We start from the raw sequence: 72,089 nt of genomic DNA, 5'->3' as shown, positions 1-72,089 counted from the left end.
CACTTTGGTCTTCTAAACAAGTAGTCCACTTTGGAAGGTTCTTTTAATGCACACCCATGCCTAAAATGCAATAAAAACTCCTAAATCAAGCTTCCCCCAATAAAGAGCTAAGAAGGATACCAACCCAAAGTCAAGGTACCATTCTCAACAAAGACCAAAGAGGAAACTTTAAGACCTATCCTAGCTTGGACACACAAGCATGAGCTAAATGCCCTTATTGTATTCACATACTTCTTCAAAGAAGTTCATCACACCAAAAATGCTATGGTGGGAGCCTTGAAAGGGTGCTCCTACACCACCTTAAAAGAGATTCTTCAACATCCTATGAGTGAAAACAATCTCCCAACATCCAATGACTATATTTTCTTTGCAACAACATGTAATTTGTTTACTTTTGGACAACTCTTCACAAAGGGAAGTGGTTATGTTTCAGACCCATGAAATGACTATTAAGACAACCAAGAAGGTCATTAACATCTTCCACTAACTCCATTCAGTGATGACATGCAACTATATAAGGTGTAATGACTCTTAAAAGACTTAGTGGGTCAACTTATTAACAAAAACAACAAAAAAAGGAAAATCGTTAGGACTAAGGCAATTTGGGTTTATAGGTGACCTCAAGTTTCTTGACCTTATAAACAAGGATTACCTTATTACCATAAAAAAATAACATGTTCAAAATGATGTGTATGATCACACCTTTACCTTCTATCATGAGTCTCCATCATTGGATGAGATGACATATTTAGTTTTCATAGTTAAAGATCGCTGCCCTATGGCATTTAGTGACTCTTAGGGATGGTTCAATTTGGCATGCTCGAGAATGTTTGAGTGCTCGATAGGATTAGATTAGCTTGAGGCTAGTGTTTACTTAGCCACCCAGAGCTAACAGAATAGATAGTTTGATCCCACAATGAAAGTTGAGAGAGATTTGGTAGTTGGCAACTTTGTACTGGCCAACACTACAAGTTTCAGCATCACTCGAGATGGCATCACAAAATCAAAATAGAGTAAGATCACCAAAAATAAAGAGAGGTTATTGTAGGTCTCTGCAATACGGTCCTATAGGACTTAGATTTGCATCCATACTTGCTCTGATATATGCCCTGATAAAGATTGTTTCCCTATGGCATTTAGTAACCCTTAGGGATGTTTTGGTTCAGCATGCCTGAGAATATTTGAGTGCTCAATGGGATGAGATGAGCTTGGGGCTAGGGTTTACCTACCTACCTACCTAGAGATAACAAAATAGATAGTTTGATCCCACAATGAGTGGTGAGGGAGATTTGATAGTTCGTAACTTTGTACTGGCCAACACTACGAGTTTTAGCATCACCCGAGGTGGCATCGCAAAATCAAAATAGAGTAAGATCTTCAAAAAGAGAGAGAGGTTATTATAGCTCTCTGCAACATGGTCCTACAGGACTTAGAATCCCATCCATACCTTGCACAAGCTCTGAGATATGCCCTATCAAAGATCGTTGCCCTATGGCATTTAGTGACTCTTAGGGATGTTTCGGTTCAGCGTGCCCAAGAATGTTCTAGCGCTCAATAGGATGGGATGATCTTGGGGCTAGGGTTTACCAAGCCACTTGGAGCCAACAAAATAGATAGTTCGATGCCATGACAAACAGTGAGAGAGATTTTGCAGTTGGCAACTTTGTATTGGCCAAAACTACGAGTTTCAACATCACTTGAGATGGCATCGCAAAATCAAAATGGAGCTAGATCTCTAAAAAGTGAGAGAATTTATTTTAGATCTCCACAACACGGTCCTATAGGACCTAGAATCGCATCCATACCTCACATGAGCTTTGAGATATGCCCCGTCAAAGATCACTGCCCTATGGTATTTAATGACCGTTAGGGACATTTCGATTCGACGTGCCCTTAATGGGATGGGATGAGCTTGGGGCTATGGTTTACCCATCCACCTAGAGCTTATGGAATAGACAGTTTGATCCCATGACGAATGGTAGGGGAGATTTGGCAGTTGGCAACTTTGTACTAGCCAACACTACGAGTTTCAACATCACTTGAGATGGCGTAGCAAAATCAAAATAGAATAAGATCTCCAAAAAGTGAGATAGGTTATTGTAGGTCTCTGCAACATGGTCCTATAAGACCTAGAATCACATCCATACCTTGCATGAGCTCTAAGATATGCCTTGTCAAAGATCACTACCCTATGGCATTTAGTAACCCTTAGGGACGTTTTGGTTCGACATGCCCGAGAATATTTGAGTGCTCAACAAGATGGTATGAGCTTGGAGCTAGGGTTTAACCAGCCACTTGGAGCTAATAGAATAGATAGTTTGATCCCATGACAATCAATGAGGAAGATTTGGCAGTTGACAACTTTGTATTGGCCAACACTATGAGTTTCAACATCACCCGAGATGGTATCACAAAATCAAAATATAGTAAGATTTCTAAAAAGTGAGAGAGGTCATTATAGGTCTCCATAATATGGTCCTATAAGATCTAGAATTGCATCTATACCTTGCACGAGCTCTAAGATATGCCCCATCAAAGATTGCTACCCTATGGCATTTAGTGACCCTTAGGGATGTTTCGGTTCGGTGTACCTGAGAATGTTTGAGTGCTCAACGGGATAGGATGAGCTTGGGGCTAGGGTTTAACTGACCACTTGAAGCTAACAGAATAGACAATTCAAGCCCATGGTGAACGGTGTGGGAGATTTGGCAGTTGACAACTTTGTACTAGCCAACACTACAAATTTCAGCATGACCCGAGATGGCATCGCAAAATCAAAATGGAGTAAGATCTCCAAAAAGTGAGAGAGGTTATTGTAGGTATCCACAACACAGTCCTATAGGACTAAGAATTGCATCCATACCTTTCCCAAGCTTCGAGATATGCCCCATCAAAGATCACTTCCCTATGACATTTAGTGACCCTTAGGGATGTTTCAGTTTAGTGTGCTCGAGAATGTTCTAGTGCTCAACAGGATAGAATGAGCTTGGGGCTAGGGTGTACCAAGCCACCTAGAGCTAATAGAATAGATAGTTTTATCCCACGATAAACAGTGAGGGAGATTTGGCAGTTGGCAACTTTGTATTGGCCAACACTATGAGTTTCAACATCACCTGAGATGGCATCACAAAATCAAAATGGAGTAAGATCTCCAAAAAGTGAGATAGGTTATTGTAGGTATCCACAACATGGTCCTATAGAACCTAGAATCACATCTATACCTCACACAAGCTTTGAGATATGCCCCATCAAAGATCATTTCCCTATGGCATTTAGTGACCCTTAGGGATGTTTTGGTTCGGCATGCCCGAGAATGTTTGAGCACTCAACAGGATGGGATGAACTTGGGGATAGGGTTTACCCAACCACCCAAAGCTAACAGAATAGACAATTCAATCCCACAACAAATGATGAGAGAGATTTGTCAGTTGGCAACTTTGTATTGGCCAACACTATAAGTTTCAGCATCACCCGAGATGGCATCACAAAATCAAAATGGAGTAAGAAATCTAAAAAGTGAGAGAGGTTATTGTAGGTCTTTGCAACATGGTCTTATAAGACCTAGAATTGTATCCATACCTTGCACAAGCTTCAAAATATGCCCTATCAAAGATCGGTGCCCTATGGCATTTAGTGACCCTTAGGGATGTTTCGATTTGGCGTGCCTAAGAACGTTCAAGCACTCAATAGGATGGGATGAGCTTGGAGCTAGGGTTTACCTGGCTACCCAGAGGTAATATAATAGACAGTTCAATCCCATGATGAATGGTGAGGGAGATTTAGCAGTTGACAACTTTGTACTGGCCAACACTACAAGTTTTAGCATCACTCGAGATGGCATCACAAAATCAAATCAGAGTAAGATCTCCAAAAAGAAAGAGATTTTATTGTAAGTCTCTGTAACACAGTCCTATAGGACCTAGAATTGCATCCATACCTTGCATGAGCTCTGAGATATGCCCCGTCAAAAATCACTACCCTATGGCATTTAATAACTATTAGGGACATTTTGATTTGACGTGCCCGAGAATGTTTGAGCACTCAATGAGATAGGACAAGCTTAGGTCTAGGGTTTACTTAGTCACCTAGAGCTAAAAAAAACTAGTTTGATCCCACGACAAATGGTGAGGGAGATTTGGTAGTTGGAAACTTTGTACTAGCCAACACTACGAGTTTCAGCATCACCCAAGATGGCATCGCAAAATCAAAATGGAGTAAGATCTCCAAAAAGAGAGAGAATTTATTATAGGTCTTTGCAACATGATCCTATAGGACCTAGAATCACATCCATACCTCATATGAGCTTTAAGATATGTCCCATCAAAGATTGTTGCCCTATGGCATTTAGTGACCCTTAGTGACGTTTCGTTTTGGTGTGCCTGAGAATGTTCGATCGTTCAACAGGATGGGACAAGAATGGGGCTAGGGTTTACCCTACCACTTAGAGCTAACGAAATAGATAGTTTGATCCCATGATGAATAGTGGGGGAGATTTGGTAGTTGGAAAATTTGTACTAGCCAACACTATGAGTTTTAACATCACTCGAGATGGTGTTGCAAAATCAAAATGGAGTAAGATCTCCAAAAAAAGAGAGAGGTTATCATAGTTCTCCACAACATGGTCCTATAGGACCTAGAATTGCATCCATACCTTACATGAGCTCTAAGATATACCCCATCAAAGATCGTTGTCCTATGACATTTAATGACCCTTAGGGACATTTCGGTGCAGCATTCCCAAGAATGTTCGAGCACTCAAAGGGATGGGACAAGCTTAAGGCTAGAGTTTACTTGGCCACCCAAAGCTAACAAAATAGATAGTTTGATCCCACAATGAATGATGAGATAGATTTGGTAGTTGGCAACTTTGTACTGGCCAACACTACGAGTTTTAGCATCACCTGAGATGGCATAACAAAATGAAAATGGAATAAGATCTCCAAAAAATGAGAGAGGTTATTGTAGGTCTCCACAAAATAGTCCTATAGGACCTAGAATTGCATGTATACCTCGCATGAGCTCCGAGATATGCCCTGTCAAAGATCGATGCCCTATGGCATTTAGTTACCCTTAGGTACATTTTGGCTCGGCATGCTCGAGAATGTTTGAATGCTCAACAGGATGGGATGAGCTTGGGACTAGGGTTTACCTGGCCACCCAGAGCTAACAGAATAGACAATTCAATCCCACGACCCTTTTCCTAGTCAGTTGCAAATTTGAGCAACTTTTACAACTTTGAACAATGCAACTTTGCACAAAAATTGCAATTTTTACATTTTTCACTTGATTCCACTTTTATGACTTGAAAAAGGTTCAACAACACTAAAATAACTTATTTCCAAATGCTCAACCCTTCACCAATTCCCAAAATCCTACCATTCACAAATCAAGATGCTACAAGAGGTCAAATCCTTCATGGACATACATCTCTTTGATTAAGGGAAACATGTGTGTTATTTCTCCAAAAATCTTCAATCAATAATTTCAAAGCTTCACTAATTTTTTTATCATTTTGTGGTAGTCTACCGCTAAATGTCCATAACTCATTTTTTCTTGGATCTTCTAATCTCTCATGCCTTAGCCTGGCTCTCCTTAGAGTACCTCTACCAATTTTCAATGTTTTGCTCATCTGTCTCATGAGTCGAGCTTTCTTCATTTAGGTACTTACTATTGTCGATGTAAGCACTCATCTTGTGATATTACTATCTTTGGTGCATGATTTAGAACCCACTTTGTCATAAGCACTCATTAGATTCTTTACAATGCTTTTTTCATTTGAATCATCCATCATTCTTAGCCCAAGAATCTTCATCATAGGCCTAAATTTTAAATTCTTCATCATTTCAACAAATAATTGGCATTGACCTGTAATATTTAATTCTTCAAAGAATAATCTCCACACATGATTAACTTTTCTTTGACAAGTACGCTTGCTAATCTTGTCAAGCATTGATTTCAAAATGTTAGTATCAATATCAATCAAATATTTTAGTCTTCTAAAATGAATTCTAGAAGGTGTTATAATCTCTTCTATTCCTTCAACATTTTGAACATCAACATAAGGTTGAGTGTTTTGCGTACCTTGAACCAAACATGATGTGCCTTGGCAATAAGATGCAAAGGATGGAATATCACCTACTTGATATGTTGATGTTGTGCCTTAAACATGACATGATGGAGTGTGTATATCATTGGATCTACAAATTAGTGTCTCTTCAACATGAGAGGATGATATGACTCCAACATTGAAAGATGGTGTAGCTTCACAATTCAATTGTCTTCTTAAGCATAACGATCTCATTTATTCTCTTTGTCTTTCCAATTTTTTCTCTTTGTTTCTTTATATTGGTGGTTCTTGTTCCTCTTCAAAAGTCAATTCTTCATTATTGCTTTGCAATTTTCTTTGTTCATGTAGTAGTTTCATTTTATCTCTTTTAATTGCCAAATCTACCTCCCTCTCTTCCTTTGTTTGAGTTTTTGGTTTCTTACTTGGAATGATGATGATTTCTATATATCAAATTATTTAAACATCTAAATTACTTACAATTTATAAATTACAAATCATTCAAATACATATGAAAATAACAATTATTTCAATGAATACACAATATATATCAAACAACTTGCCAAATTTCTAACCATTACCAAATAACAATTCATTCAAACATACAAATTTCAATGAATTCATTATATATTAAATAACATGTCAAATTATAATCAAATTTGTCTCTATATATCAACAAACAATATTTAACAAGGACTACAAGTTAACCTTTTCTATAGAAAGAATATTCAATAAGCCTACAAATAGAGTATCCAATGATTGAATTTGGTGCTTGCTAGCTTCAAAAAGTCTTCAAATAGTGTTTGCGAACTTCCAACAGCTTGAAACCCATTTTTTTGTCAGAGCAACAGAATGCACAATAGACAAAAAGTAGAATATGGATCAAAAGGGACCCAAACTTTCTTTATGACCATTTTTTGGTGATTTCACATAGTGCGTACACACTATAGCATGTACGCACTATAAAGCATGTACACACTATAGTGTGTACACACTATAAAGCATGTACACACTATAGTGCGTACACACTATGTGAAAATAAATCTCTCCCTATCCCACCATTCCCCATCCCCTACTCTCTCTCTCTCTCTCCCCCTACTCTCTCTCTCCTCTCCCATCCCCTACTCTCTCACTCTCTCTCTCCTCTCCCATCCCCTACTCTCTCTCTCGCTCTCCCTCTCCTACTCCCTCTCCCATTGCCTACTCTCTCTCACTCTCTCTTCCCATCCCCTACTCTCTCACTCTCTATCCTCTCTCATCCCCTACTCTCTCTCACTCTCTCTCTCCTCTCCCATCCCCTACTCTCTCTCGCTCTTTCTCCTCTCTCATCTCCTACTCTCTCTCACTCTCCCTCTCCCACTGCCTACTCTCTCTCACCCTCTCTTATCTCCCATTCCCTAATCTCTCTGTCTCACATGCTCCCATCCCCCCCTCTCTCTCTCTCCCATTGCCTACTTTCTATCACTCTCTTCCCTCTCCCATCCCCTACTCTCTCTCTCTTTCTCTCCCTCTCCCACCACCTACTCTCTTTCTCCCATCCCCTACTCTCTCTCACCCTCTCTCCTCTCTCACCCCCTACTCTCTCTTTCTCTCACACTCCCATCCCCCCCTCTCTCTCTCCCTCTCCCACCACTTACTCTCTCTCTCCCATCCCCATCTCTCTCTCACTCTCCCTCTCCTACTCCCTCTTCCACTGCCTACTCTCTCTCACATCCCCTACTCTCTCTCACTCTCTCTCAGGTCTCCCATCCCCTACTCTCTCTCACTCTCTCTCTCCTCTCCCATCCTCTACGCTCTCTCTCTCACACTCTCTCTCTCCTCTCCCATCCCCTACTCTCTCTCTCTCTCCCTCTCCTACTCCCTCTCCCACCACTTACTCTCTCTCCCCATCCCCTACTCTCTCTCTCTCTCTACTCTCTCTCTCTCCCCCCTCTCCCATCCCCTACTCTCTCTCTCTCTCTCACACACACTCTCATCCTTCTCTCTCTCTCGCTCTCCCTCTCCCACTTCCTACTCTCTCTCTCTCTCTCTCTCTCTCTCTCTCCCATCCCCTACTCTCACTCTTTCTCTCCCATCCTGTTCTCTCTCTGCCACCCCCTACTCTCTCTCACACTCTCACACTCTCTCTCATCCCCTACTCTCTCTTACACACTCCCATCCCCCTCTCTCTCCCCCTCTCCCACTCCCTCTCCCACCACCTACTCTCTCTTTCAGGCTACTCTCTCTCCCCTCTCCCATCCCCTACTCTCTCTTTCATAGACACCCTCCCATCTCCCCTCTCTCTCTCCTCTCCCATCCCCTACTCTCTAGATCTCTCACACACACTCCCATTCCCCCCTCTCTCTCCCTCTCCCACTACCTACTATATCTCTCTCCCTCTCTACTCTCTCTCTCTCTCCCATCCCCTATTCTCACTCTCTCTCTCCCATCCCCTACTCTCTCTCACACTCTCTCCTATCCCCTACTCTCACTCTCTCTACCACCCCCTACTCTCTCACACACTTTCACACTCTCTCCCATCCCCTACTCTCTCTCTTACACACACTCCCATCCCCCCTCTCTCTCCCTCTCCCACTCCCTCTCCCACCACCTACTCTCTCTCTCTCAGGCTACTCTCTCTCCCTTCTGCCATCCCCTACTCTCTCTCTTTCACAGAAACACACTCCCATCCCCCCCTCTCTCTCCTCTCCCATCCTCTACTCTCTAGATCTCTCACACACACTCCCATCCCCCCTCTATCTCTCCCTCTCTCACTCCCTCTCCCAACTCCTACTATCTCTCTCTCACTCTCTCTCTCTCCCTCTCTACTCTCTCTCTCCCATCCCCTACTCTCACTCTCTCTCTCCCATCCTGTACTCTCTCTCTACCACCCCTACTCTCTCTCACACTCTCACACTCTCTCCCATCCCCTAATCTCTCTCTTACACACATTACCATTCCCCCCCTCTCTCCCTCCCACCACCTACTCTCTCTCTCCCATCTCCTACTCTCTCTCTCTCTCTCTCTCTCTCTCTCTCCCTCCCCCCCATCCCCTACTCTCTCTCTTTCACACACTCACATACTCCCATCCCCCATCTCTCTCTCCCCTTTCCCATCCCCTACTCTCTAGATCTCTCTCACTATCTCTCTCTACTCTCTCTCTCTCTCCCATCCCTTGCTCTTAATCTGTCTCTCCCATCCCCCACTCTCTCTCTTTCATAGACACACACTCCCATCCCCCCCTCTCTCTCTAGATCTCTCACACACACTCCCATCACCCCCTCTCTCCCTCTCCCACTCCCTCTCCCACCACCTACTCTCTCTCTCTCACTCTCTCTCTCTCTCCCTCTCTACTCTCTCTCTCTCCCATCCCCTACTCTCTCTCGATGCCCACCCTATTCTCTCTCACACTCTCTCTCATGCCCTACTCTCTCTTACACACACTCCCATCCCCCTTGTTTCTCCCTCTCCCACTCCCTCGCCCACCACCTACTGTCTCTCTCTCTCTCTCTCTCTCTCTCTCTCAGGCTACTCTCTCTCTCTCCCCTCTCCCATCCCCTACTCTCTCTTTCAAACACACACACACTCCCATCCCCCCTCTCCCCCCCCTCTCTCCCATATCCTAATCCCTCTCTATCTCTCACACATGCACTCCCATCCTCCTATCTCTCTCGCTCTTCCTCTCCCACTCTGTCTCCCACCACCTACTCTCTCTCTCTCCCCCATCCCATACTCTCAATCTCTCTATCCCATCTCGTACCCTCGCTGCCACCCCTACTCTCTCTCTCAAACTTCCTCTCTCTCTCCCATCTCCTACTCTCTCTCCCTTCTCCCATCACCTACTTTCTCTCTTTGCCACCCCTACTCTCTTTCACACTCTCTCCCATGCCCTACTCTCTCTCTCTCTCTCACACACACTCCCATCCTCCTCCTCTCTCTCTCCCTCCCTTGCTCCCTCTCCCACTACCTACTCTCTCTCTCTCTACCATCCCCTACTCTAAATCTCTCTCTCCCATCCCACACTCTCTCTGCCACCCTTACTCTCTCTCTCACACTTCCTCTCTCTCCCATCCCCTACTCTTAATCTCTCTCTCCCATCTCGTACTCTCTCTTTGCCACCCCTACTCTCTCTCACACTTCCTCTCTCTCCCATCTCGTACTCTCTTTGCCACCCATACTCTCTCTCACTTCCTCTCTCTCCCATCCCCTACTCTCTCTCTCCCCTCTCCCATCCCCTACTCTCTCTCTCTCTCTCTCTCACACACACACACACACACACACACACACACACACACACACACCCATCCTCTCTCACTCTCTCTCTCAGTCTTGCTCTGCCTCTCTTCTTCTCTCTTTATGTACTATTTGGGTCTCAATGGTATGTGCGCACTAAAGGGCACACACATTATTAAGACTCAAATTTAAAAAGTTCTAAATAGTGCGTGTGTGCTATAGGGTGCATGCACTATTCAAGCCTTTGCATTCTACCAAGCCTAAAGCTTGGTTTTGCCTTGGGGATCTAAGCCAAATGTTTGGAGTCTGTAAACTAGTCTGAGATATGTTTTGCTACAAACATACAAAAAATGATTGATTTTTCTTGTATGCTTTCCTTCAAGATTCCTCGTATTAGAGCATCGATAAGATCACGTTACATGATATTGTAGGTCTCTGTATTAGCTATATAACCATATAATGTACTTTTTATTTGAACTATTTCAAGCCTTTCATCTATAATTTCTTTTGAATGTATGTCCATTTTTTGTCAAAAAACAAAATGTACTAATTGGGCTGTAGATTTTAGCTCGTTCATTGAATTTTGCAACAACTTAGTTTTTTAGAAACTAGACTCCATTCTACACACTTTGAAAAAAAAAGTTTTGATTTTAGATTAGTTTTCAATCATTTCTAGGGAAAGCACACATATATTTCATGTTTTTGGGATGTGTCTAGTTAACAAATTCATTTTAAAAAATACATATTATAAAATTATCCAAAAAATTTGGGATAAACTACATAGTGTTGAGTAACTTTTGACCAGAGAGATTAAAGAATTTCAAAAAAAAAAACTTAAAATTTTAGGGGGGCCACACTTTGTACATGTTATATTTTTTTGGAATAAACAATACCACTTTTTGTGGTCCCTTTTTTTGAGGACCTAAAACTAAACCATTTTGAAAAAAAATTAGTAGTTTAGAAACTAGATTCAAATGACTACTACTTTTCTTTTTGTCATATCTTAAAATTTTGAGTGTAACTATCTTCAAATTCTTGTTGAAGTTCAGAAATTGTTGATTTCAGAAAAAAATGTGTCCACTTATACCCTCTTTTTGACACCACAATTCCGTGCACTTACCCAAATAATAATTCTAATTTATAACAATTGTAAAAGAGTATATTTGTATATTATTTTGATGTAAAATATAGAAATATACTATAAATACAATATTAATTTTAATAATTCTATTGAACAATAAAATTATATATCTTATTAACAATTTTTGAAAAAACACTAAAGATAAAAATATTTTAAAAATAGTAATATGAACTAAATTGATAAAAATAAGTAATAGAATATGCAAATCTCAAAAAAAAAATATTAGATGTAAAAATGGAAAAAATAGCATTAATCAAAAGTATTAATCCTTTAAATTTATTATTGACCTATATTCCAATAATCCAAACTAATAAAAGATCGAATGACTAGTCCGTTGGGAGACCAAAAACAGAATTTAAAATTCTAACATTTTGAAACCAAAATAGCCGTTGCAGGGAGCGGGGTAAAGCATAAACTATCTCACTTCGATTTTTTTATCTAATTCTTTTTCCTCTGCTCGCAATATTTTGTTTTGTTTATTTGCTTTCTCTGGTCAGAATAGATTTTTAATCTCTTTTGAGTTTTATTCTTAGGAATTTTTCCTTGCTGGTACGTCTGTTCATGTTTTGGCGACAGACGAAGAAGAAGGGCAGAATGCAGAGAAATAATGGGTAGCAACGTCATGTTCAGATTATCATGTTGTGATACGTTTGACTGACAATTAAAAGAATTTGGTCAAGTTTTAAAATGATGCGACCCTAAAATCTTTTTAAGTGGGTGTGCTTGGTGAGTTCGTCAAGAACTTCAAAAAAATGGAGATCTAATGTGGGCATGCATTCGATGTTTAAGATTGTTTTTGATGAGTATTGTTTTATGACTACCTGCCCTGGTTTAAAATTTAATCTTATGACTGCTTGCTACTTTGAATGCAAATTTAATTTAAAATTAGATGTAATCTATAACCTCTTTTTTCTTTTTGGCCTTGTGCAGAGAAAGTGGAGGAGTTGTATTGCAAATTCTATTTCTTCCTCTTCAGCAGTCATGACCACTTTGGATTGAATGCGAAAACCACCGGGGAGAAAAGGAGAGCTACATGGGTTGAAAATTTTCATGTCAGTTTTTCCTTCCCCATTTCTTCTATTTCCTATGTTTCCCAATTTTTAAGAAAATTGCTTCCAATTAGCTGACTTGTTTTAGATGGGTTTTCAATATTTATTCCCTTGTTGTTAGCGTCTCGCCTCTTCCAAGCCCCAGGGGTCTTGTGTTTGCATGTTTTGAATGCTCACTTCATATATCACTAAGCTTGTGGTTGCATGTTTTGAAATGTTTACCTCGCACATCCACTTAAGTTTGAATTGTCCATGCTTTCTTTGATCATTATTAGAAATAACTTGGATAGACTATTAAAATGACCATACTATCATCTGTTGGCTGCTATTAAACCTTACAGGTTGTCCGACTAGAAACCATACTATTAAAAAGTAACAGTCATAGTATAAATAGGGACAAAAATAGACATGAACCTAGCAGGAGATATATTTCAGAAGTGCATGTTTGGAATAGGTTCCTTCCGATGCCATTGAACACATTTCTTTCATTGAGATACTTTTGACTAGATCATGAAGATGAGGGGCCTTAGACTTTTCACTATGCCTGGATAGGACTTGTGACATTTATTCCAGTTTGTGACAATTTACAATAGGGACTCAAAGATGGGTAAGTTTGCAGGGCGAGTTTTGACTACAAACTTGTTGCCACTGTGCAAGGTACAGAGCACTGCTCTGCAACCTGGAGTGAAATGCATACAACCTGCAAATGACTTCCATGATCTTACCCTTCTGCAATCCCATGTGATCTTCAGGATGTACGATGTTTCTTGCATATTGTGTACTATGGTTAGGCCTCAGACCAATTAGGGTTCCAAGTGTGACACTTTTATCATGGAAGAAAGACACAGAAGACTGTGACAGAAATAAAATGAAACACAAGCAACAATCAGAAATATGCATATGTTTTTATTGGATAAGAAGGAATTTGAAGGACCCTGAATCCTTTTATATGTACAAAACAAATGTTGAGTAACAGTTAATAAAAGGATTACTTATTAAAAAGATAAGTTAATAAAAGGATTAGAGCTATCAGACAAGAAAATGTTGTCAGGAGTGACATAACATGGCACTAGCATTATATTTTTGTCCATTAATCCCAATAAAGATGAGTCAATTTCTTATTTTCCTGTGATACCAACTCTGAAGCACTGAATGAAATGATCTGCGCTTCATGTATGTTTGTGTTTATTGGACATTTTGGGTTTGTATATGCTTAGAAGTTGAAGCCATAATGAGGAGTAACATCTCACCATGTGGAGACATGGAGATTGCCTTCATGTTGGACCTATGTTTACAGAAGATGCTCAATTAGGCAGGTCAAAGTTGTAAAGCCTCTTGACCAATATCAAGTGGCCTTTACAAGGCAGAGTTGATTCTTCATTTTACTAGGTGTAATCCCTAGATTGTATGAAATGCCTGCCTACAGTGATCCCCTTCTGGAGAATTTTGAAACAGCCAAGCCTGTAGTGGGGCCTATTGATATTGGACAAGCATCTACAAAAAAAGAACAACAAACAGTTGGCATACTAATCCCGATGATACTCCTTGACAACATCATCACTTTGGATTTAGCATTTACCCGCTACATTGGTTGATATTGGCAGGTCATTTAGGGAATAACATTTGTACATACAATTGTGGAGAGATTCAGATTGAAACTTGGGCAGGTTGTTTAAACCGAAGAGATTTCTCTTTCGTAGACCTGAGCCTTAAAAACAGGTTATAATTTTGTGTGCAGAAGTAGATTCCAGACTGCACAATCATATTTGGAGATCAACATTCTAGCCATGAAGAACTCATGGACATTTAAACATCAAAAAACCTGACAAGACCACTGGTTAGTAACTTTGGGGTGGCATTTACAAACTTTGAAAGATTACTTTCTAGAAAATTTGATTCTTCCTTCAGTTGTATCTCTTGTGGTGAGGAATTTTGTGGGCTATTAAAAAACTGTGTCACTTGCTGAACTGTTTACATATTTATTCCATTTATTGCAAAATTAGTATTATTGGTAGACTGGTTGTTTTAGTTGTTGGAAAACACAAATAGAATTTGAACCATTTGAACCTTAATTTAAACGTTGTATTTGAAATAAAAAAGATTAGACTTCCAACTCACCCATAATGCTCTTAAAGCTTGACAATTTGCTGTTGAATTCTAAGACCAATTTGACTGATATTAAACTTGGAGATTTTGGCAAGCTGTTCTTTTTGCCTTGGTAATAAAAAATAGACCAATTAGTCAATTTGTGTTTGAAAAGTCTTAAATTTTAGGTGTTAGCTGTTTAGATTATTTATAATTGTTTTTTTAATTAGAATTATGAATAGAATAGAAATGAATTTCCAAAGCGTGTTGATTAAGTTGTTGGAAAACATAAATAGAATTTACACCTTAATTTAGATGTTGTATATAAAATAAAGATGATAATAATTCTGTGTCACTCATAATGCTCTTAAAGATAAGTAGGAGATAATTTCCACAGCAAGTCAAATTGTGATATGAATATCAGGATTTAATTGTGTGATTTTGAGTCAAACTCGATGACCCATGTTTCATGAGTAGTGATTCAACAGGAATCCATCTCTCATGAGAATGAATGGAACACTTAGCACTCATTGGATCTAGGTGATGCTCACAAGGGTGAAGCATCGGGACTTCCCGGGAGGTCACCCATCCCAGTATTACTCCAGCCTAAGTGCACTTAACTATGGAGTTTCCTCCATAGTTAAACCCAAAGATACTAACTTTTACAATGAACTGTGAATTGTGAACAAGATGCATTATATTAATATTGATATTTGGAAGCTTATGAAATATTCACAATGTACATCACGCACTCATATGCGCAGTGGGACTAAATCAGTTCTAGATAGTCTGATTTCTGATCTTCTCAAAGAGAAGAGAGCATACTCTCTATGCAAGAATGATTTCTATAAACTAACTAAGACAATCCTCTAAGACTTGACCTAGACTCAACAAGTTCTTAGCTATTTTACCTCTACCTAAGACTGAAGGAAGCTCATCCTTATATAGATGGAGAGACTTATCCTTAGTTTACAATTGCTTCAAGTCCAACCATAGGAGGTGGATGTGTGGAAAACACTTTTGGCAGAAAGGAATCCCAAACAGGACCTCCACTACGGAAAAGGAGGTGAACAGTAATTTGGGATGAGAACACACCGACACACTTTATTACAAAGAATCTTTTTGAAGCGAGAAGGTTAACTCGACAGGTGTCAGTTTTACCATGGTTGACAACCATGTCTCAGATTGGTTCACAAAGGTTGAGATGCCTTCGTCAAGTGACAACCCCACTTGATAGGTTTAATACACACGACTGTGAGGTGAACTGGTTTCCCAATTCATGTAGTCTTCATCTTTAGTACTGGGTGATGCAGGTCTTTGTTCTTCCTCTAGTTGTTCTAGACGATCTTCAATGGAGTCTTCTTTCCAAAGAATGCGTCGAGTGACATGGATAAAAGCAGTGGGAAGACTAACGTCTGGAGTTCAATTTTTTGGAATTGTTTGGAACTGTGTGAAAAACCAAACTGGCTTTCATTCTTGAACAAAAGAAGATAATGTCCTTAATTCAATTGTATCCAGTTGAGGACGAGATGGACCATAATATGCAAAAATTCCATTAGAGATTGGAGTTGGTGTTCTAGAGAGAAACTGAAGATGAAACAAATAACCATAATTAGTGGTTATTGGATGTTGGCTATGTGAATGAGGATAGAGGCCTAAGAAAAACTCATCAATCCATGAGCGGTACTGATATTGGGTATAATGCTGATTGGGAATGTGAGTATTACTAAGAAACTCTATAGGCCATTCATAGGTTGAGGCATATGTGTCAATGGGGCCTAGGGCAGTAGATATTTCAAGTTCAACTTCACAGAAAGGATATTTGGCTATCAAGGATGTTGTTTATGAACTGGTTCTAGTGCAGGTTCAGGAACAGGAGCCTCAAAGAGGACCTGCACATGCTGATCCTCCTATGGAAGATGTATCAAATTTTGATTGCGATGATCTTCAGCCAGACAACCACGATCTTCTTCAATGCTCATTCGGATTTGATCTTGATGAACTTGTTGGTTAGACAACTCAAGATGAAAATAAATACTATTATACAAATTAGTAACAATGTCAGGGAGTGTCTGAGCTATAGGATTTTCTCGTGGGCAGATATATGCATCATATTCTTGTTCTTTGGTAAGAGCATTGACATGATATCCTTCACGACTGAGAAAGTTAGCAAGGACATTCTTGACACCTTCCACATATTTTGTTTCAAAATCAAAAGTATCGAGGAACTGTGCCCATCTCAATAGGTGACCTCAAGCAACCTTGTGCTTGGACTCCTTAAAGAAGCTGGATAGGTGACGCAAGTCACTTCTGAGTAAGAAGGGTTTATCTCCAATAAAGAGCAAAAATTTAGTAAAAGCATTGATAATACCTAACAACTCTTTATGAGTACTGTGGTAGTTCAATTCAGAACCTTTAAAGGCACCTGACTCATACCTGACCACTTCTTCTTTAATTTTACCTTCATGTTCAACTTGTTCGAGCAAGACAACACCCCAGGCTTCATTGCTTGCATTTGTCTGGACAATCTTTTTACCAAAATTGGGAATTCGTAATGGCGAGAGCTACTGACACTGATCTTTAATCTGTTGAACAATGTGGTCATGATTTTCTATCCATGGTGGAGCATTCTTTCTTAGGAGCTTGTTTAACTCTTTTTGGGCTTCTGCGATCTTCTGATAATAACCTGCAATTAATTTACAAGACCAAGAAATCGTTGCAAAGACTTCTTGTCTTTTACCTCAACTTTATTGATTGCAGAAAGTAGATGATTTTGTGGATACAAGCACCCATTGGGCTCAATCCGTGTACCAATAAAGATAAGACTTTTAGTGCACCAGTGTAACTTGGTAGGATTGAGGCACAAACCATGACTTTGACAGATATTAAGAAACTGACGTAGATGACTCATATGACTAGTATAGTCTTAGCTGAAAATGAGGATGTCATCTATGTATGGCTCGATAAACTTGGAATATGGGGAAAAAATCCTATCCATATGACTCTGGAATATGGATGGAGCAGTCTTGATGCCAAATGACAAAACATTCCATTCATACAGACCTTGTGGGACTGAGAAGGCGGTTTTATACCTTTATTTTTTATAGAGATTTGCTAGAATCCTTTTGTTAGATCAAACTTGCTAAAAATATTGCAACCTTGGATATGCTGCCAGATATAATCTTTGCTTGGCAAAGGATGCTGATTATTTTCTAAGTAGACATTTAAAGGCTTGTAATTCACAACTAATCCTTTCTTAGCAAGTTCATTACCATTTTCATCCTTCTTGGAGACATACATAACATGGCATGAAAAAGGGCTTTTACTGGGACGAATGATATTTTTTGCAAGGAGCTCAGTAATATCCTTTTCACAGAGTGCTTGTTTTGCTTGTGATAGGATGAAATAATTGGCTTTGCTTTTAGGAACCATCGCACGAGCATTCTCATCTTTCTTGAGAGGAAGGACACATTCCATATGGCATTCATATTTGGTCAAATCTTTTGTTAACACAGTGGCTTCAAAATCGGCTTTGATTGCTGCTAAATCCCCCCGGGTCGAAAGAGATTGCGTGGCTAACCAGACATGTGAATTTGGAGGAATAGGCTTACCATGCTGTGGAAATGATAATTTTGGAGCATGGCCACAAAATTCATTTATCTGAGGGACCCGACCAAACTGAAAATCTATATAGGTTCCTTGATGTCCAACGGTATAGGGAGACCATTGTTGGAGGGTTTGGCTGCCTATGATGCAGTCATACTGTTCTACAAGAAATTGGAGAAAGTTAACCATACAACTTTGAGTACCAAATTGCAAGGGGATGTGTGCTTGAAAGCGAATGGGATTATTGGAGTGAGTCACCGAGTGAATACTAGTCTGTGTTGGAATCCAATAGTCAGTAGGAAAATCTTCTTTCCTAGCCAGATTACAATCGGCACTAGAATCTAACAGAGCACACAACTGATATGCTTTTAATCCTGAAAGCTTGATAAAGAGTAGAAATTCTAGACAGGGATTATGCATACCTTTTTGATAACCGAAGCCTTACTTGGATGCAGTATCTTCTGGTTGTGTCTGTATATAAGACACATCTGCTTCTTCATAGTTTTCTGTAGGAGGTTCTTCTGTTGTTTGTTCAGCTTCAAGAAGAAGTTTGTCAAAAGCACTGAGAGAACTCAAACTGCTTTCATACTCCTTTAGTTCACGCTAAACTTGACTAATTTCTTTCAGAACATCAGCTTTAGCCTGATAGAGAAAGGCAAGGCGCTGAGAGAGCCATTCTTTTCTGGATGCTTTAGCAAAGGCTTGTTGTCCTTATGGGTTATGGGCATACCCATGAGGAACTGATACATTTATAGGAGCATCTTCATCATAAAGTGGCAAGATTTCTTCTTGCTGGTGTAACAGGATTTTGTTACGCTAATCTTCAAGAGCGGCTAACTCTTTTTTGATTTTGTCAAATTGATGAGGAGTTAGAAAATCTTCTTTTCTTTTGAGCAACTGATTGCTTCTGGCTTGAATTCATTCCAGTTCTTGCTCTGGAGTAATCTTCAACCAATTAGGGTTCAGCTGAGTGAGAGATTGATGGCAATCTGAGAATCGATCGGAACGATTATACATATTGCAATAAAATGATACTTCTGAAGTATCACTTTCACATGGAGAGAAGAATTGTTCAGGTTCTTCTTCAGAGGCATGTTCCTTGTCAGATATTCTTAAATGCATATTTGCATTATTTTGTCTTCACTATCTGAAGAACAATCTTCAATACAAAGGTCATCTGAATCTGACCCTTCTGAAACTATTGTAATAGGTTCATTAAGCATATTGACTGATTGCAGGGCGTGAACATGCTTTCCTTTCTTTTGACGACCAAGACATTTGTTGGCGTAGTGATCTCCTTTGCAGATATAACAGACTGGCTTAAAATCCTTCTTTTTAACCTTTTCCTTCTTTCTTAGAAATACCTTTTTTCTTTTAAACTTCTTATTTCTAGGAAAAGCTCTACCATAGTCCTTATTTGATTTGTAGGACTTGTATGACTTATGCTTTTTCTTATGCTTGTCACAGCCATATGATGTAGATTGGCAATGATAGAGACCAACTTTGAGGTATGGAAAAACTTCCTTTTTCTTTTTTCGATTTTGCTTCTCTTTATATAAGTCACTATTAATTTCTTTAATGAACTGACAGAGTTGTGGAAATGTCACATCATTTATAGACATCTCTGGTGTGTTCATTATACTAAAGAGAATCTTTTCTCTATAGTAGGATTGCAATTGCAAAGGGAAGCCATCAAGAAAAGTGTTATACATCCAGACATTGTTATTCGTCTGGCCTAATCTATAGAAATTTGTGTACTGATCACTACAGTACTCATCTAACTTGCTCATGCCACAGATTCTATTTTCCTTGAACTTTTTGAGGGCTGTATGCTGTTCATTGTCATGCTGACCAACAAACATGCGGTAGAGTGCACTGCTGACTGTAGTAACACCAGCATTGATCAAATCATCTTTATAGTGTGTTGGCAGACTATCACAAGCACTTCTTGCAATGTCAATTAAGGCATTCAAACCTTTTCTTATTGCCTGATCTAGTGTCATGTTTGCAACATAGATGGCGTTGTCCATCCATGTTCTGAGTGTATCTAATGTTGCTTTATTTTTTACTAGATTATAAGTATCCAAATTTATGTACGGGGGTACATTCTCATTGAAAGCATATAACTGATCATATGGATCTTGCGATACCATATTGACATGTTTCCATGTACCAGTTGCAGGATCAAACTCTTGTGGCTTTGGAGGAGGTACATGCAAGACTAAAGCTTTACTAGTATGAAGAGAGTGTAAACACTGATGGTCAGCCTATGAGTTAGGGAAATTGCTAGGTGGTCGAGCAGGGGCTGAACTACTTTGTGGTAAAGAGTTTAGTTTGTTCTCAACTTGATCCTTAACAGACGTCAGGGTTTGATGGATATCTTGAGTATCGGCATGCTGTTGAGAGTGGACCTGAGTAGTAGTCTGTTCTATGGTTGAGATTTTCTTTGCAATAGTTTGCATTGTGGTTTTAAGCGTTTGCATTGTACCAGAGATCTGGTGAGTGGTTGTAGACAAAGAGGACAAACAATTGACACTATCCATCCACCACGCTTCGCTAGTTTGATGAAAACTCTGATAATTTTGACGCAAATTGGTAATGTTGGATTGCATTTGGGTGGAAAATTGCAAGGATAAATGGGACTCAAGGGCTTGAAGCAAGGCAATAATTGTATGAAAATTAGTATTAGTGCTGGCAGTGGCCTGTTGAGCAGCTAATTCCATTTGAACTAACTTTTGCATTTGGTTCTGCTGTACTAACAAGGCTTTTTGAATGAAGAATTAGCATAGTTAAGCATCTTAATTTGTGTGGGAGCATCTGGTTGACCAGAGGCGATCACATGCTAAGGCCAACAGGGAATACTATATTTATCATCAGCAGATTGCAACAAGAAGTCATGGGGGATTTAACAGCAATCAAAGCCGATTTTGAAGCCACTGTGTTAACAAAAGATTTGACCAAATATGAACGCCATATGGAATGTGTCCTTCCTCTCAAGAAAGATGAGAATGCCCGTGCGATGGTTCCTAAAAGCAAAGCCAATTATTTCGTACTGTCACAAGTAGAACAAGCACTCTATGAAAAGGATATTACTGAGCTCCTTGCAAAAAATATCATTCGTCCCAGTAAAAGCCCTTTTTCATGCCATGTTATGTATGTCTCCAAGAAGGATGAAAATGGTAATGAACTTGCTGAGAAAAGATTAGTTGTGAATTACAAGCCTTTAAATGTCTACTTAGAAAATAATCAGCATCCTTTGCCAAGAAAAGATTATATCTGGCAGCGTATCCAAGGTTTCAATATTTTTAGCAAGTTTGATCTAACAAACGGATTCTGGCAAATCTCTGTAAAAAATAAAGAAAGCTATAAAGCCGCCTTCTCAGTCCCACAAGGTCTGTATGAATGGAATGTTTTTCCATTTGGCATCAAGACTACTCCATATTCCAGAGTCATATGGATAGGATTTTTTCCCCATATTCCAGGTTTATCCAGCCATACATAGAGAAATTCCTCATTTTCAGCCAAGACTATACCAATCATATGAGTCATCTACATCAGTTTCTTAATATTTGTCAAAGTCATGGTTTATGCCTCAATCCTACCAAGTTACACTGGTGCACTAAAAGTCTTATCTTTATTGGTACACGGATTGAGCCCAATGGGTGCTTGTATCCACAAAATCATTTGCTTTCTGCAATCAACAAAGTTGAGGTAAAAGACAAGAAGTCTTTGCAACGATTTCTTGGTCTTGTAAATTATATTGTAGGTTATTATCAGAAGATCATAGAAGTTCGAAAAGAGTTAAACAAGCTCCTAAGAAAGAATGCTCCACCATGGACAGAAAAGCATGACCACATTGTTCAACAGATTAAAGATCAGTGTCAGCAGCTCCTGCCATTACGAATTCTCGATTCTGGTAAAAATATTGTCCAGACGGATGCAAGGAATGAAGCCTGGGGTGTTGTCTTGCTCGAACAAGTTGAACATGAAGGTAAAATTAAAGAAGAAGTGGTCAGGTATGAGTCAGGTGCCTTTAAAGTTTCTGAACTGAACTACCATAGTACTCATAAAGAGTTGTTAGCTGTTATCAATGCTTTTACTAAATTTCAGCTCTTTATTGGAGATAAACCCTTCTTACTCAGAAGTGATTTGCATCACCTATCTAGTTTCTTTAAGAAGGAGTCCAAGTACAAGGTTGCTCGAGGTCACCTATTGAGATGGGCACAGTTCCTTGATACTTTTGATTTTGAAATAGAATATGTGGAAGGTGTCAAGAATGTCCTTGCTGACTTTCTTATTCATGAAGGATATCATGTCAATGCTCTTACCGAAGAATAAGAATATGATGCATATATCTGCCCACGAGAAAATCCTATAGCTCAAACACTCCCTGACATTGTTACTAATTTGTATAATAGTATTTATTTTCATCTTGAGTTGTCTAACCAACAGGTTCATCAAGATCAAATTTGAATGAGCATTGAAGAAGATCGTGGTCATCTGGCTAAAGATCATCGTAATCAAAATTTGATACATCTTCCACAAGAGGATTAGCATGTGCAGGTCTGCTTTGAGCCTCTTGTTCCTGAACCTACACCAGAACCAGTTCATCAACAACATGTGAGAATTCTCATGGAAAGAAAAGAAACCTATCCTCTGGTTTGTAATACTCCCTGGAATGCTAACACCTATCAGCTCACAAAACACATTTATGATGAACTTAGGCAATATCACTTTGCAGCCAATCACCAGCTTCTAACAACATCCTTGATAGCCAAATATCCTTGCCGTGAAGCTGACCCTGAAATATCTGCTACCCTAGGCCCCATTGACACATATGTCTCAGCCTATGAATGGCCTATAGAGTTTCTTAGTAATACTCACATTCCCAATCAACATTATACCCAATATCAGTACCGCTCATGGATTGATGAGTTTTTCTTAGGCCTCTATCCTCATTCACATAGCCAACATCCAATAACCACTAATTATGGTTATTTGTTTCATCTTCAGTTTCTCTCCAGAACACCAACTCCAATCTCTAATTGAATTTTGTAGATTATGGTCCAGACAATTCCTGAAAATTGAACTCTAGACGTTAGTCTTCCCACTGCTTTTATCCGTGTCACTCGACTCATTCTTTGGAAAGAAGACTCCATTAAAGATCGTCCAGAACAACTAGAGGAAGAACAAAGACCTGCATCACCCAGTACTGTAGACAAAGACTACATGAATTAGGAAACCAATTCACCTCATAGTCATGGGTATTAAACCTATCAAGTGGGGTTGTCACTTGACAAAGGCATCTCAACCTTTGTGAACCAATCTAAGACATGGCTATCAACCATGGTAAAATTGACACCTATCGAGTTAACCTTCTCGCTTCAAAAAGATTCATTGTAATAAAGTGTGTCGGTGTGTTCTCATCCCAAATTACTATTCACCTTCTTTTCCATAGTGGAGGTCCTGTTTGGAATTCCTTTATGCCAAAAGTGCTTTCCACGTGTCCTCCTCCTATGGTCAGACTTGAAGCAATTGTAAACTAAGGATAAGTCTCTCCATCTATATAAGGATGAGCTTCCTTCAGTCTTAGGCAGAGGTAAAATAGCTAAGAACTTGTTGAGTCTAGGTCAAGTCTTAGAGGATTGTCTTAGTTAGTTTGAAGAAATCATTCTGGCATAGAGAGTATGCTCTCTTCTCTTTGAGAAGATTAGAAATCAGACTGTCTAGAACTGATTCAGTCCCATTGCGCATATGAGTGTGTGATGTACATTGTGAATATTTCATAAGCTTCCAAATATAAATATTAATATAATGCATCTTGTTCACAATTCACAACTCATTGTAAAAGTTGGTATCAGAGCCTTGTTCATTCTTGTTATGCCCTCTGTTTGATCTTTGCAATTGTTAGTGTCTCTCATGATTCTGTTTGGTCTTCAGCATGAAGTAAGTCATCGTGTTGTAGCCATGTGAAGGAATTAAGAGGTAGGGAAGGTAGCACACTTTCAACCAACATACAGAATAGAGATCGAGATGGCCGATCCAGTTGATCGATAGTCTGCAGATCAAACATCAGAATTAGTAAGTTTGAGCTCCGTCTTTGACTCCATTCAGGATATAAATGTTGAAGAAGATGTTACACAGTCTGAGGCTTATTCTATGCCCAATGAACATTTTAAATTTCTTGTAAAGAAGTGGAATGAGATTTATAGTGATTTAGGTTTGTTAGCCTACAAGTCAAAAACAATCTGTAAGTTGATAGAACTCCAAGTAGTTGTGAAAAACAATGAGCCTCAAAGCTTCATAAATCTAGTTAAAGACAAAGAATGGATATAAGTACTTGCATATAGGTAGCATAGTGGCCGGTATTAAACCCTTGTATCGAAAAGGTATTTTAGCAATTGTCATGATGACAATTCTCAATGTTAGACATAACCAATACTGTGATATGTTAATGGGAGGTATCTCTGCTCCCATGGCCCTAGGTGCAACTGCCTTTGATGTCATCCCTAATTTTGCCATCATTCTTTTGGATGACCATCTAGATAAAGTGTTAATGTTTCAATTTGGAACCCAGTATTTAAATATGAAGCTGAGATCTAGAACGCATGCCCTTTGGTTTGCTTTGTATGGCTGTTTGTTTAACACAATAGTCCCTATAGTAAAGGACCCTCGTGCAGACAAATCTCAGAATAGATAGTCTCTGTTATGGCAGACTGATGCAAAAGGTGCTCAAATCACTGCACCTAGAATGTTGCAATTATCAGATATCCAAGTGCCAAGAGAATGGATAGTTGATATGAACGCATTAAGACAACTTGAAGGTCCTCGAACTATGACCAATATTGCCAATGTACAAGAAGATTATAATCAAGCTAGGATCTCGTTTGCTCCTTTGCAAACCTCATCCTCTGCATCAACTCCTGCACATCAGTCCTTGACTAGGAGTATGTCCAATATATCTAGTTCATCTTTTGTACCCAACATGTCTTGACAACCGTCAATGCCTCCTTTGAGAACTCCTTCTGTTACGTCTCACCTTCACAGCATTCACCTGCTAGTTTAGTGTCAAATCCATTATTAGCTCCTTGTGAATATCCTCAGTTTATGGAACTCGACAATGGTGAAATGCGATGTACAAATTGCTCTTTTGTTCGTCCTAGATTTGTTAGAATGTTACTTTCCGATCAACAGACCACATTTGCAAAAGAAAAATTGCAAAACTTAGAAGTCCCTACCTTTCATGACTTCTTGTTGCAATCTGCTGATGATAAATATAGTATTCCCTACTGGCCTCAGCATGTGATTGCCTCTGGTCAACCAGACGCTCCCACACAAATTAAGATGCTTAACTATGCCAATCTCTGCATTCAAAAAGCCTTGTTAGTACAACAGAACCAAATGCAAAAGTTAGTTCAAATGGAATTAGCTGCTCAACAGGCCATTGCCAGCACTAATACTAATTTTTATACTATTATTGCCTCACTTCAAGCCCTTGAGTCCCATTTATCCCAGCAATTTTCCACCCAAATGCAATCTGACATTACCAGTTTGCGTCAAAATTATCAGAGTTTTTGTCAAACTAGCAAAGCGTGGTGGATGGATGGTGTCAATCGTTTGTCCTCTTTGTCTACAACCACTCACCAGATCTCTGGTATAGCCCAAATGCTTACAACCACAATGCAAACTATTGCAAAGAAAATCTCAACCATAGAACAGACTACTACTCAGGTCCGCTCTCAGCAGCTTGCCGATACTCAAAATATCCATCAAACCCTAACATCTATTAAGGATCAAGTTGAGAACAAACTAAACTCTTTACAACAAAGTAGTTCAGCCCCTTCTCGACCACCTAGCAATTTCTCTAGCTCACAGGCTGACCATCAGTGTTTACGCTCTCTTCATACTGGTAAAGCTTTAGTCTTGCATGTACCTCCTCCAAAGCCACAAGAGTTTGATCCTGCAACTGGTACATGGAAACATGTCAATATGGTATCACAAGATCCATATGATCAGTTATATGCTTTCAATGAGAATGTACCCCCGTACATAAATTTGGATACTTATGATCCAGTAAAAAATAAAGCAACATTATATGCACTCAGAACATGGATGGACAATGCCATCTATGCTACAAACATGACAACAGATCAGGCAATATGAAAAGGTTTGAATGCCTTAACTGGCATTACAAGAAGTGCTTGGGATAGTCTGCCAAGATACTATAAAGATGATTTGATCAATGCTGGTGTTACTACAATCAATAGTGCACTCTACCACATGTTTGTTGGTCAGCATGACAATGAATAGCGTGCAACCCTCAAAAAGTTCAAGGAAAATAGAATCTGTGACATGAGCAAGTTAGATGAGTATTGTAGTGATTGTTAGAAATGGAAAAAGAAATCTAAAAATAAGCAATACCAGGAAAGAATCTAAGTGAGTAAATGCATGAAAAGATATTACCATAAAATAGGAGAAAGAAAGCTTCAAGCTCCAACACCATGAGACAAGATATTTGGAAAGGGGAAAGCAAAGAAAACCCCTTGTGATATTATGAATGAGGCATCAAAAGCCTAAGAAGGAGGAGAGAGAGAGATAGAGAGCAATGCTCATACAATAATTGAGAAGAGGAAGAAACCTCATTGTAGTTGAATGAGAGAGGAGAGTCATCTCTTAAATAGAGATGAGAGAGAGGAGTTAGAATGTAACTCCCATGTCTATGAATGCCACCATTCATATGTGTGTGAGGTCAAGTGTGAGATTCCTCTTAAGGAGGAATAATCTAAAATTAGAAATTACAATATATATTTGTCCTCACATATTCCACTAGATGACAAAATAAGATGTAGTGGAAAAAGGACAAAAAATAAATATATTAGGATACCTTGGCTTATATCCTAATATATTATAATAATAAATAAAGGAAGTCTAACCTTGGTTTATAAATACACCAAGGAAAGATTACAGCTTCTAACACCCCCCTTTAATCTTTACTTGGAGTAATTACATCAAAGGGTATTAAACCCATAATTTAGAAAAATCTGCAACTTAATCTTCAATATGAAGTAATTTAATTGTCTTGAAGCCATATGGAACATTTCTAGATCCAAGAGAAGTACATGAGTCCTTTGAATGTGATCATGTGGAAGCATAGACACCTCCAAGAAGGTTGCTTGATGGATCACCTGAAAAAAGAACAACAAGACAAATATCCACAAGTAGAATGCCATCATATATGCAAATTTGAAATCCTTTTGAATAAGGATAATTAAATTCTCATAGAGAAACAATGAGCAAAATATGTTACCACAAAACAATGGAGATAACCTGATATCAAGATAAAGTATATGCTCAAAAATTGTCAACAAGGACAAATTGAGTAAAAAGCTTGATCAATGCTCTCATGAAAAGTATATTATACTAATGCACAAATGACCACAGACAAGGCCAACTAATGATACTTGCATCAATCTTGCATCAATCATGTGGATATAGACAGTCCACTTAATGAATCATCCCACTATAAGTTAGTGGGCTGCAGTACCATAACTTACATGACTCACGATCTAAGCAATGAAGTATGCAAATCATTATCACATTAATATATGAAAATAACATAAAGGAGAGACATGCTGATCAAATTAGAATTATCATGATTTTTTAGGATAATCAAAAGAATGGATTATGAGGATATAACAACATATTGCCTTCAAATTGGATCAAATCATCTGAATTTGGAGGGAAAACTCCAATAATAACATCCTCTTCATGGAGGAACAAAACATGGAAGGAAACTCCATAAAAATATTATCCTATCAAAATGGAACAGAGAGGATCAAATGGAGGGAAACTCCATATAAAATGAGTGCATACCAATATAGGGTGGAGGGATACTCCATGGGCCAGATAAGGAAACTATGTATCAGTTATACTGAGGGGACCAACATAGTTATCCTTGAAAAAAAATATTAAGCTCCCTATGCAACTCAAAACAAATATCATATAAATCATGGATATCAATGGTATAAAACCATAAAGTGCCAACATGGGCATAGAACGATGCTATAAAAGCATAAAATTGCAACTATGGGCACATCAAAATATCAAAATGAAGGCAAATGTGTAAGATTACTCATAATCCAATTAAGTAAAATGTTTTAAGGAAGATCAACTAAATATAGATATCAGGTATAAAACTCCATTAAGGGTAAACATGGGTATGAAAATTATAATAGGTGGTATATTTATCTTGGTATATATGTGTGCACCCATATATACTTGAATAAATATATGAAAATAAATTGGTTAAAGAAAATAATTACCTTTCCATACTTAATATTTTGGAAAGTCACAATTTATAAAAGGTCACAATATTTACCTTGGTTGAAAAATATAACTTCAAGGTAATAAGAAAAGATCTCCCCATGTTCCTTTTTTAAGAGTAATTACCTTCATGTAAAATTTGTTATAACTAACCCTGCAAAAAAGGTTAGTAAATAATGATAGAGTTGAGATCTGGCAGATAAGAATATACTAAAAGGAGTTAAAAAACTTTTTTTTAAAAAAAAACTTGAGAGATAGAATATTACACTTGTCTGATAGTGAATGATTACCTGCCAAAAATAGGTTGACAAGAGGCAATAATAAAAATAAATGATGCCTCTGTCAAGAGCTAAAAAAAGAAAAAGAATCTTGTATGAAAAGACAAGAAAATGTTACTAAAAATAATAGATTTTAGGAATAGACTGATGAATCCAAATAAAATCATCGCAGCCATCACAGAAAATGCCCCACCAAACACGGCTCCCCTTCCTCAATTACCTGAAGATCATCTTCACGACCTTTAATGGTGGGCCTGTCTGAGAAAGTGCGGGAGCTCATTTTTTGAGGCAAAAAATAGGGGGCAGAAGCTCCATTTTATGCAGAAGCTCCATTTTAATGCTTGAATCCCATAGCCATCCGCTTCCACGCATTCCTCTACATGTTAATATTTTATCCATCTTTTTGTGAATGGATCATCCCAGCCTCGACGAAGATCATCAAGAGGTGCTTGAAAGTGTGATGAATTTGTCTGCACATGGTTATGTGGATGCTTGGTCTGCTGCAATGAAATTGCAGAATTGCTGAATTCTATCTGAATGCTTGAGCCCAGACGCCCAGATATATTTTTAAGTGCTGCAGCTGCAGCCTCCACACTATCAAATTCAACAAACCGACATGGGCCTCTAGTTGTTCTCGTGCTTTTGTGTTATCCACCTCATCCTGCTCTAAATTTGGGGAATGTAATTTATCACAGTTTTGTTCCCATCTTTTTGATCAGCCTTTCCATGGCCACTTCGCCACTATTTCGCCCCACAGAGGAGGAAAAACATGAAAAGCAGTTAGAGTGCTCTTAGCTTCGGAGCAGATACTGTAATTGAATATTTACCAAGTGATTTTTGTATGCTATTTGATAGCTCAAAAAAAGACATTTTTAAAAGGATGTGTGGAGGTCCAGAGCATCCAGAGCCTTGTAGAGTATGTGGTACAGGAACAATTGGTGTTCCAGACAAGGATAACAATAAAGTGAGGGTGATTAAGCTAAAAGATGTTGGAAGTGTTTATTCAAGTCTTCTTGAATGCACCGCAAATAATGACCTGATAAATCTTAAGCAAATACTGAAAGAAGATGTGTTGAAAATTAATGAAGCAAGTTTTTGGTATGGTAGGTAACATACCAAAAAACTTATGCGGGCAACTTAAACGGTGAGTACATAGACAACCAAATCCGCCAAAGTCACGACGAAGATGAGAAATGCAACGGGCACAGAAAACATGCAGATCAAGCCTGCTATACGCACTGGAACCCTGTAGGGCCTCTTCAGATCTAGAGATTTCCGCCTCAGCCACAAGAAAGATGCAAATTCTAGTAGCATGCCGCAGCTGTAAAGAAAATTAGCGGCTGAGATGATAGTGGTAAAGCTCATGTACGATAAGAGGAGCATGGATCTGCCCGAGATCAAAATCGCCAAAAATAGCGTATTGAAAAATGAGCACTTGGCCATGGCGGACGGAAGAAACCCTATTTTCACCATTCCCAGAAGCTGAAATTATGCGCTACTCAACTGAGCTTCAAAAAAGCCCGATTGTGGATTAAAAAGCCCCCAGCCCGAAGTGAGTAAAGCGACACATAACATGCGTGGAGGATGCTGCAGTCTTCATGGTACTAACTGCAACAGTGGACATGAGCATTGAAGCCTGCAAACCATTTACTATGATGAAAGAAATGGAGGGGTTTCTTACTAGAAGCTTGCAGTGATTCTAATGCAGATGTGCACCAGGCTGCTATATTTGGTGGACCAAAATTCAAGCCTCTTGGTGGAGAGGCGCTTGCAGACTAAATGTAGTAAAAAGACAAACAAATGCACGGGATGGTGAGAATATAATGGCAACTGACAATGCAGTTTCTGCATTAGGGAAAATTTGTCAATTTCATCGTGACAGTATTGATGCTGCACAAGTTATTCCTGCTTGGCTAAGTTGTTTTCCTATAAAAGGTGATTTAATTGAAGCCAAAATTGTCCAGGAACAATTATGCTCCATGGTTGAACGGTCTAATGCTGAGATTCTTGGACCCAACAATCAGTATTTACCTAAAATAGTTTCTGTATTTGCGGAGGTTTTATGTACTGGCAAGGACCTTGCAACAGATCATACTATTGCTCGAATGGTGAATCTCCTGAGACTATTACAGCAAACACGTTCCCCATCTGCGCTTGCTTGAACAGAGAGGGACAGCTGGCATGGCGACCCCAAATTAGGGCACTGCAAACATGCAAACGTAAGAAGAGGGAGGAAACCGAACAGACAGAAGGGCAACGGCTTTGCTCGCCGGGGGTCGCAGAGGACAATTCGATCACACATAAAAAACTTTGCTAAGGGCTTGGTTCCATTTTGAAAGATTATTATTTCCAGCTCCTTGGCAAAGACATGATAGAAAATGACCAAAGAGTAAAGGGCCAAAGACACAGAAATGTTCAATATGATTGAAAAAGTTCAACTGATCCATTGTGCGTATAGACCAAGCAATTGCAAGACTATCATTAAAATTGATAGAATTGGCCTTATTATAGCGAATTGCCATGTCCAATACTTCAGAAGTGTTAGCGAGTGATGATCCAGATGCACAGAACGAGGCTGAAATAGTGTCATGGGAAATGAATGATGAATCTCTCTCCCCTTAATTTCATCAGGTACCCTGTTCTGGCTGATTGATATATTCAAATAGCTATACATCAAGACCAAAAATATTGCAATAACCAGGCCCTCATAACACTCTTTGGGGCCAAAAATTGACACGAAGAGCAGCAAGGGCTACCAAAAAGAAGCCCAAAGGGCACAAAAAAAAATTACGCCCGGGCTTCCAAAAGAAACCCTGAAATAACAACATGATGGCAGGAAGGATGGAGGAGGAAGAACCAGTTTCCATCAAAACCGATCAAAGAACAGTATGGGGATAAAATTCAAGATCCAACATAGTGGGATTCAAATTTTCTCAGAAATACAGTTAAAGTGTAAAAACTTAAAGCATGTATGCAGAGACAAATTAATAAACCTGATTGCATAAAGAAAACCGATCTTTGTCAGAGCATAATAATAAATAAATGATATGAAGTAAATTTGTGTTGTTTTGGCGGCATGCCTTCCAAAAACAAAACAAAAAAAAATTGAAGCTTTTATAGGAAAATCCTCTGGCGGCAAGCCTTCCAAAGGGGGTTAGATGAAAACTAATAGAAAATAAGAAGTAACCTGCACAAATTAGAACACACAAAAGTAAATCGGATTTGGCGGTAAATCGACCAAATCTAAAAAAAAATTCAATTTATTCCATCTTAAACGATTAAAAAGAAATTAGTGAAATCTCTCTCAAGAGTCTCCTTCGAATCGTACCTTCATGCAAACACTCAAAACAAAGATTAAACTGCTCTGATACCATGTTAGAAATGGAAAAAGAAATCTAAAAATAAGCAATACCAGGAAAGAATCTAAGTGAGTAAATGCATGAAAAGATATTACCATAAAATAGGAGAAAGAAAGCTTCAAGCTCCAACACCATGAGACAAGATATTTGGAAAGGGGAAAGCAAAGAAAACCCCTTGTGATATTATGAATGAGGCATCAAAAGCCTAAGAAGGAGGAGAGAGAGAGATAGAGAGCAATGCTCATACAATAATTGAGAAGAGGAAGAAACCTCATTGTAGTTGAATGAGAGAGGAGAGTCATCTCTTAAATAGAGATGAGAGAGAGGAGTTAGAATGTAACTCCCATGTCTATGAATGCCACCATTCATATGTGTGTGAGGCCAAGTGTGAGATTCCTCTTAAGGAGGAATAATCTAAAATTAGAAATTACAATATATATTTTTCCTCACATATTCCACTAGATGACAAAATAAGATGTAGTGGAAAAAGGAAAAAAAAGAAATATATTAGGATACCTTGGCTTATATCCTAATATATTATAATAATAAATAAAGGAAGTCTAACCTTGGTTTATAAATACACTAAGGAAAGATTACAGCTTCTAACAGTGATCAATACACAAATTTCTACAAATCAGGCCAGACGAATAACAATGTCTAGATGTATAACACTTTTCTTGATGGCTTCCCTTTGCAATTGCAATCCTACTATAGAGAAAAGATTCTCTTTAGTATAATGAACATGCAAGAAATGTCTATAAATGATGTGACATTTCCACAAATCTGTCAGTTCATTAAAGAAATTAGCAGTGACTTATGTACAGAGAAGCAAAATCGAAAAAAGAAAAAAGAAGTTTTACCATACCTCAAAGCTGGTCTCTATCATTGCCAATCTACATCATATGGTTGTGACAAGCATAAGAAAAAGCATAAGTCATCCAAGTCCTACAAATCAAATAAGGACTATGGTAGAGCTTTTCCTAGAAATAAGAAGTTTAAAAGAAAAAATGTATTTCTAAGAAAGAAGGAAAAGGTTAGAAAGAAGGATTTTAAGCCAGTCTGTTATATCTGCAAAGGAGATCACTATGCCAACAAATGTCCTGATCGTCAGAAGAAAGGAAAGCGCATCCGCGCCCTGCAATCAGTCAATATGCTCAATGAACCTATTACAATAGTTTCAAAAGGGTCAAATTTAGATGACCTTTGTATTGAAGATTGTTCTTCAGATAGTGAAGACAAAATAATGCAAGTAATGCATTTAAGAATATCTGACAAGGAACATGCCTATGAAGAAGAACCTGAACAATTCTTCTCTCCAAGTGAAAGTGATACTTTAGAAGTATCATTTTATTGCAATATGTATAATCGTTCTGACCAATTCTTAGATCGCCATCGATCTCTCACTCAACTAAACCCCAATTGGTTGAAGATTACTCTAGAGCAAGAACTAGAACGAATTCAAGCCATAAGCAATTAGTTTCTCAAAAGAAAAGAAGATTTTCTAACTCCTCATCAATTTGACAAAATCAAAAATGAGTTAGCCACTCTTGAAGATCAGCGTAACAGAATCCTGTTACAATAGCAAGAAGAAATCTTGCCACTTTATGTTGAAGATGCTCCTGGAAATGTATCAGCTCCTCATGGGTACGCCCATAACCCACAAGGACAACAAGCCTTTGCTAAAGCATTTAGAAAAGAATGGCTCTCTTAGTGCCTTACCTTTCTCTATCAGGCTAAAACTGATGTTCTGAAAGAAATTAGTCAAGTTTAGTGTGAACTAAAGGAGTATGAAAGTAGTTCGAGTTCTCTCAATGCTTTTGACAAACTTCTTCTTGAAGTTGAATAAACAACAGAAGAACCTCCTATGGAAAACTATGAAGAAGAAGATGTGTCTTATATACAGACACAACCAAAAGATACTATATCCAAGCAAGCCTTTGGTTATCAAAAAGGTATGCATAATCCCTGTCCAACATTTTTGCTCTCTGTCAAGCTTTCGAGATTAAAAGCATATTAGTTGTGTGCTCTGTTAGATTTCGGTGCCGATTGTAAGCTAGCCAGGAAAGAAGCTTTTCTTGCTGACTGTTGGATTCCAACATAGACTAGTATTCACTCTATGACTCACTCCAATAATCCCTTTCACTTTCAAGCACACATCCCCTTGCAATTTGGTATTCAAAGTTGTATAGTTAAATTTCTCCAATTTCCTATAGAACGGTATGACTGCATCATAGGCAGCCAAACCCTCCAAAAATGGTCTCCCTATACCGTTGGATATTAAGGAACCTATATAGATTTTTAGTTTGGTCGGGTCCCTCAGATAAATGAATTTTGTGCCTATGCTCCAAAATTATCATTTCCAAAGCCTGGCAAGCCCATTCCTCCAAATTCACATGTCTGGTTAGCCACACAATCTCTTTCAACCTGGGGGGATTTAGCAGCAATCAAAGCCAATTTTGAAGCCACTATGTTAACAAAAGATTTGACCAAATATGAATGCCATATGGAATGTTCCTTCCTCTCAAGAAATATGAGAATGCCCGTGCGATGGTTCCTAAAAGCAAAGCTAATTATTTCATCCTGTCACAAGCAGAACAAGCACTCTGTGAAAAGGATATTACTGAGCTCCTTGCAAAAAATATCATTCGTCCTAGTAAAAGCCCTTTTTCATGCCATGTTATGTATGTCTCCAAGAAGGATGAAAATGGTAATGAACTTGCTGAGAAAAGATTAGTTGTGAATTACAAGCCTTTAAATGTCTGCTTAGAAAATAATCAACATCCTTTGCCAAGAAAAGATTATATCTGGCAGTGTATCCAAGGTTGCAATATTTTTAGCAAGTTTGATCTAACAAAAGGATTTTGGCAAATCTCTGTAAAAAATAAAGAAAGGTATAAAACTACCTTCTCAATCCCACAAGGTCTGTATGAATGGAATGCTTTGCTATTTGGCATCAAGACTGCTCCATCCATATTCCAGAGTCATATGGATAAGATTTTTCCCCATATTCCATGTTTATCCAGCCATACATAGATGACATCCTCATTTTCAGCCAAGAGTATACCAGTCATATGAGTCATCTACTTCAGTTTCTTAATATCTATTAAAGTCATGGTTTGTGCCTCAATCCTACCAAGTTACACTGGTGCACTGAAAGTCTTATCTTTATTGGTACACGGATTGAGCCCAATGGGCACTTGTATCCACAAAATCATCTTCTTTCTACAATCAACAAAGTTGAGGTAAAAGACAAGAAGTCTTTGCAACAATTTCTTGGTCTTGTAAATTATATTGCAGGTTATTATCAGAAGATCGCAGAAGTTTGAAAAGAGTTAAACAAGCTCCTAACAAAGAATGCTTTGCCATGGATAGAAAAGCATGACCACATTGTTCAACATATTAAAGATTAGTGTCAGTATTTCCCGCCATTACGAATTCTCCGTTTTGGTAAAAAGATTGTCCAGACAGATGCAAGCAGTGAAGCCTGGGGTGCTGTCTTGCTCGAACAAGTTGAACATGAAGGTAAAATTAAAGAAGAAGTGGCCAGGTATGAGTCAGGTCCCTTTAAAGGTTCCGAACTGAACTACCAAAGTACTCATAAAGAGTTGTTATCTATTATCAATGCTTTTACTAAATTTCAGCTCTTTATTGGAGATAAACCCTTCTTACTCAGAAGTGATTTGCGTCACCTATCCAGTTTCTTTAAGAGTCTAAACACAAGGTTTCTCGAGGTCACCTATTGAGATGGGCATAGTTCCTTGATACTTTTGATTTTGAAACAAAATATGTGGAAGGTGTCAAGAATGTCCTTGCTGACTTTCTCAGTCGTAAAGGATATCATATCAATGCTCTTACCAAAGAACAAGAATATGATGCGTATATCCACCCACGAGAAAATCCTATAGCTCAAACACTCCCTAACATTGTTACTAATTTGTATAATAGTATTTATTTTCATCTTGAGTTGTCTAACCAACAGGTTCATCAAGATCAAATCCGAATGAGCATTGAAGAAGATCATGGTCGTCTGGCTGAAGATCATTGCAATCAAAATTTGATACGTCTTCCACAAGAGGATCAGCATGTGCAAGCATGCTTTGAGCCTCCTGTTCTTGAACCTACACTAGAACCAGTTCATAAACAATATGTGAGAATGCTCATGGAAAGAAAAGAAACCTATCCTCTAGTTTGTAATACTCCCTGGAATGCTAACACCTATCAGCTCACAAAACACATTTATGATGAACTTAGGCAATATCACTTTGCAGCCAATCGCCAGCTTCTAACAGCATCCTTGATAGCCAAATATCCTTGCTGTGAAGTTGACCCTAAAATATCTACTGCCCTAGGCCCCATTGACACATATGCCTCAGCCTATGAATGGTCTATAGAGTTTCTTAGTAATACTCACATTCCCAATCAGCATTATACCCAATATCAATACCGGTCATGGATTGATGAGTTTTTCTTAAGCCTCTATCCTCATTCACATAGCCAGCATCCAATAACCACTAATTATGGTTATTTGTTTCATCTTCAGTTTCTCTCTAGAACACCAACTCCAATCTCTAATGGAATTTTTGTAGATTATGGTCCATCTCGTCCTCAATCGGATACAATTGAATTAAGGACATTATCTTCTTTTGTTTAAGAACCAAAGCCAGTTTTGTTGTTCACATAGTTCTAGAGAATTCCAAAAAATTGAACTCTAGACGTTAGTCTTCCCACTGCTTTTATTCGTGTCACTCGACGCATTCTTTGGAAAGAAGACTCCATTGAAGATCGTCTAGAACAACTAGAGGAAGAACAAAGACCTACATCACCCAGTACTGAAGACAAAGACTACATGAATTAGGAAACCAGTTCACCTCATAGTCATGGGTATTAAACCTATCAAGTGGGGTTGTCACTTGACAAAGGCATCTCAACCTTTGTGAACCAATCTAAGACATGGCTGTTAACCATGGTAAAATTGATACCTATGGAGTTAACCTTCTCACTTCAAAAAGATGCTTTGTAATAAAGTGTGTCGGTGTGTTCTCATCCCAAATTACTGTTCACCTCCTTTTCTGTAGTGGAGGTCCTATTTCGGATTCCTTTCTATGAAAAGTTCTTTCCACGCGTCCACCTCCTATGGCTAGACTTGAAGCAATTGTAAACTAAGGATAAGTCTCTCCAGCTATATAAGGATGAGCTTCCTTCAGTCTTAGGTAGAGGTAAAATAGCTAAGAACTTGTTGAGTCTAGGTCAAGTCTTAGAGAATTGTCTTAGTTAGTTTGAAGAAATTGTTCTGGCATAGAGAGTATGCTCTCTTCTCTTTGAGAAGATCAAAAATCAGACTGTCTAGAACTGATTCAGTCCCACTACACATATGAGCGCGTGATGTACATTGTGAATATTTCATAAGCTTCTGAATATCAATATTAATATAATGCATCTTGTTCACAATTCAAAGCTCATTATAAAAGTTGGTATCAGAGCCTTGTTCTTTCTTGTTATGCCCTCTGTATGATCTTTGCAATTGTTAGTGTCTCTCATGATTGTGTCTGATCTTCAGCATGAAGTAAGTCCTCGTGTTGTAGCTGTGTGAAGGCCTTAAGAGGCAGGGAAGGTAGTGCACTTTTGACCAACATATAGAATAGAGATCGAGATGGCCGATCCAGTTAGAATTAGTAAGTTTGATCAGCTGGATCGGCCATCTCGATCTCTACTCGTTTCGGGCTTCTGCAATCTTCTAATAATAACCTGCAATATAATTTACAAGACCAAGAAATTGTTGCAAAGACTTCTTTTCTTTTACCTCAACTTTTTTGATTGCAAAAAGTAGATGATTTTGTGGATACAAGCGTCCATTGGGCTCAATCCATGTACCGATAAAGATAAGACTTTCAGTGCACCAATGTAACTTGGTAGGATTGAGGCACAAACCATGACTTTAACAGATATTAAGAAACTATTGTAGATGACTCATATGACTGGTATAGTCTTGGCTGAAAATGAGGATGTCATCTATGTATGGCTGGATAAACTATGGATTTGTCTCTATTGTCTCTCTAATCTAAGAATGAGTTACAATAATTCTCCCAGCCATTGAAGCATGAGAGAGCTAACATCATGATATAATTTCTCACCAACCATTTCTTGATCCCTCACAGCCTGAAGATATATTGCCTCATTTTCACAAGGCTCAACTCCTTTACTAGATATGCTAAGGATACGATCCTATCCATATGACTCTGGAATATGGATGGAGCAGTCTTGATGCCAAATGGAAAAACATTCCATTCATACAAACCTTGTGGGACTGAGAAGGCAATTTTATACCTTTCTTTATTTTTTACAGAGATTTTTCAGAATCCTTTTGTTAGATCAAACTTGCTAAAAATATTGCAACCTTGGATATGTTGCCAGATATAATCTTTGCTTGGCAAAGGATGCTGATTATTTTCTAAGCAGACATTTAAAGGCTTGTAATTCACAACTAATCTTTTCTCAGCAAGTTCATTACCATTTTCATCCTTCTTGGAGACATACATAACATGGCATGAAAAAAGGGCTTTTACTGGGATGAATGATATTTTTTGCAAGGAGCTCAGTAATATCCTTTTCACAGAATGCTTGTTCTGCTTGTGACAGGATGAAATAATTGGCTTTGCTTTTAGGAACCATCGCACGGGCATTCTCATCTTTCTTGAGAGGAAGGACACATTCCATATGGCATTCATATTTGGTCAAATATTTTGTTAACACAGTGGCTTCAAAATTGGCTTTGATTACTGCTAAATCCCCTCGGGTCGAAAAGAGATTGCGTGGCTAACCAGACACGTGAATTTGGAGGAATGGGCTTACTAGGCTGTGGAAATGATAATTTTGGAGCATAGGCACAAAATTCATTTATCTGAGGGACCCAACCAAAATGAAAATCTATATAGGTTCCTTGATGTCCAACAGTATAGGGAGACCATTGTTGGAGGGTTTGGCTGCCTATGATGCAGTCATACTATTCTACAGGAAATTGGAGAAAGTTAACCATACAACTTTGAGTACCAAATTGCAAGGGGATGTGTGCTTGAAAGTGAATGGGATTATTGGAGTGAGTCACAGAGTGAATACTGGTCTGTGTTGGAATCCAACAGTAAGTAGGAAAATCTTCTTTCCTGGCTAGATTATAATCAGCACCAGAATCTAATAGAGAACACAACTGATATGCTTTTAATCCCGAAAGCTTGACAGAGAGCAAAAATGTTGGACAAGGATTATTCATACCTTTTTGATAATCGAAGGCTTGCTTGGATGCAGTATCTTCTGGTTGTGTCTGTATATAAGACACATCTGCTTCTTCATAAATTTCTGTAGGAGGTTCTTCTATTGTTTGTTCAGCTTTAAGAAGAAGTTTGTCAAAAGCACTAAGAGAACTCAAACTGCTTTCATACTCCTTTAGTTCATGCTAAACTTGACTAATTTCTTTCAAAACATCAGCTTTAGCTTGATAGAGAAAGGCAGGGCACTGAGAGAGCCATTCTTTTCTGGATGCTTTAGCAAAGGCTTGTTTTCCTTGTGGGTTATGGGCGTACCCATGAGGAGCTGATACATTTCCAGGAGAATCTTCATCATAAAGTGGCAAGATTTCTTCTTGCTATTGTAACAGGATTCTGTTACGCTAATCTTCAAGAGTGGCTAACTCTTTTTTGATTTTGTCAAATTGATGAGGAGTTAGAAAATCTTCTTTTCTTTTGAGCAACTAATTGCTTCTGGCTTGAATTCATTCCAGTTCTTGCTCTGGAGTAATCTTCAACCAATTGGGGTTTAGCTAAGTGAGAGATCGATTATACATATTGCAATAAAATGATACTTCTGAAGTATCACTTTCACTTGGAGAGAAGAATTGTTCAAGTTCTTCTTCAGAGGCATGTTCCTTGTCAGATATTCTTAAATGCATTACTTGCATTATTTCGTCTTCACTATCTGAAGAACATTCTTCAATACAAAGGTCATCTAAATCTGACCCTTCTGAAACTATTGTAGTAGGTTCATTTAGCATATTGACTGATTGCAAGGCACAGACGCACTTTTCTTTCTTCTGACAATCAGGACATTTGTTGGCATAGTGATCTCCTTTGCAGATATAACAGATTGGCTTAAAATCCTTCTTTCTAACCTTTTCCTTCTTTCTTAGAAATACCTTTTTTCTTTTAAACTTCTTATTTCTAGGAAAAGCTCTACCATAGTCCTTATTTGATTTGTAGGACTTGTATGACTTATGCTTTTTCTTATGCTTGTCATAGCCATATGATGTAGATTGGCAATGACAAAGACCAGCTTTGAGGTATGGTAAAACTTTCTTTTTCTTTTTTCGGTTTTGCTTCTCTATACATAAGTTACTATTAATTTCTTTAATGAACTGATAGAGTTGTGGAAATGTCACATCATTTATAGACATCTCTAGCGTGTTCATTATACTAAAGAGAATCTTTTCTCTATAGTAGGATTGCAATTGCAAAGGGAAGCCATCAAGAAAAGTGTTATACATCCAGACATTGTTATTCGTCTGGCCTAATCTGTAGAAATTTGTGTACTAATCACTACAGTACTCATCTAACTTGCTCATGCCACAGATTCTATTTTCCTTGAACTTTTTGAGGGCTATATGCTGTTCATTGTCATGCTGACCAACAAACATGCGGTAGAGTGCACTGCTGACTGTAGTAACACCAGCATTGATCAAATCATCTTTATAGTGTGTTGGTAGACTATCGCAGGCACTTCTTGCAATGTCAATTAAGGCATTCAAACCTTTTCTTATTGCCTGATCTAGTGTCATGTTTGCAACATAGATGGCGTTGTCCATCCATGTTCTGAGTGTATCTAATGTTGCTTTATTTTTGACTAGATTATAAGTATCCAAATTTATGTACGGGGGTACATTCTCATTGAAAGCATATAACTGATCATATGGATCTTGCGATACCATATTGACATGTTTCCATGTACCAGTTGCAGGATCAAACTCTTGTGGCTTTGGAGGAGGTACATGCAAGACTAAAGCTTTACCAGTATGAAGAGAGCGTAAACGCTGATGGTCAACCTGTGAGATAGGGAAATTGCTAGGTGGCTGAGTAGGGGCTGAACTACTTTGTGGTAAAGAGTTTAGCTTGTTCTCAACTTGATCCTTAACAGATGTCAGGGTTTGATGGATATTTTGAGTATCGGCAAGCTACTAAGAGCGGACTTGAGTAGTAGTCTGTTCTATGGTTGAGATTTTCTTTGCAATAGTTTGCATTGTGGTTGTAAGCATTTGGGCTATACTAGAGATCTAGTGAGTGGTTGCAAACAAAGAGGACAAACGATTGACACTATCTGTCCACCACGCTTTGCTAGTTTGACAAAAACTCTGATAATTTTGACGCAAACTGGTAATGTCAGATTGCATTTGGGTGGCAAATTGCTGGGATAAATGGGACTCAAGGGCTTGAAGCGAGGCAATAATAGTATGAAAATTAGTATTAGTGCTGGCAGTGGCCTGTTGAGCAGCTAATTCCATTTGAACTAACTTTTGTATTTGGTTATGCTATACTAACAAGGCTTTCTGAATGCAGAGATTGGCATAGTTAAGCATCTTAATTTGCGTGGGAGTGTCTAGTTGACCAGAGGAGATCACATGCTGAGGCCAACAGGGAATACTATATTTATCATCAGCAGATTGCAACAAGAAGTCATGAAAGGTAGGGACTTCTAGGTTTTGTTGTTTTTCTTTTGCAAATGTGATCTGTTGATCGAAAAGTAACATTCTAACAAATCTAGGACGAACAAAAGAGCAATTTGTGCATTACATTTCACCATTGTCAAGTTCCATAAACTGAGGATGTTCACAGGGAGCCGATAATGGATTTGACACTAAACTAGCAGGTGAATGCTATGAAGGTGTAGACGTAATAGTAGGAGTTCTCAAAGGAGGCATTGATGATTGTCAAGACATGTTGGGTACAAAAGATGAATTAGATATATTGGACATACTCCTAGTCAAGGACTAATGTGCAGGAGTTGATGCAGAGGACGAGGTTTGTGAAGGAGCAAACGAGATCCTAGCTTGATTATAATCTTCTTGTACATTGGCAATATTGGTTATAGTTTGAGGACCTTCAAGCTATCTTAATGCCTTCATATCAACTATCCATTCTGTTGGCACTTGGATATCTGATAATTGCAACATTCTAGGTGCAGTGATTTGAGCACCTTTTGCATTTGTCTACCATAACAGAGAATATCTATTATGAGATTTGTCTACAGGAGGGTCCTTTACTATAGGGACTATTGTGTTAAACAAATGGCCATACAAAGAAAACCAAAGGGCATGTGTTCTAGATCCTGGCTTCATATTTAAGTATTGGGTTCCAAATTGAAACATTAATACTTTATCTAGATGGTCATCCAAAAGACTGATGGCAAAATTAGGGATGGCATCAAAGGCAGTTGCACCTGTGGCCATGGGAGCAGAGATACCTCCCATTAACATATCACAATATCGGTTATGTGTAACATGAAACAACGTCATCATGACAATTGCTGGAATACCTTTCCGATACAAGGGTTCAATGCCAACCACTATGCTACCTATATGCAAGTACTTATATCCATTCTTTGTCTTTGCTTGCTTAACTAGATTTTGAATATCTTTGCTAGACATAAGATTTATGAAGCTATGAGGCTCATTGTTTTTCACAACTACTTGAAGTTCTATCAACTTACAGATTGTTTTTGACTTGTAGGCTAACAAACCTAAATCACTATAAATCTCATTCCACTTCTTTACATGTAATTTAAAATGTTCATTAGGCATAGAATAAGCCTCAGACTGTGTAACATCTTCTTCAACATTTATATCCTGAATGGAGTCAAAGACGGAGCTCAAACTTACTAATTTCGATGTTTGATCTACAGATTGTCGATCAGCTAGATCAACTATCTTGATCTCTATTTTGTATGTTGGTCGAAAGTGTGCTAGCTTCCCTGCCTCTTAATGCCTTCATACGACTACAACACGAGGACTTACTTCATGCTGAAGATAGACAGAATCACGAGAGACAATAACAATTGCAAAGATCAAATAGAGGGCATAACAAGAAAGAACAAGGCTCTAATACCAACTTTTACAATGAGTTGTGAATTGTGAACAAGATGCATTATATTAATATTGATATTTGGAAGCTTATGAAATATTCATAATGTACATCACGCGTTGTTCACATGTTAGAGACTTTTTTAACTTGTTCATTTGTCTCCTATAGGAGGTATTTTGTAAGAGTTACGAATTAAATAAAAATGTCTTTGTAAGAGTATTGTTAGATAAAACTAATGCTACTACTACTTTTCCAAATAATTTTTTTGTACGTAAGTATCATATGAGTCATTAGAGTTAGATTGGGTCATTGAACCATTGAGAAACAGAGACAATGAAAGCAAGGTTGAACCCAAATTTGAATGTTGTGTTAATTTTTTAATTTTAATTTTTATATTGAATTGAATGTTGTGTTGAATTAGAGGGCTTCATTTATTTATTATTTGAAATTATGTGGTGGTAGAGGAAGTAGTAGGGTAGAAGGAGGGCAGTGAAAGAGGTAGTTATGGAATAGTCAGTGAGGTGGCACAAAAAAATGTAGAGCAAGATGAAGAGATAGAGGAAGAGATAGAGAAGAGGAAAAAAGAGGGTAAAAAAAATTCAGGCAATTATTCTTACTGGTTATTTTTATGAGAATAAACAATTAGAAGTATCATAATGTTTAGATTATATGTTGTGATATATTTGATTGACAATTAAAAGAATTTGGTCAAGTTTTAAAAAATGGTGTGACTAATAATTAAAGGAAATTGTAGTTATCACATTTGTATGTAGTCTAATATCATTGAAGTGGGTGTGCTTGGTGGATTTGGCAAGATCTTTAAAAAGACAATGGATATGGACATGCATTTGATTTTTTATATTGTTTTGATGAGTATTGTTTTGTGACTATCTATCCTTGTTTATTACATTTCTACTTTGAATATAAATGAAACAAAAATAGATATAAGATCTCTTTCAACTATAAGCTATAACCACTTAAAAAAATTGTAAACTAGGAAATGGATTTATGTAGGAAATTTGGCATGAAGTATGGTTGTCCTTTTCTTGCCATGCCTTTTCCATGTGCAGAGAAAGTGGAGAAGGATGGAGTTGTATTCCAAACTCTATTTATTCATCTTCACCAATCAACACCACTCTAGTTTGAATGGAAAAAGCACCAAGAGGAAAGGAGAGAAACATGGGTTGAAAATTCTCAAATACGCTGATTGAGGAACCACAATTCTATGTCACATTTTTGTTCCTCATTCCCCATTCCTTCTATTTCTGATGTTACCCATTTTTTGAAAAAAAATTAATTTATGCTAATATGTTCAAACAAAACATAAATGATTGGAGATGATGGTGAGGCTCTACAATTTACCGCCGAGCTAGGGCAGCCATGCCCTAGCTTGTATTTGTTATCCTATATGTGCGAACGAGGGGGGTGACTGGTCATTGTGAAGGGGTGGGGAGTAGTGGTTATTGCTGGTGTAGGCAGTGATAACCTCTCTCATGGACACCAGACTGCATCTAGGTGGCTCGGCTTGGTGTTTTTGTCTGGACGGATCTCGGTCTGCATTTTGGTGGCTTGATGTTGTGATTGTCCCTGGATGGATACCTTTGCTATGGATTCTCTAGGGTAGTGTGGGCTATGGCAATGGGTGAGCCATCTAGGGCTACACCAGATGATATTTTTCATGTTGCAGGAGGGATGAATCCACTGGGACATGAGACGAGGGTTATTGATAATGCCCTCTTTTCTCCGATTATAGATGCTATGGATTTGAGCCCGCTGGGGGGATCTCGGATCACGAAGATTAATGGTTTCCTTAATTTCTGAATTGGTAATTCCTTTTGAAATGATTGCTGAGGATGTCGAATACTATTCTAAGCACTTATTGTATTGCAAATTCTTAGGATAAAGAGTTTCTCTTCAATTTTTGGAAAATTGGGCTCAGAGAGTTTGGGAACTAGAGGGCAAAATGGAGATCACTTTGCTTGCAAACAACTTTTTCATGGTTACATTTATTTGCATGGCTGATTGAAATAGTGTTTTTGAGGGCGAGCCTTATTTCTACAACTAGTTAGGGCTATTCATCAAACCATGGCATGCAGGATTTAATCCTTCTGAGGAGCTTCCAAATCATGTTCCAATATGGGTTCGGCTACCCAAATTTCCAATAGAATGTTGTCGTGAGGATGTTCTTTATATGCTTGCATCGATGCTCGAAAAGCCAATGGGGCCTTCGACATAAACCTTGGGTAAGAAAGTTATGACTTTTTCTTGAATTTGTGTGGAAATTGATTTTAGTAGACCATTGTCAAATGCCATGGAAATGTGTGCGGGCTCACACTCCTGGGTGTAGCAACTGGATTATGAGACTCTTCCTTTCCATTGCAGCCTTTGTCATGAAATGGCCACCTGGTGCATAGATTTCTGAAGGCTAAGTCAGTGGAGCAACAACCTCTGCCTCCTCCTTGCAACAATCTTAGTGTGGATAAAGGGAAGAAGCCTGTTGCAAGGGAGGGCATCGATGCTGAGGGTTTTGTTCAGGTTAAGGCTCAAAATCATAATAGGGGTTAGAAGAGGACTTTATTAGATAGATAGGTTGAACATACTTTTAATAGGTTTGAAGTATTGGATGAATGGGTCAGCAAGAAGTTAATCCTAGATTAGTCAATGTAGAACATTTTGTGGTGGAGTCCAAATTGGAGAATACCTCTCCCATTCCTCCTCCTACTTCTCATGTGGAATCAACCATGCTTATGGGTCATGGATGGGCAAACTGGGGCTTAGATGATATTAGGGCCAAATGTTGATTTGGGTCAAGGAATAGAGGGTGTTGCTCTTTAGGCACAGATTGTAGTTTCAGATATGGACAAGCAGGGTAAATCTTCTCCTCATTTGGGCATTCTTCAAAAGGATGGCAAGAAGGGGGTTTTAGAGAAAGGTGTTAAAATTAGATGCAAGAAGGACTTGGATAAGATTAAGATGATAGGGGAGACTTTGGTGGAGTCAGGATCTGTTAAGACCTTGGATTCCCACTTTTCGACTCATCTGAAATGATCATTATTTCTTGGAATGTAAGGGGCTTGAACAACAACCCTAGACAAAAAGTTGTTCGGGAATTAGTTAGAAGTCACTCTCTTGATGCTCTTTTTCTTTAGGAGACCAAGGTTTCTATGGAATGTATGATGAGTATAGCACCTAAATTGTGAAGGAATGGTCAATGTCAATGCATTGAAGCTTAGGGATCTTCTGGGGGTGTGGCATGTCTTTGGAACCCATGAAAGGTCCAACCTATCTCATGGATTTCCTTCAAGTCCTCCTTATCCATGGTTTCTTTGTGCCCTAAAGCATGAGAATATGTTCTCTTTTCTAATATCTATGCTCTTGTTGAGATCCAAGTTAAACTTCTTGTTTGGAATAATATTCATTTGGTTCGTAGCTTATTTCCTTACTTTCTAGGGATTATTGTTGGAGACTTTAATGCTATTCAAGATTTAACTTAAAAATAGGAGTTAATGCAAGACTTGAGCCTTCTTTTGTCTTGCTTTGGGATAATATATCAACACTCAATCTAGTGAATATCAAGCCTAGCAATGGTCAATTCACTTGGAACAATAGAAGGGTGGTTAGCAATTGTATTGCTAAAAGATTAGATCGCTTTTTGGTTTCCTATTTTTAGGTGGGTGGATTGTGGTCTTCTAGTTTTGAGATATTAGATTGGAGAGGTTTAGATCACTAGCCTATAAAGCTTCTCATTTCTTTAGCCCAATTGCCTTAGAAGCCACCTTTCAAGTTCAAGCTTCTGTGGTTAAGGGACCCGAACCTTTATGAATGTATTGCTAATTGGTGGAAGGATGGTAGGCTTAATTTTGGTACAACAATGTATATTTTTGCTAAGCTCATCCAATATGTTAAGTATTAGCTTAAATGATGGAACTGACAATGCTTTGGAAACATTTACCATGCAAAAAATGAGGCTCAAGCAAAGTTGAATGATATTACTAGGTTGATTAGGGAGGAAGGGATGTCTGAGTATTTGTTGCGGGAGGAAGCTAGAGCTTTAAAAACCTTGGAGGAATGAGAGCTGAGGGAGGAAATATTTTGGAAACAGAAAGCTTGGATTGATTCACTTCAAGAGGGTGATAAGAATACTACCTTCTTCTTCAATTTGGTGAAAGCCAGATGGCATGAAAATTCTATATCAACTTTGGTGAATGATAGGGAGGAGGTTTTATCTTCTACTCAGGATATCTCTAATGAAGCTATGCAATATTTTGCCTCTTTATTTAGGGAGGAATCATAGGGGGACTTAGTTGTAGAGGCTTAGGTTCTATTTTTCATTCCTTATTTGATTTCTTTGGAAATGAAAGAAAATCTTATGAGTGCCATATCTTTGGAGGAGTTAGAGAAAACTATTTTCTAGATGAAAAAAGGAAAGGCTTTTGGTCTGGATGGCTTTCTGATTGAGTTCTTCCAGGAATTTTTGGACATTATCAAATTAGATTTATTGGTAGTTGTTCAAGAATCCCAGAAGAATAAGCAAATGATCTAGGCCTTGAACTCTACCTTCCTTGCTCTCATTCCCAAGGGGAGGGGGTTGATCGGATAAGTCAATTCTGACCTATCTCTCTCTGCAATGTAACTTATAAAATTATATCTAAGTTGATTGTTGAAAGGTTAAAAAGGTGGCTTTTGTTGCTAATCTATGAAGAACAAAGTGGCTTTGTGGTAGGCCACTAGATTTTGGATGGGGTGGTTGTGGCTATTGAGACTATTCATTGCATAGCCAATTATAGAGAAAAGGTTATGTTCATCAAGTTGGACATGGCCAAGGCTTATGACAAAGTTCATTGGTCCTTCCTTTAGAAGGTTTTGAGGAAGATTGGATTCGTTGGGTTATGAGTTGTGTGAATTCAACTTCTTTTTTAGTGTTGATTAATGGGGAGCATTCTAATCACTTTGGGGCCTCTCACGGTTTGTAGCAAGGCAACCCCCTCTCTCCCTACTTGTTTCTTCTTTTGGTGAGAGGTTTGGGAAGGTTGATAAAAAGGAGTGTTGAAGGGGGCTTCATTCAAGGTTGGCAATGGGGAGGAGGCCTTCCTATACAATCTCACTTATAGTTTGTGGATGATACAGCTTTGATGGGCATGGCTACCATTAGGGAGGCTTCTAATATGTGCAAGGTGTTGGATGTTTATCTTGCTGTTTCAAGCTAGTTAATTAATGAAGGAAAGTCATCCATTTTTTTTTCTTCAACACTCCACCCTCCATTCAATGGAGAGTTGCTCATATTCAGAGATTCCAAATTGGGAATCTTCCTTTGCTTTACCTTGGGATTCCCATCTTAGCTAGTAGATAGTCTAGGGACTCTTGGCAGGTTATTCTGGATAAGCTCCAGGTTAAAGTTAATCATTGGACCCATCGCTAGCTATCCTTTGTTGGTCGAGTTTAGCTACTTCAATCTGTGGTGCAGGCTCTTCCTCTAGGCGTATGATTCAGGTGGTGTCAAAGAGTTTTGTTAGGGACATTGACTCCTTAGCACGATAATTTTTATGGGCTGGAAATTTATCATCAACTAAGTGCAGCCTTATCAAATGGGAGGTTGTTTGTAGCCCAAATCAACTTGGTGGTCTTGGATTACGACAATCCTTGCTATTTGGTACTACTCTGGTAGCTAAATTATATTGGCAATGGTGTGTGGAACAAGAATGGGTGTGGGCCAAAATTTTGTCCCATAAGTACTTTTTTGGGATCCCCCAAAAGATATCCCTTGGTATAGCTTGACAGGGAAAGGTTTGGTGATTTGGACTACTCTCAAGAAAGTGATGGAGACACAATCCAAGAATAAAATGGACACAACAGAAAAGGGAAATTGTATTAACTGAGAAAATAAGCTAGTACAAACAGTACAGAGAAAATAAACTTCAAGACATGCCCTAAGGGCTTACAATAGCATAAATCTAGAGATAATTTCTCCTTTCAAAACCTCCTCTCAAACTCCACTCCGAACTGCCTTTTACAATGTCAGAAATCTCCTTAAATAGACCCCAGAGGGTTTAGGATTAGGAGTACATTCTAGAAAGTGCTAGTAGGCATCCACCGACAAAATAAAAGGTTCCAAAAGCTGCATTAGAAGTCGGTGCAAATCTAGAAGAATCCAGAAATGGTAACCGAACTTCTGGGAGGCATAACTTTTGAACCGTAGCTCCGATTGACAAACCGTTTACATTTTTGAAAAGCTCTCAAAGCGCTCTATAGCCTTATGGAAAAGCTTTGCTTGTCCCCCATTTTTCAACCCTTTTCAAGGTCATCTAATGCCCCAAACCTGACTTTGAAGCATTCTTAGGAGGTCTCCAAAACTCGAAAAATTGTAATAACTTTCAAACCGTGGGACCTTTTGACCTGATTCTTTTTTTGGAATGCTCTAAATCACAATTAAATTCATCTGGCCAATTCACACATTCTAGGTCACCAAAATGATGACCAAATTGCATGCTCCTATTTTTTCAAGATTTTCTAGCACACTGATTGTTGAACTGTGAGAGTTGGAACCTTTATTTGACCCAAATGGGTATCCAAAAATGTAAAGACATGAAACAGAAACTAATTCTAAGTAAATTTTTTTTTGGGTGACATAGGATTGCCCTTATACCTCTGGATGCTTCTGCATCGAAAAGGGGCTATGCTCATTAAGGGTGGCCTATTCTGGATCTGTAAGAGTGGGACAGAGGTGCATTTTTGGCATGATTCCTAGGATGGCTACCCTCCCATGGTGGTCCAATATACACATTTGAGTATATTGTCCCAGAGGTTTTATGAAGCTAGATGGACAAGGGTGTGTGACTTTAAGTCCTTTTCCTATCAGGGGTAGTTGGTGGAAGCAAGATGGAAGCACCCAGAGGAATGACCCATTTTTGGGGTGGAGATGGAGCATGTTGAACTTCATTACATTCTTTCTTGCTGTAACTATAGTGCCCTTATGGATAGTGATGTGTTGGCCTAGTCCCCTAATCCCAAGGGTGCTTATACTATTTCTTTTGGGTACCAAGTGTTTCTCTCCCAACAATTTGTGGAGGAGGAGGTTCCTTGGTGGAAGAGAGTCTAGAATAAGTTCTCTTGGCCAAAGTGTAATTGCTTTTTTTGGACTCTGGTTTGGAATAGATGTTTGACTTGGGACAATATTTAGAAGAGGGGCTTTTCTGGCCCTTCGAGGTGTGTTCTCTATAGTGGGGGGGAGGAAGACTTTCCACACTTATTCTTCTGATGCTCCTTCACCCTACAACTATGGAATTTTTGGCGGAATGTTTGGAAGTGTCCATGCATTCATGCCTCTTACCTAGTGGAGTTTTGAATGAGATTGGGAAGGCCCACCACCTTGGCTCCCTTCTTGCAAGATTTATGTGGCCCTTTCTTTTTGCTATGGCAAATCTAGTTGGAAAGGAGTCAAAGAATCTTTCAGGGTGAAAAATTGGAGATCCAATAGGTTTGGAGTAGAATTATGGGAATGATCCAAGAAACTATTGAGGCTAAGAGTGAGATTTTGTTGCCACTTGTGAAAGGTGATGTTGAGATGATGGATAAGCTTGCTATACAGGGGATTTCTTTGGCCTCAGCTTGTGTCAGGAGAGGTAGAGGTGTGAAGCAAAAAGTTCAAAGGATAGGGAGATGGCTGCCCCCTCCTATTGGTTTTTTGAAAATTAATACGGATGGTTCTTCCAGGGGTAATCCAAGTTTGATTGGGATTGGTGGGATTAGTAGGGATTCTTCTATATTAACTATTTTTATTTTCTCAGCCAATAAAGGGGTGCAGACTATTAATAGGATGGAAGGCTTGGCTATCCTATATGCTTTGAAGAGGGCTTATGCTCTTGGGTGGTGTAAGGTGATTTGTGAGGTGAACTCTTAGGTCCTGGTCAATTTGCTCCTTGTGAGGAAATTTTTTTATGTTAGCTGGTAGTTGTCCACACTAGTGCAACATATATTATAGGTTAGTTCTTTGATGCATTCAGTGTCTTATGACCATATTCCAAGAGAGTGGAATAGGGCAGCTGATTGTTTGGAAAAATGGGCATCAGAAAACATAGATGGCTAGAAGATTGATGAGTGGGAGAAAATTGCCTATGATTTATGTCAATATTTGGAGAGGACTCTTACAGATGATGTAAGTGGTATCAAGGAGGGTTGATATGGCTCTTGCCTTTTTGTTGTCTCTGTTGGTTTCTGGGGCTTTCGCCCTTTGCTGTTTTGTAATATGTGGTTCTAATTTTCAATAAAGTTTTTACCCCTTTTCCAAAAAAAAAGAAAAAACATAAATACCATTCTATATAGTGAATTTCACTACCACATGGTGGTGCAGGAGCATGTCTGTGACAAGAAGATAACATGCAACATTATTTATGCAGAATTATATTGTGACAGAAAGTTTGGTGGCAACAGGAAGACAACCTGCAATATGACTAAAATGTTGGGCACAAAGCAAATATCAAAAAGTTTTGAGTTTAAAATCTGAAATTTGAAATGTTTGTGTGTGAGTTTAGAGTTTTATATTTTAAAATAAATGTCCTTTTTTTGTGTGGTGGAAATGTTTAGGTGGCATTCTTATAAGCCTACCCAAAATTATCCACTTAGGACTTAGTATGAGTTTATTTTAGATTATTTTGGGTGTGTTAAAGGTTTCTAATTTTTGAAAATGTTTATGGGAAAAATCAAAAGGAAGAAAATGATGAATATTCCTAAAGCACCATGTGTAGGCATTCAAAATGTAACCGCCACAAGAAAGCTATGATGGATTTTTTGGAGTTACATTAGAAGGTTTTTCAAAAAGAGAAAGAGTGCATATTGTAACGGAGATTTTTTTGAAGAGATATTTTTGAAGAGAGATTTTTTTGGGAGAAAGTGAATAGAATGAAGTTCTTGAGTTTTCCTGTAATTTTCTTAAGTTTCTAGTGTTCTACAGATGTGATTGTGTAGTATTCTACATACATTTTTTCTGTTTATATTTAGATCAACATCTTGGAAGAAATCTGAAAATCATATCTTAATAGTTTAATATTTTCTTAGTATTCATTTCCTATCAGCCGGATCTCTCTGTTGTTTTGAGAGTGGTCTTTGCATGGGGGTTTTCTAAAGATCCTCCAATGGTCTTTGTCAGCCATTGGAGGATCCTCTGTAATTTCATGTATTTATTTATTTTTGTATTATTGTCTCATATGAGGTTACAGGAAAACCCAATTGTAATGCAAATTTGAATGGGCAACATCTTCATGTGTTGACCCTCATTTCATTAAATTTCTATGCATTTGCTAAAATCTACATTCATGCATGTGAAGCCTGAAGTCCTGTATTTGATTTTCTAAAGGTTCTAAAATTCCCTCTACATCACATGGTCTCTTTAATCAATTCCAAATAAAATGCAATTTGCTGAATTGTTTTAGATGGGATTTCACTATTTATCCCCTCCTTGCTAGTATTTTGCCTCTTCTAGGAGCATTGAGATTGCATGTTTTGATATGCCCACTTGACAAATCTACTAATCTTGTGTTTGCATATTTTGACATGCTCACATCACACATCGGCTAAGTTAAATTTCTTCTTCTTTCTCTAATCAATATTAGAAATAACATGGATAGACTATTCCAATGACCAAATACTATCATTTTTTGGCTACTACTACTAGGTAGTGCCTAGATTGAGCCCTTGCAATGCAAACTTGCTTTTCTTGACTAATACAAGAAACACGATAGTTAGGTTTGTCAACTAGAAACAATAGTATTAAGCAGTAACAACCATAGTCTAAACTATAGGGGCCAAAAAAGACATGAACCTAGTAGCAGATACTTAGCTGCAATTATGGAGATGTAGAATATATATTTCATAAGTTCTTTCAACCTTAGTTGCCAAATGTTTATAACCTATCTCCAAAAAATATTCTATAGCATCTTCTAACATTTTTGGAATAGGTCCCTTGGGTCCTGATCTCTTTGAACCTTTTATTTCATTGAGTTTTTTTTTACTAGTGTGTGAAGATGAGATAGGCCTTGTCTTTTTCACTATAGCTAGCTAAAACTTTTATGTGACATTAATTCCAATTTGTGATAATTTACAATAGGGGAATATAGCCCAAGTCTTTGACTAGAAACTTGTTACCACTGGTCTACTTAGCATGATTATAGGCTTTGCCTTTTTATTTTACCTGTATTAATGAAAGGGACAAATTTTGGGTGGCATTTACAAACTTTGAATGATTAATTTCTAGAGCATCTACTTTTTCCACGGGGAGAAAAACTCTTAATAAGTGCATTCATTTTTTAATCCATTAATAAATCAAGAAACTCCCCTAAATAGACTAGTAACTATTGTTGATTTCCCCAATTTTTTTCCAAAGGAATTGCTTCTTCTTATAACTGTATCACAAGTGGAGATGAATCTTGGTGGGCATTTCCAAACTCTTCCATTTCTCAAACTCTTGTGACCTGCTTCCATTTTTTAGCCCTTAATTGCATCATAAAGATCCCTTGAAATTGTTATGTTAGTAGCATTACTTTCTCCTGTTATTTTAGAGCAATTTGGAGTAAGTTTATTTTGGTGGTAGTAGTGGGGAGGCAAAAGTCAAAATTGACTTTGGAAAGATGTGCATAATCACCATGATCATCAGAGAAGGGTAGAAATGATCCAAAAAATTGATGAGAGACAAAGCAATGCCCACTCTCACTAGAGATTTAATTCAGCCCGCCCACGATATTTTACACAACCTACCCATAACAATTCAGCCATTGGCATGCCCATGACAATTCTCAAAGTAAAATTCTATTTAAAACTTTGGTTGCAAAAATAAATATGGTTTTAATCTTATCAAATCTGGAGACAATATTATCATGTTCATGGCATTTCTTCCTCTTTATTCTTCTCTAAGCCCAAATCCCCTAACCCCCTACTCCCTCACACCATCCTTTAATCTCTCCTCCTCATAGTGATGTTCCTACACAAGGTTTGTTCTTTCATTCTCCCTCATTCATCCATCCTTCTGTATTGTTCCCTATCTCCTCTACTTCCTTTCCATGTTTTCTTTTTAGCATTGCTTCATCTCCAACTCTTTTGTGATGACCCCAATCAGTTATCCTTGATATTTCTCCTAAAATGTTCAATATTTCTTGGAGGAATTGCATCAAATAGTTGGCAAGAAATTTTTTTTCTCTTTTTTTGAGTTGATGTACGAGCCAAAACACTAGACAAGTTACAATTACTTTGCATAGAAATTTCACCAAAGATTTATAAGGTTACAATATGTTGATTGATTATACTACAGAGACAATTTGTCAAACTTTTGGCATGCCATATTTTGACACAAGAAAATCCCTCTATGTTGTGAACTTGGATTTAATGGCTAAATGTTACAAACTTACTAGATGAGCCATGTCAATAATTATATCAAGTTTTCATACAACCATTTTGTTTCAAACTTGCATATAATCACCCATTGGCATATCCATGATAATTCTTGTACTAAAATCCTTCACTTTTCTATAAAATGTTGAATGAAATTTTCACCATACCTAACTTATGTGCACTTGTGACATTTTTTATAGTTTGTGACAATTTACAATTGGGGCATATATTGCCCAATCCTTTACTCAAAGACGGGCAAGTTTGTAGTGCTAGTTTTGACTAGAAACTTGTTGCCACTAGTCTGCTTGACATGATTTTCCAAATTTGACTTTTAGTTAAGTAATATTTATTTTCATGGTTAGGTTTTCCATTATAGAAAGATTGGGTTTTCCTCTTTTGATTGCCTTTTGATTAAGGCTTCACTTCTAGCTTACAACTCATCAAAATGTCCGATTCCCTAAGATTGATTTGCAGGAGCCAGTTAGCCAAAATTTTATAGTAGATTGGTGTGTTCAAAAAATTTGTTCAAAAGGATGATCCTTTGGTAAATTGATGAAGAGATGAAACACATGATTGACACACAATTTTCTCATACTCGATGAGATACCATTTTTAGGAAGGGTTCCTTCTTTTCTCAGGCTTTGGTAGCCACACCACCATGGATCATCCATGGTGTCAAAATCAAAAAATTTGAGAGTGCACAATTTAGTCTCATGGTTAGAAGAAACCCATTAAATTGGGAGATGATATTTTCTATGCTATCAAAACCAGCAAAGCTTGAAAGTATTTCTCACGTCGAATAGATAATTGAACTTGTTCTACAACTTAATCGGTCATATCCATAGTAGTAATAAAATCTATCTTTGATTAAGTTTTATGACACTCTCAATGATTTCACTATATTTTCCCTTGTTTTTAAACTCAATTGTGTTTTAAATTAAGCTTGTAACACTTTACCCTTGTGATAATTGTCTTGTTTATCTAATCCAAAGTTAAAGTTGATTTCAACAATTCCTCACTTACTCATTGTTGGTAAACAAATTTGTTGTTGTGAAATTACTTATGAAATTGACCCTATTTGTCCTATGAATAGTGACAGTTGTGCCAATAGTTGGAGAGATTGCAATCGATCACTATCAACTTGCAATCTTCCTTTGCGTCTGAGAGGGGAAGCTCCCTTATACAATAGGGGTATTTGGTATTTTGTGTAATTTTTACCTAAAAGTCCAAAAGGAGAGAAAACAAGACTAAAAGAAAGTATGAATATAAACTACAACAATAGACATGTGATAGCTAACTAAGATTCACAAAAGAGAACCATTCATAAGGGGGTTTTGAGAATAGACGTAATGGTGGTGAAAGCAATATAAAAAATCTTGACATACAAATTCATAAGCTATATGAATACATTCAAATCAAGATACCATGAAATGAATGTGTTTCTTTGCACTAAGTCAAATGATTCACATGAATGTATAAAAGAATCACTAATTTAATGTACAATAAATCATAACTTCAAAAGAACAATTTGGACATATGAACAAATACATTCTTTATTATCTTTTGAGTATATACAAACTCAAATATCCTTACACATAACATGAATCTAAAATTCATATAAAGCTTCTCTGGAATTTCTCTAGAGGTTTCCTCTTTGCAAAAAGTTCTTCCTCACTTTTTCCCTTACAATGATAAAAGTCGTATCTCTATACATTCCTATGAAACAATTGAAATGATTTTATCAGCTTTACAAATTTCTTGCAAAAGTGGTCAAATTCTTAACTTTGAATGTAAGTGACAAAAGTATGATTTACAAAATCATAACTGAAAACCAATACATTTTGAGAAGAGAGGCCTATAACTGAATTCACTTAGATAGTTTTGCATCTTTTCAACATCATTCATAATGTTAGTTTTATTGGATCTCTAATAGATAAAATGATTATGACAAGAATAATGTAACTCTTACTTTTATTACTCTTGAGCAGCCTTGTTCTTTGAATATTGATGATCTTTGGGACTGTGAGTGCAGAGCCAACTTCCTTATCTTCTATTGCTGATAACTTGAGATGACTTCTTGATATCCCTACAGATTAGATATTATAGAAAAGTGTTTATGATAAACTGGGTGTAGACCATTTGATACAAAATGTCATGGATTAATATTGTTATTCAGTGATCTGCACTTCCTTTATATACAAGGCGGAGAATCATGACCCCCAAAGAGTCATGCCACACACACACACACACAACACAATGAAATAGTTATAAGTCAGATCACAAAATTATGAACACTTATCATAATGCATATTAAAAAATCCCTAATTGTCTGAAACAATATCTAGAGTAATCACAATGAGAATGTTACCTATGATCTCTAATTGCCTGAGGCAATGTCTAGAGATGTCCATAGTAATAACATAAGATTTGATAATCTCTAATTGCTTGAAGCAATGTCTAGAGATGTCCATGATAACATGCCTATTATTTACAAGATCATCACCTTGTAAATAATTACCTTCTGAATAAATATGTTCATGAAAGATCATCACCTTTCATTACATATGATGCCACTAACAAACAATAGAAGCATAAACACACACATAAATTTAAATTTGATATAATATTCAATATTACAAATTTATCATACCAAGTTTTTCTCTAAAGTATTTCAACTTCACTTTAGCAAGAGGCTTGGTAAAGATATTAGTTGTTTACTCATTAGTATAGATATACTCTAATTGAATGATTCCTCAATTCACCATATCTCTACTGGCATTATGTTGTATTTTTCATTAGTGACAACACTTATTCAATTCTGAATGCTTACTAAGCTCATCACTCAGTCTAAAATTTATACTGAGCATTCAGTGGTTACCTTGTAAGCTTAGCAGTTAAGCAGTTTACATTGAGCATTCCTAAAGCTATCGAGTAAATATAGGCAATGTGAAGACCAACAGTGTCTACTAAGCTTCTTAGTATCTACCATGCTCCATAGTGTCTACCAAGTAGTAAATTTTTGTCATGGAGATTTAGTATAAATCGAGCGTTGGAAGAAATAGTGTTTACCAAGTGAAGCAAGGTAAACTCAGTGTGTAGTATCTATCGAGTGACCAAGTCACTAGTGGTTATCGAGTTCAGAACTGCATCGAGTGATTAGTATGGACCAAGCCTTCACTTCTATCAAGTGCATGACGATGCTGAGTAATACAGTGAACACCATGTATCAGAAGGTCACCGAGTCAGTTTAGTGAACTCAAGTTATTTACTATTGGGCAAATTTTGTAATGTATTTGTTCACTTGTATTTTGGTCGACCTTGTAATTTTATAAATTTGAAAGGTATATATGTAAGGTGTATTGCAAGATATCATATGTATGAAGAAATAGCAAAGTAATGAGAAGGATGTGCAAAGGATTTTTAGTAGCAGTTCAAGGAATATAGCAAGGTCAATACAGAGACAGAAAAGTTATATCCATCACATAAGGTGATCAGTGCATAAAGGATCTTATTAGCAATCAGTTGTAAGTAGATCCACTACTTCATCTTAATAGGTGAATTAGTTTTCTAAATCCTCTAACAAGGTAGACTTAACAATCTTTGTATAAATCTCTTAACCGAGTGCATACTTCATTGTATGTTTATAAATCCTCTAACAACGTGGACCTAGTAGTCCTTTGTGCTCCTAATAGGGCAGATCACCAAAAGTGGTCAATGTAAGCCTTAACAAGCCAACTTTATGCTACAGTATTGAAGTTTTGTGGGTATCATCCCCACCCCAGTTTTACTTTCTATTTGGAAGGTTTCAAGGTCACCAAAATATTGTGTTCTTTTGTGTGATGAATGTTTTATCTTTTAGTACTAATGTATATGGTAGTATAGATGGATGTGTGGTAAATTTAAAGGAAAGTTTTAAAGTTATTGATTCATCCCTCCCCTCTTAGTAACTTGTCATATCTTGAATATTTCCAACAATCTCAAATGTAATGAAAAGAATTTCAATATGTTTGGAGTGATTGGAATACTGGATTGGTTGAGAGCTTGATGCAACTTTGATTATCACAATGAATCATAGTGGGCTTCAAAGGTCTTTTAAACAAATCTACCAACAACTTTCATAACCATCCTGCTTCTCTAGCACCTAAAGAAGATGCAAGGAATTTTGCTTCGATGGAACTTAATGCAATTGAAGTCTATTTTTTGTTGGACCAAGAAATCATGTCAAATCCTAGACTGAAGCAACATCCAAAAATACTTTTACATTCAATAGGATTGTTTGCCCAATCAAAATCTAAATATCTATGAAGTTTGATGTGTTCTAAATTTCCTGTCTTCTTTGTGTGTTCTAAATGCAATCTGAGGATTTTATGTGTGAATGTTCTAGTTGTTTTAATCTTGTCATGGATATTTAAATTCTTTATGTGAGAAAACCCCACAAGCGTAGATCTGAGAATTCTATGGACTAGGGTTAAAATTTTATTAGAAGGATTAATGGGTAAAATTTAGAGAACAAATATTTTAAAGAAAATTATTAAGAAATTAGAAATCCCTTTTTGTTTTAAAAACTATGTGTTGTTCTCCTTCGTTTAAAAACATGTAAATTTGCATACATATGCACACACATATATATATGTATGTGTGTGTGTGTGTATATGTTGTAATACTTAATAATAATTTTCATATATATACATACATATATATACATATATACATATATATATATATATACATATATACATATATACATATATATATATATATATATATACATATATACATATATACATATATATATATATATATACATATATACATATATACATATATATACATACACACACACACACACACACACACACACACACACACACACACATATTTATTAAATCGTAGTCAAAATTATAAAATCTGAATCATGATTTCCATTTGAAGAAAAGTGATTTAAAAAAAATAAAATATTAAAACATTTTTGGGAAGGAACCCCCGTACCCCAATTGCCATATATGCTGTAATTGTTAATAATAATCTGCATATACACACACACACACACACACACACATATGTATATATGTATATATACATATATACATATATAATATATACATATACATATATAATATATACATATATACATATATATATATATGTATATATACATATACATATATATATATATATATTTATTAAATCATAGTCAAAATTATAAAATTCGAACCGCGACAAGTGATTTAAAAAAAATAAAATATAAAAACGTTTTGGGGAAGGGACCCCTGTACCCCAATTGCCGGCGGTGTACCTGCACGAGTTGCAAAGTACCCGCGTGTACGCAGGGTATCTATAACTCGCGGGCCGCATGGCCTTCTTCAAACATACTCCGCGAGATTCAAATAAAATTTGACCATTATATTTAATGTGGGCACATTTATGATTAAAACCTTCCATGCTCACCACTGACTTTGATGTCAGTCTGCCATCATGGGTCGCAGGGTACCCGCGACAGTATTGATATCGAATTTTTACATTTCAATTTTATAATGTTTTTAAAATGTTATTATTGTTGTTCAAAAATTAATAATTATATATATATGTATGTATGTATGTATGTATGTATGTATGTATGTATGTATGTATGTATGTATGTATGTATGTATGTATGTATGTATGTATGTATGTATGTATGTATGTACGTACGTACGTACGTACGTACGTATGTATGTATGTATATATATAAATATATATGTATATATATATATGTAAATATGTATAAATGTTATTAATAATTAATAGATTATTATATTTGATAATAGATTTGTGTTAATAGATCATTTCTTTTAATAATAAATTATTTTGTAATTTTATTATGAAGGGAAGATGATAATAATTGGTAACTTCTCATGTTAAAATCTACAATGCAGAATTCTATAGGGGTCATTTTCAAATAACATTTATATAAACAATATATCATTAGAATAATTGGAAAATTGATTCTAGAGTTATGGGAAATTTTAAACTATTACATGGGTTAGAAGAAAATGCGCAATTTGCCCACTTGATATCTAAATTTGAAATGGAAAACTGAGACCTCCACATTTAATTCAATTATAAGATTCTAGCAAACCAAAATATGTGCTTGCATTGTCTTTTCTCTATGCTTCTTGTTTTGGGTTTTTGGGTTGATTAGTGTTGACCAGTTATAGGACGTCTACTAGTGATGTCATGATGATGTCTTGATCTCAATTCTTAATAAACCCAACGATGGTAATGTGATAGTATGCTCTATGAGATGTTTGTATTTATTGATTGTTATTGCTTTCCAGTCTTCTTGTGTGAAGCTGAGATTCATATGTATGAGACACTTGACTTAACCATATTGAGTCATCGATCAATTATACTTGGGTTACTTTCCAGTCATTTAATGGAATTGAAATTGTTATCTGATCTTGATGATGTCATGTTGTGACATATTTTGACTCAACCATTTTGGAGTCATTCGATCAGTATTATTTTGAGATGTTTTTTGGTTGTTTGTTAAGAACCAATGATTATTGTGAATTATCAGGGATACCTTCAGTTGCCAATAGAGAACTGTTGTGGTCATGATTATCTATGGATGCTTTTCAGTTGACTCATGGAGATTTGATGTTTATATTATGGATTATCTTTTGGTATTTTGTGATTTATGATTCCATGAGTCTAGGGTAGGTTATCTACTTGTAGTTTCGAGAAGTGGCTTGCAATGGGGGCTGGGGCCCTAAGAGGCTGCCAGGGTAACTCATTATAAGTTTTCTTAATAAGTGAAGACATTCACACCTAATACTGACTTAAATGAACCTAAAAAGATAATTGTTTTGTTCTCGCCCATGCCTTGAGTGCTAGTACAGAATAGGATGGGAGTAGAGAGAATACTTGGTTGCGACCTTGCATTTCATAGTATGCCTTGTCTATATGAGAGGATACTAGTGGCTACATAGGGATCACTAGGGGTTCGGGGTCTATTGAGAGACTACCAAGGTAACTCTAGCATGATCTGTGCAATGACACTTTCACACTTGCATAGTAGGTTTCCTACATGTCTTTGTGTACCTCTGGGATTAGATGTTAGTTTTGTGTTGGAACCTTTGAGTTAGTATACTTTTAGGATTCTTGGACTTAGAGAGTATTTGTGCTATGTGATTTGATATCTTGTTTGGGACTTGAGATTATCTCCTCAGTGCGGTGGGAGTGGACCACTTAGGTTCCACATGGTCAAGTGGTAGTGCTTTTACCATTCTTATCATTTGAGATCCACTTGAGACATTGTGGCTGATGCATTCTTTATGATGGTGGACACGTATCCTTACATTGATGATTTGCATATGCTAGATAATGTTATCTTATGCTTTATTTTGCATGTTAGATTACTTTCTACATATGATATAGTATGTTTTTAGGAGTGACATTCCTACTATGTTAATACTGATGATCTCTTCAGTGATTTGGAATGTTATGCACAAAGGGATGGCTAGGACCCACGATGGTCTAATGATGCTATTTATGGTTGGGAGGAACCATGCACTTAGTTAGCTATACTTGTGGTAAATGGTTATCTTTTATGATGGATGTTCATATCTTTATGATGGTGTATCATGTATGACATGTGATCACCTTTACTTTGTTGCATCATGGATTAGATTTAGAATGATGATATACTTTATTTCACATATGTATATTCTTTTAAGCCTTTCATACCCTATGGCATGTACAGTGGATGATTGAGCAATCAAAAATGTAATTTATGAACATTGGACTTTTCATTATTATATCATGTGGATGTTGTATTAGAAGGATTCATTAATAGTTAATTTAAATGTGATTCAACGTTAAGGGATCCTTAAAGAATGTAACATGTTATGTATGTTTATGTTTACTTTTAGTTGGATATTGCTATTGCTTTCACTACTATGTTATGAATGGTTTTACTTTCATGTTTCAAAAAAAAAAAATACTACCAAATTTAGTGAACTGTTAGGTTAATTCTTTGGATCCCTTGGTAGGGCATTACATTTGGTATCAGAGCCCGAGTTTCTACATTGGGAGCTCTAGGTATTTTGGAACAAAACTAGATTTTGAACTATTATGTGTATCTCTTCAAAACTTGAAACTAGGTGAACAAAAATAGAACTTAAAACTGTTACTTGCATATGCTACACTTAGTTTTCAAACTAAAAATTCTACTTAAACCTAAACATAGGCAAAACCAAAATTAAACTTAGTTGTTTGTAGAACATGTGACTTTTATGCTATACAGTAGCATGCATTATGTGGTAATAGTACCTAGTATCTTGGATATTGTTGTAGTATGGTATCTAGGACTAGGTCTTCTGCTAGAGGCCATGGTAGAGGCCATGGTAGTGGCAGAGCTATCAGTGTCCATGAGTCTATTCGTGGAGGATCTGCTCATGAAGAGAGCAAAGGAGAGCATGCTAGTAAGTAGTAGGAAGAGAGCTATAGAGAGGACCAAGTTGAGTATGAGGAGGTTAACTTGAGACAAATGATGCAGACCATTCTTGATCACCTACCTCCTGCTCATAAACAACATGGAGCACATTAGACAGAACAAGAGCATAGACCCAGGTCTAGGAGCCCTTAGAAGGATCATCAAAAATCCATTCTATCTACTTAGATGAAGGACCTTTCGAGATCCAAGGTCAAGCCCTTTAATGGGTAGGTTTTTGGATATGTGGCCGAACAGTGGCTCATTGCCCTTGACAGGATTTTGCCATGTAGGACTTTGACAATAATGTTAAGGTGAGATTTGTGATTACCAACTTGGAGAATTTTGGGGCCACTTGGTGGACAATTGAGGAAAAGAAGCTGGGCATAGATATGAACAGTGTCACTTGGGAGCTATTCTTAGAGAGTTTTCATGAATGAATCCTACCAGAGGAATGGAAGCAGCAAAGGGCAGATGAGTTCCATAACCTTAGGTAGTATTCTATGACTGTGATAGAGTATGAGCACAAATTTTATGAACTCATGTCCCTTTTAGGATTCAGTGACAACTTAGCTTAGTTGACACATTACTTTATTAGAGGATTGAACAACCATATAATCAGGGGTGTCAAGGTATTTGAGCCTAAAACCCTCAAGGATGTAGTTCATCAAGCCATCCTTGTAGAACTAAAGGCAACTAAAGGTTTTGTGGGAGCACCTGTAGCATCAGGATCTAAAGGAAACTACAACTCAGGTGGAAATAAGAAGCCTCCTTTTTTTAAGGGGAAATAATATTAGCAGCAATCTCATCAGCAGAAGGGATCAAACTCTCAGGCTCAAGGTGGTGGCGGAGGTTCTAACTTCAAGAACAATCACAATGCTTAGTGCAATAAATAGAATCAACCCAATTAGCCAACTCAGAGCAGTCAATCTTTTGTTAGTAGGAATAGCCATCAGCAATCAAATGCACCACCTATGGTAGAGGATCTGGCAGAAATATAGGATGTTTTAGATGTGGGAAAATTGGACATTTTGCAACTCACTATCCACAGCGAGCACCTCAGTATTCAGGCCCTAGGCCAATAGCATCAGAGCCTACAGTAGGAGATGCAGGAAGAGCTCATAGAGTGTTTGCAATGATAGATCACCATCAGGTAGATCATCGAGGAACAGTGGTTGAAACCACAGAAACTATTTGAGATACATCTCTTTCAGTGTTGTTTGGTTTAGGAGCTACAGATTCATTTATTTCTCCATCTATAGTTGCTAAGTGTAAGCTAAATTTTAGTGAAGAAAGATCATGATTGGCAAGTGGAACTAGCCTTAGGGGTTAAGGTCTCCACAGATTTTGTAGTTCATAAGTGTGGGCTTAACATAGGAGGATTTGATACTACAGTTGACCTTCGGGTTATACCCCTTGGTTCCTATGATGTGGTTCTAGGAATGTATTGGCTTGGCTCTCATAGATCTAGTATAGATTATAGGAAGAAGATCATATCATTTCAAGATGACTAAAGGGAGTATTCAACCTAGTCTATCACCATGGGGAGCTCCAATACTCTTTGTGAAAAAGAAAGATAGTTCTTTGCACCTTTGTATTGATTACAGATAGTTGAATAAGGTGACGATAAAGAATAGGTATCCTTTACCTAGGATTGATGACTTGTTTGATCAGATCAAGGGAGCTATAGTATTCTCCAAGATTGACCTTAAGTCAAGATATCACTAGCTTCACATTAAGGAAGCCGACATTCACAAGACTGCCTTTCAAACTCACTACAACATTAGTTTTCCTTTTGGGCTGACTAATGCTCCATCAATTTTCATTAGTTTGATGAATGGGGTGTTTTGATCTTATCTTGATAGGTTTGTACTTATGTTTCTTGATGATATATTGATATATTCTAAGTCTTAGAAGGAGCATGAGGAACACTTGTGATTGGTTTTACAATGCTTAAGAGACAATCAACTTTATGCCAATGCAGCTAAGTGAAAATTCTTCAAATCAAAGATTTAGTATTTAGGGCACGTCATATCAGGTGATGGTATTTTTGTAGACCCTACAAAGATCTAGGCAATAGTAGATTGTACTACACCAACTAATGTGTTAGAGATTCGTTGTTTCATGGGTCTAGCTAGTTATTATCGTAGATTTGTCCAAAACTTCTCTAGAATAGTGCATCCTATCACTTCCCTTTAGAGGAAAGGAAATAAGTTTATTTGGATAGAGAAGTGTGAGGAAGCATTTCAGAAGCTCATGGAGCTTTTGACTAGTGCACCGATCTTAGTAGTACCTGATCTAGAAGGTGATTTCATGGTGTGTACAGATGCTTCCCTAGAAGGGATTGGGGCAGTTTTGATGCAGAATGGATGGGTGATTGCGTATGAATCATGAAAGCTCAAGGATCATGAGCTAAATTATCCTACACATGATCTTTAGTTGGAAGTGGTAGTTCATGCTTTGACAAGGTGGAGACATTTCTTGTTGGTGTACAGATTTGAGCTACATAGTGATCATCGCAGTCTTCGATACATTTTCACTCAGCCTAATTTGAATGCTCGCCAAAGGCGATGGATGGAATTTTTATGTGAGTATGATTTTGAGGTAAAGTACATTCAGGGAAAGGAGAATGTGGTGGCAGATGCTTTGAGTTGCAGGAGACATGGATATCATCTATGACTTATTGTTGATTTGAGGAGTCAGATTCTTCAGGCACTTCCTATAGATTCTTGGTACCAGGAAGTGTGCAGAGAGATAGAATTAGGAAGACCTTTGGAGGGTAAGTTTGTGGGCTATGTCTGACAATCAGATGGTCTTTTGAGACATTCAAGAAGGATTTATCTACCATTATTGGATGAACTTAGCACCTTGATTCTAACAGAGGCTCATCGTACACCCTACTCAGCACATCCAGGTGTCAAAAAGATGCATGTTGATTTGCAGCATTTATTTTATTGGTCTGGGATGAAGCAAGACATTGTTGATTATGTGGCCAAGTGTCTTGAGTGTTAGAGAGTTAAGGCAAAATACCAACGTCTGGCAGGACTTTTGCAACCAAATCTCATTCCTTCATGGAAGTGGGACATCATCTCTATGGACATCATTGTAGGATTACCTATGACTGTTCGTCATCATGATGCTATCATGGTCACTGTTGATCGGTTGACTAAGGTGGCACATTTTTCACCAATCAAGTCTTCCTATACAACAACTTCTATAGTTAATGTCTTCATGCGTGATATTATGAGATTACATGGTATTCCTCGAAAGATCATTTTTGATAGGGACCCTGTATTCACATTTGCATTTTGGACATTATTGCAGCATGAGCTTGGAGCACAATTGAATTTTAGTTCGGCATATCACCTAGAGATAGATGGTCAGACAGAGAGGGTGAATTAGGTTTTGGAAGATATGTTAAGGATGTATGTGATGGATAGGCAGACACATTGGGAGGACCATCTCTACCTAGTGGAGTTTGCTTACAACAATGGGTATCACAGTTCTATTAGCATGGCACCATTTCAAGCTTTATATGGACATCCTTATCGTACACCCTTGAGTTGGGATAGTCTTGAGGATCACATCTTGTTAGGTCCTAAGATGCTTCATGATATGGAGCAACAGGTAGTGCATATCCACGAGCACTTGACTACAACACAAGATAGATAGAAAAAGTATGCCGATGCACATAGGATAGATAAATAGTTTGCTGTGGGAGACAAGGTTTTCTTGAGAGTGTGTTCGCAAAAGAGTCTGATCTGATACAGAAAGGGTTCAAACCTAGCACCTCACTTTGTGGGACCATTCGAGATTCTTGAGAGGATTGGCCCAGTTGCTTACCACCTTGCTCTATCACCTAGCCTAGCTTGCATTCATGATGTTTTTCATGTTTCAGTACTTAGGCAATATATTCCTGATGTTGTACATGTTCTTGATTGGAATGCATTGCAGGTAGAGGATGGGCAGCTGGCTTTGGAGCTAGTTTGCATTTTGGAGCAGCGGGAGTTGACCCTAAGGGGTCGAACCATAGAGCAGGTAAGGGTCCAATGGGACCCTACTGATGATTCTTCAACTACATGGGAGGATGTAGCTAGATTACGAGAGTTGTATCCCTACTTGTTTGTAGGCTTCCAGGATTAAGATGTAGTGCCTACCCTCGTTTACATTTTTTTGGACATATTGTTGCTATTATTGTCATACTATGTTAGACTAGTTTTATGTTGATGGTTAGTAGTATTATTTCGAGACTATTGGATATTGTGTTATGGATTTAGTTGATATATGATGAGATTATTTATAGTCTACATTTCATGTATTCATGATGATTATTATATTGTTTCCAGTTATTGATGATGAGTAGTTAGATGGTTTATTATCACATGTGTTTTATTATGGATACTTAACCCATACTAGCATGTGTATGGTGTGTGTGTTGGTTCTTATGTATGGCATTTCTGATGTGGTTAAGGAAGGGAGTTGTAGTCACCTGCTAGTCGGGATCTACACAATGCACCACTTCTTTCCATTGCCTGTTTAGCCATGATTTTTATGCAGGTTGTAGGTACTGGGTATCGACTTGCCTGAATTGCCAGGATGAGCGTACCCTATTGCACTATCTCAATAGTAAGAGAAGGGAGATAAATTCTCAAGTCCAAATCTTAAACCCCTAAACCATTTGCCCTAGTGAGCTAGGACAAGTATCTGGATATTTTACCTTTCGAATGTGTCGGATGACATAATTCGTGATTTTTAACCCTTTAGACTGATTTTGTATGGATTGTTCTATGATGGGTTTCCATACTTTATCTTGGAGGTCTATGGTGAATTTTCTATTAATTAAGTCTAAAATTAAAAGATTTAATTAATAATTTAATTATTTGGAAAAATTAATATAATATCATGATCTTTAGATATTTTGATTTTAATTAATTAAATGGAAATTAATTGAGAAAAGAATTAAATAAAAGAAATTAGAAATTAAAATTAGTAATAATAATAATAATAATAAAATAAAAAATAAATAATAATAATAGAATAGATAAAAGAATTAAAATAAAAGTTATAAGCTTGCCTAGGAGTTAATGCACCTTTTGATTGCACATATGTCAACAACACAGGAGTTAGCACACAAATTAAGTACATGGTCTCTACAACCTTATGACTCATCTAGAAGGTTGGAAAAGACTCATGCTTAGTTGTCAACACCTTTTGGTTGTTTCTAGAGATATTCTAGGTGCTTCCTAAGAGTTCTTTATATTTAGGCACTCCTAGAAGCTTAGGGAGCACGTTTGGAGGACTGAAAACGTTGGAGAAGGAAGGAGCTTGCTCTGCAAAATTTTGAGAAGTGATTTAGAATTAGTGTCCAGTTAGACACTTTTGATTTTTGCATGTGATATTTCGCTTCTTGCACTTGCTATCTTCTTCATGTCTTCTGAATGCTTTCTGAAGATTTTATGTGAATGTTCCAGTTGTTTTAATCTTGTCATGGATATTTAAATTCTTTATGTGAGAAAATGCCACAAGCGTAGATCTGAGAATTCTATGGACTAGGGTTAAAAATTTATTCGAAGGATTAATGGGTAAATTTTAGAGAACAAATATTTTAAAGGAAATTCTTAAGAAATTAGAAAGCCCTTTTTGTTTTAAAAATTATGCGTTGTTCTCCTTTTAAAAATATGTAAATCTACATACATATACACATACATATATATACATATATACATACATATATATACATATATATATATATATATATATGTATGTATATATACATATATACATACATATATATACATATATATATATACATATATACATACATATATATACATATACATATATATATATATGTATATATATGTATGTATATATGTATATGTGTATATATATATGTGTGTGTGTGTATATATATATATATATACACACACACACACACAATGGTAGTGGAAATTATAAATTTTGAATCGCGATTTCCATTTGAGGAAAAGCGATTTAAAAAAATAAAAATAAAATAAAAAATTTAAAAATAAATAAATATATATATATGTTTTGGGGAAGGGACCCCTATACCCCAACTGTAGGTGGTTTACCTGCACAAGTTGCAAATTACCCGCGTGTATACAAGGTACCTGCGACCCGTAGGCCGCATGGCCTTCTTCAAACATAGTCTGCGAGATTCGAATAAACTATGATCGTTATATTTAATGTGGGCACATTTATGATTAAAACCTTCCATGCTCACCACTGACTTTGACGTTAGTCTGCCATCATGGGTCGCAGGGTACTTGCATAAGCAGGGTACCTGCGATAGTATGTATATATGTTATTAATGAATAATAGATTATTATATTTGATAATATATTTGTGTTAATAGATCATTTCTTTTAATAATAAATTATTTTGTAATTTTATTATGAAGTGAAGATGATAATAATTGGTAACTTCTCATGCTAAAATCTACAATGCAGAATTCTATAGTCATCATTTTCAAATAACGTTTATATAAACAATATATCATTAGAATAATTGGAAAATTAATTCTAGAGTTATGGGCAATTTTAATCTATTACATGGGTTAGAAGAAAATGCACAATTTCCCCACTTGATATCTAAATTTGAAATGAAAAACTGAGACCTCCACATTTAATTCAATTATAAGCTTCTAGCAAACCAAAACATGTGCTTGCATTGTGTTTTCTCTATGCTTCTTGTTTTGGGTTTTTGGGTTGACTAGTGTTGACCAGTTATAGGACGTCTACCGGAGGCTCAAGGGTTATGATTGTGATGTCATGATGATGTCATGATCTCAATTCTTAATAAACCCAACGATGATAATGTGATAGTATGCTCTATGAGATGTTTGTATTTATTGATTGTTATTGCTTTCTAGTCTTCTTGTGTGAAGCTGAGATTCATATGTAAGAGACACCTGACTTAACCATTTTGAGTCATTGATCAATTATACTTGGGTTACTTTCTAGTCATTTAATGGAATTGAAATTGTTATTTGATCTTGATGATGCCATGTTGTGACATGTTTTGACTCAACCATTTTGGAGTCATTCGATCGGTATTATTGTGAGATGCTTTTTGGTTGCTTGTTAGGAGACAATGATTATTGTGAATTATTAGGGATACCTTCAGTTGCGAATAGATAACTATTGTGGTCATGATTATCTATGGATGCTTTTCAGTTGACTCATGGAGATTAGATGTTTATATTATGGATTATCTTTTGGTATTTTGTGATTTATGATTCCATGAGTCTAGGGTAGGTTATCTACTTGTAGTGTTGGGAAGTGGCTTGCAATGGGGGTTGGGGCCCTAAGAGGCTGCCAGGGTAACTCATTGTAAGTTGTCTCAATAAGTGAAAACATTCACACCTAATACTGACTTAAATAAACCTAAAAAAATAATTGGTTTGTTCTCGCCCATGCCTTGAGTGCTAGTATAGACTAGGATGGGAGTAGAGAGAATGCTTGGTTGCGACCTTGCATTCCATAGTATGCCTCATCTATATGAGATGATACTAATTGTCACATAGGGATCACTAGGGGGCTAAGGTCTATTGAGAGACTGCCAGGGTAAATCTAGTGTGATCCGTGTGATGACACTTTCTTGCTTGCATAGTAGGTTTCCTACATGTCTTTGTGTGCCTCTGGGATTAGATGTCGATTTTGTGTTGGAACTTTTGAGTTAGTATACTTTTAGGATTCTTGGACTTAGAGAGTATTTGTGCTATGTGATTTGATATCCTATTTGGGACTTGAGATTATCTCCTCAGCGTGGTGGGAGTGGACCACTTAGGTTCCACACGATCGGGTGGTAGTGCTTTTTCCACTCTTATCATTTGAGATCCGTTTGAGACACTGTGGCTGATGCATTCTTTATGATGGTGGACACGTATCCTTACATTGATGATTTGCATATGTTAGATGATGTTATCTTATTGCTTTATTTTGCATGTTGGATTACTTTATGCATATGATGTAGTATGTTTTTAGGAGTGACATTCCTACTATGTTAATACTGATGATCTCTTCAATGATTTGGAATGTTATGCATGGAGGGATGTCTAGGACGTACGATGGTCTAATGATGTTATTTATGATTGGGAGGAACCGTGCATTTAGTTAGCTATGTTTGTGGTAAATGGTTATCTTTTATGATGGTGTATCATGTATGACATGTGATCACCTTTACTTTGTTGCATCATGGATTAGATTTAGAATGATGATATACTTTATTTCACATATGTATATTCTTTTAAGCCTTTCATACCCTGTGGCATATACAGTGGATGATTGAGCAATCGGAAATGTAATTTATGAACATTGGACTTTTCATTATTATATCATGTGGATGTTGTATTAGAAGGATTCACTAATAGTTAATTTAAATGTGATTCAATGTTAAAGAATCCTTAAAGAATGTAACTTGTTATGTATGTTTATGTTTACTTTTAGTTGGATATTGCTATTGCTTTCGCTACTATGTTATGAATGGTTTTACTTTCATGTTTTACTTTCATGGTTTTACTTAATGAAATTTTAGGTTAATTCTTTGGATCCCTTGGTGGGGCATTACACATCAATAAGGATCTATTTCACTTGTCATGTCACCCAAAAAACTTGATACTACCCCTAGAATAAGAGAAACTAAATCTATTACTTTGAGAATGGGAGCAGTAAGAATGGTTCCTATACAAACAAGTGCAAGATTATCAAAATGAGATACAATTGCAGAATCCTCACAATCATTGAACATTGATGATCAAAAAACTACAATCACTGCTTCATCCACCTAGTTTAATTCAATACTCTTCAATCTAGAACCTAAAATTAACCAAATAGAACAATCAAACCAAGAACAACCATCAACCAAAATGTCTTCCTTATTCCCACCAGGGAGTGATGAGATTACAATGTAAAATAAATGAACTTCAACAAGACCCCAATCTACTTGATGTAATGGATAAGATGATAGGAAAAAATAAAGAGTGAT

The 72,089-nt window shown here is 37.2% G+C and overlaps 2 protein-coding genes across 5 annotated transcripts; both read left to right on the top strand.

Moving 5' to 3' along the window:
- The first annotated feature begins 11,876 nt into the window (after positions 1-11,876).
- LOC149531735 (uncharacterized) lies at positions 11,877-71,352 on the top strand. 4 transcript variants are annotated; one of them, XR_016358604.1, is made up of 3 exons: positions 11,877-12,143; positions 12,348-12,469; positions 71,165-71,352. XR_016358604.1 is itself a non-coding variant. In XM_089809425.1 (3 exons), the coding sequence occupies exons 1-3, from the start codon at positions 12,181-12,183 to the stop codon at positions 67,224-67,226; spliced, it is 351 nt and encodes a 116-aa protein (XP_089665551.1). In that variant the 5' UTR covers positions 11,877-12,180; the 3' UTR covers positions 67,227-67,392. The 4 variants fall into 4 exon arrangements, 1 of the variants encoding a protein (XP_089665551.1); XR_016358603.1 differs by lacking the exon at positions 71,165-71,352 and adding an exon at positions 62,082-62,391; XM_089809425.1 differs by lacking the exon at positions 71,165-71,352 and adding an exon at positions 67,038-67,392 and having other exon boundaries at positions 11,877-12,220.
- On the top strand, positions 30,533-30,920 carry LOC149531736 (uncharacterized). The gene has a single exon (XM_089810765.1). The coding sequence runs from the start codon at positions 30,582-30,584 to the stop codon at positions 30,918-30,920; it is 339 nt and encodes a 112-aa protein (XP_089666891.1). The 5' UTR covers positions 30,533-30,581.
- Positions 71,353-72,089: the final 737 nt, after the last annotated feature.

Source organism: Cupressus sempervirens, chromosome 11 (assembly GCF_028749045.1).
Source record: "Cupressus sempervirens isolate cs-2001-9-10 chromosome 11, ASM2874904v1, whole genome shotgun sequence".
NCBI lineage: Eukaryota > Viridiplantae > Streptophyta > Pinopsida > Cupressales > Cupressaceae > Cupressus > Cupressus sempervirens.
This window is presented reverse-complemented; position numbering and strand designations above follow the sequence as displayed.

Coding starts and splice junctions, on each gene's coding strand:
- LOC149531735 (XM_089809425.1), top strand. CDS start 12,181: ATGTGGGCATGCATTCGATGTTTAAGATTGTTTTTGATGA. Junction 12,221..12,347: donor TTTAAGATTGTTTTTGATGA/GTATTGTTTTAT, acceptor GGCCTTGTGCAG/AGAAAGTGGAGGAGTTGTAT. Junction 12,470..67,037: donor CATGGGTTGAAAATTTTCAT/GTCAGTTTTTCC, acceptor AATGCATTGCAG/GTAGAGGATGGGCAGCTGGC.
- LOC149531736 (XM_089810765.1), top strand. CDS start 30,582: ATGGCAACTGACAATGCAGTTTCTGCATTAGGGAAAATTTGTCAATTT.